Source organism: Hakea prostrata, chromosome 1, assembly GCF_041222555.1.
Source record: "Hakea prostrata isolate BN-2017 chromosome 1, UWA_Hpros_2, whole genome shotgun sequence".
Lineage (NCBI taxonomy): Eukaryota > Viridiplantae > Streptophyta > Magnoliopsida > Proteales > Proteaceae > Hakea > Hakea prostrata.
The window spans coordinates 8,221,540-8,281,524 of NC_142600.1; the positions used below are offsets into that span (position 1 = coordinate 8,221,540).

Consider the following 59,985-nt stretch of genomic DNA (forward strand, 5'->3'; position numbering starts at 1 on the left):
TAATAAATGCACCCCTCTCTCCAATCTAAGCATGGCATGCATGGATTCTTTTGGTTCACCTTCAATTTCAAACTGTGAATTGCATATTTATTGAATCATAAAGAACGTGGATAGAAAATGAAATTTTGACTCGCGATTCACTCAAAAGTAGAAGTTTAAACCAATAATTCGACCAAAGAATTTGACTTTGACAAGTCTTTTGAGGTTAGTTACATAATTTTTTTGCCTTTTCACAGTTTTATTTGAGATCATAGTAGATAGAAGGCTTAATTAAGTTACGTATATTCTTTCTCACTTCTTTTAAAGTTATCTTAAGTTTATATTATTTCTTCTATTTCCTTCAATCTACATGAAGTTTCTTCCACACATAGGGGTATTTTAAGACCTCTATTGTATGTGTTCATGCCACTTCAAACTTCAATCAAGTTTTTTGCGGCTCATTATTTATCAAATCTACTCTCAGTTTGGCTCTAACATGAATACATGATCATTTTTTTATTTATACTTTTTAGTTTTGTCACTTATTTATCTTAGTATTTTTATTTTTACTATACCAAGTTTATCTATATAATTTTTTTTAACAGATGCTCTCTGTGAGCTACCCATGGAGACAAGGAAGGCCTGCTACCGGAATGTTTGCTACATGATTGTGCCCATCTCTTATGGCTTCGCCTGCCTCTCTTTTTTTTTTTTTTTTTTTTTTTTAATTTATTTTATTTATTTCTACCGACCTCTTCCTCAAGCTCGGTCCCCCTCCTTCCGTCTTTCAGGATTGACTTGAGTACTATAGTGGATTGTATGATAGTCCTATAAATTATTCTTTGCATCCATCATTTATACAAAATCTCAATCGCACCCCAAATATTTAATTCTGGCTCCCCCTGATCCTGATAACAAACGAACAGTACCGGAATATCCACCCAATATTTTTACCAAAGAAAAGGAGCGAATCCACCCAAAACAGTCGGGTTGTCAGTGGATCGGAGTGGATCCGGATTCTGATCAATCTGAGTGGATACCTTTTTAAAAACAGTAACACAGAAGGCGATTGATTCGATTCACGCCGAAAAGCATTCCAGTTCGAATTTGGAGAGGCGAGCCGATCAATCTATCTAGGGTTTTGAAAGCTGATTACTGGAGGTCCTGGAGCTTCAGATAGGGTTCTGAAGGAGGAGGGGGATCGTTCGTTGTGATGGAAGCCAGGAAATTGCTCAAGGACAAAAAGTTCTGGATCGCATCATTCATCGTTGCCTGGGCTGCTGGTCTTCAGGTAAACTGATAATTTTCACTCTCATTTCATATCAAACTAAACTATTTTATTATTCGCTCTCTCCCATTTCGGTTTTTTGTGTTCCTCTCTGTAGGCACATATGATGTGGTTACAGAAGCAGGACTCCTTCAAGAACAAGTTTGGTACCCTCAATCAGAACGAAGACGACGAAAAATAATGATTTTCGATTTCGCTCTCTCTCTCTCTTCCCCGGATTCAGATTCATTTTTCGGCTCGGGTGCTGTTTTGCTATGTAATAAATGTAATATTGTCTTGCTTTTTATGCTGTGAAATTTTCCTCAGTATTTAAATCCGTGCTCTCTCGTTTCCGATTCTGAGATTGTATTTATCATATATACAGAAAATGTGAAACTGCGAAGAAAACCATTACACACTAATCACAGAGACTCTGCTTGCTGCGCTCCACTGAATTTATCGGTTCTAGAGTTTTTCAATACTTGCAATCCCTTTTATGTATAAAAATTCTATCCGATTTTAATCTTAGGGTTCTGACTTAAACATTGTTTGCTATTTAGGGTTACGATAGGTGAAATTTTCTTGATTTGTTTCACTTTCCATAGCTACGCTTACGCATCGTGCATCGTGCACCTAATGTTTTCCTTTTAGCGTCAGAAGTGACCGTTGAATGCTTGGAAAGCAAGACGAGGAAACCTTAAACCAAGGCTAACCTGTAATTAATTTTCAATGAATTAATACTTAACTTGTTGTGAGAACAAAGTTAGAACAATGGAAACTTTCAAGTAATCACAAGTAATTTATTTATTTTGATGACATATTTGATATTTCCAAGGTTGATTATTTGACTTGAAGCGTAGTTCAGAAGTTTATTGTTTAGTAAGTCAAGGTTCTTGGCCAAAAAAAGAGAGTCAAGGTTCACCCCTTAACCCTGAACCTGATTATTGATGTTTCAAAAGTGCCCCTTAGATTTTTCGTTTTTTTTCCGAAGCCAATTCAATCACAAAGATGATCCCCACTCGCCAGAGAGGAATTTCTTCAATCGGATTATGCTTTATATTTGATCTCACAAGTTATTTGTTATTGTCAAGAAAATTGACTTTCGCTTTCAGTTGAGTTGGAAATTTTTATATTTTGAGTATTTTAAGTTGTACATTTATTAATGGAGGGCGACACAAAGAAAATAAAGACAAGTGTCATTAATCACCATCTGTATATTACCAAATAAGAAATATTATTACCCATAAATGAAGGAAGACTTTTATTATTCATCTCATAATATAAAGAAGCATGTTTCTATACAGTTATGGTATTTAATAATTTTTAGCAAAATTTATTAAATACCATACCCAAAAAGAGGGCAAGCAATGTGCTTCTTAGTGATAAATGTTCCATGGTCAAAATGTTTTCTTTTCTCATATATAAAACCTTATGTAAATTGATTTTAATATTTTTATATATATATTTTTTTTGGGTAAAAGCTTTTGCAATAAGGTACTATACATGAATTATTTATTAGTTCTTTGAGAAACTAAGAAACAAAGATAAAGATAATAATAATAATAACAATAATTGTGAAGGGTTATATAGGCTTATAAAGTCCATTTTCTTGATTAACTAATTAGAAGACTTTGAAGTAATCATTCATCACAACAAAATAAAATCTAACATTACTAAGTAAAACAGTTTCTTAATACTTACGGTAGAAAATTGTCTTATACGTTATTCCACTTTAAGTATTAGTGGTAGGAATTTTCTTATATGTTATTCTACTTTAAATATAATTATGTAGATAGATGATGTATTTGTAGTTGCAATTTAATTGAGATGTTATGTTATAAATTAAGCTAAATTTAGATAAAAATTTTAGAGTCCGATTCAAACAAATGAATTGTCGTGCATTGGGATGCAATCTTACAATATTTTGATTAATTTTATAGTTTGATTCAACCAAATGACTTACTGTGTATAGGTATGCAATCTTAGGGTAGTTAAGTTGACCACCGGCCGTGAATATTCATAGTTTTTAATTTAATTTAATTTAATTTTTTTTGAATTTGCACATAGTGGATTTCAATGGATCATTAATACTCACATGTGTTATATACTTCTTAAAAAAGAAGAAGTTGTGTTACATGTGTGATATCATGTGTTTTTTCATTTTTATTTTTTTATTACTACATATATGGTAACTTTGAGACTTTAAATGAGTGTGTCAAAGAATTCCATGCAAGAAAAGGGGAAAAAACTACCAAATTGTCATGCTTGAAGGTGGCATGGTTATTTAAGGAGGATTATGGCTTATGACTTTTAGTTGCTCAACCACTCTAAATGGCAATCTTCAATTAGTAAACTATTATTATGAAGAAAAAGGGTTCTATCTTAATATGTAAGAATCTTCATCGAAAGAACAAAATTAGACATGAAGGGTAAAGAGCTCCACAGGAAGTCCGTCTAACATAGGTTAAATCCTACCTCAAGTAGTAACAAATTGACTGGTGATTATGCTTAAAATTTTCTATGTCTAAAAGTAGTTGTGATTGGTCTTGTATGCCTTGCTAAGGAGTAGCTAATGTAACGTTTTAGAACATTGAATGGGAATTGATTTTTTAGATTAATCACATTAACATTTAAGGTGTTTTTAATGTTGTTTTTAACATTTTTTCTCTCTCTCTCTCTCTCTTTTTTTTTTTTTTTTTTTTTTATTCTAAGATTGGTATATATGTATTCCATGTATTCCTATGCAAATCAACATTATTGTGACACCTATTGTGTATTATCCCTTTTTTCAGAAGAAAGTCTATTTATTCGGACGAAGAAACCTAAGCTTCAGAGGAAATATCTCTAAGCCAGAGAGTGGAAAATGAATAAACGATTGTATCCTCACTCAATTGAGCCTTCACACTAGACTAGACTAGACTAGTATTTTGTACCATCCCATGACCTTATATATTTAAGATTATATTTTATCACATGAAAAATTATAATCTATCTAAAAGTTTATATCTGAAAAAAAAAAAAAATGTGAAAAAAAAAAAAAAAAAAAGAGTCGACATATTTGGAATAATGAAAATAAAAACAAAAGAAGTTATTTGACTTGGAAAATGCTGAGGAAAGACTTAAATCAACCATAAAAATGATACCTTGGGTTCAACCTCATGGAATGAAAACTTTAGTAAATAAATGAAATGAAAACATGTTCATGTAATGTAATGCATTATTTTATTATCTTTAAAAAAAAGGGTTTAGCTGGTTTTAATTTAGTTGGTTTCAATGTATTAATAAAGGAAAGTATTGACTCTTCCTGGATTGGGCATTTGGGGTTCGATTATTATTATTTTTTTCTCTCAATACTGAAGCAAAATAGACAAGAAGTTGGTAAGCAACTAAGCTAAGGGATTTTATAAAAATAAACAAAACTGGCGAGGCTTGTAGGTGGCTCGCAGGAAGCACTCATCATTTCATACTGGCATCAAATATACAGATTTCTCACATCTTTGAAAATATTTACAAGATCTTGTAGAAATTTTAATGATAATATATATTCTTTAAATCTTTAATTAAATAAAAAATGATACTTCATAGAAAAAAAAAAATGCAAATAATGTGATTATAAACTAAAGAGTCCAATTAGAGAAAAAAATTTCGATCCATGCGACAAATTTGAGTCAAATCTTAGAAATGATTTTTTCATGTTAAGCTTAGAAATATGAATGAAGTGGAAAATCTAATCACTAATCATTGCCTAATGCCCAAATTAATTAGCATAAGTTAAACAGAAGGTAAAATAAGTGGTAGGAAGAGTTAGAACTTTGGTGTTGACCTAGCTGGAACCCAGGTGGACTTTTCTCAACTCTCTCAGTTCACAAATCGAATTCTAGAGTCCAATGTGGCTCAGACATGGAGGATTGAATCGAGGGAAAATTAGAAAAAAACAGTGGAAGGAAAATGATTTCAGGCTTCAGGCTTCAGCCGAGAAAGGAAAATGGAAAATGGAAAATGGAAAATGGAAGGTATAGTTGGTCCCACCCACGAAGAAAAAACAATATATGTTATGATTCACACTAGGTTGAATTTCACCCAAATAATTTGAATTTCTGATTGGTTGCCACAACCTTTTCGAGAATGTCATTCTCCTTGATGTTACATTCTAGCTATCAAGAAAATGAAAAAATAAAAATAAAAAATCTCAAGTATGGGTATTGACCTGCGAGTGTTTGTGTGGAACACGAACGTTGTTCAAAATTAAGGTTTTACACATTTTATTGTAATTTTTCTCTGATAAATTTTTGCAATTTAAAGACAAGTAGTTGGTGAGCAAAATAAGAAAACACGGGTGGGGCAATTAAGTAGCAAGGAACGTGGTTAGCAAGAAGTCGATCATCACTTAGTTTAGTTTCGTATCACATCATATATATGTGTAGAAGATTCTTCATATCTTGTGAAAATATTTCTAAAAGGCGTTGCATAAATTGACTCTTCATATTTATATATACATGTACAAAGAATACAGTTCAGATTCTAATTAATAACAAACAACCATGCGTGTTTAATTTTAACAAGTCTTAATTAATTAATTAATAGATGAAATTAGGTCAGAGAAGTAATGAAATAATTAAGGGTTAATTACATTCACATGTTCAAATCAGCATCGAACATCCGTGGAGAAAGAAAGAGATCTTCTCTGCTAGCTACATACACAAGTAGGATATAAATATATAGAAGCTAGCAAGAGAAATTTTGTAATGGGTTGGTGACCTATTCAACCAATTCAACCAATTGAAACAGCCAAGCTCATGAATGAAGTCAATCCACAGTAGCATTAATTAATTAGTTTAAGCATGAGATCATATATATATATATATATCTCTATTAAAATCCAGTATCTCAAGGAATCAGGTGTAAATGCATATCACTTAATTATTTGGAAGAGGCAGTTAAGTGAGGTCACGCATATCTTTTTTTTCTCCATCCACTAAAATAAGCAAGTTAGATTAAGACAGTGAATAAAAGTCATGAGTTCATAATTATTCAATTCCCACTAGCTAGTAAAGTGAGATAAGAGAAGATGAAGACGAAGACGGATAACTATAGAGTGATTTCATTATTATCATACAAGGAATTCAAATTATTTGCTGACTTTGAGAAAGTCACTCAAGCTTCTCTTTTCTTATACCTACTTCAACTACCAAGAGTAGTAGTTCTTCTTCTTCCTTCCTTAAGTAGCACTGCTAGCTATCAAAATCAAACTAAATACAAGATGAAGGTGAGGTGACAATGATGCATGAGTATTGATATAGACGTTGTATTGATCGGTGTGTTAATTTTCAAATCAAATATATATAGAAGATGAAGAAGTTTTGATGCTAAGCAAATGATCGAATTGAGTTTAAAGGCTATACGTTAAGTATTGACGTTGAAAGATACTGGGTATGGGTACATGTTTATATTTTAATTTTAAGTAAGTCACTAAGTCCATCCATCTAGATTAGATAAGATAGCTACAACAGTTTTTAGTTGAAGTTATCTTCTTGTATGGTTATATTGGACAAGAAATTATTTTTCAATATATACATATGGTGGTCAACAAAAAACTGTTTGAGGTAAGAGTAAGATGGTGTGTTATGTATGTTCAAGTATTAGAGTAGGACCAATGAAATTCAAACCTAAATTCAACCATGGACTCTCTCAATTGTGTATTTGAAAATTTTTATCTAAATTTTTAAAATTTTATTTGGTGGCACGGTGCTTACTATTGAGAAAATTCAATATTTATTTTAGTAGAAGAGAAAATTCAATAGTGAAAAGAGAGAGAGATTAGTTTTGTAAATCCAGCAGATGAGATGAGATGAAATGATGGTCTAGAAGGGTTGAAAGTCTATGAGTATTTGTTTATATATGGTTTGATCTAGAATTGAAATGGCACACGTTATTCTCATTATATATATATATATATATATTGAATGAAGAAACCGGAAAGTCAATGGAAATGTGGGGCGAGGGTAGTGGTTTGACAGAACCGGAGGAGAAATTTACAAGTAAGTAACTTACTTAGGTTGAGCCGGTCAGTCAAGACTCAAGAATGAAATTATTAATTAAGATATATAGAGAAGAAGTTCCCCTCAACCTTGGAAGCACCGGACGAGTAATTTGAATCACTACATTGTTAATTAAACCAACTGCTACTGCAGCAGAACTGCCATTGCAACTGTTTTGGTTGTTTTTTGGTTTTGTTTTGTGTATGTTGTGAGTTTTGGATCTGTGAATCTCCGGCGCACCCAAGTACGTACCTAAACTCTAACAAACTCACACCCACCACATCACGCCCCGCCCTGCCCCACCCTGCCCCACCCCAAGTAGAATCTGGATCATCATCCCGGTGATTTTTCCACTACAAAAATGGTAGGCCCTACACTAAAAAATATATAAAAAAAAAAAACCAGCTCTGAGCTCCTGTTTTTTGTGGTGGTAAGCGGACGGAGTCGCTCAGGTACATATGCACGCACGATAGACAAGAAACACCACCACTTCGATCTGCTCCGTCTGATGCGGGATTAACACATGGGATGCATGCATGCATGCATGACGGATACCTGATTTATACTCTATATATATATATAATATAATATTTAATGACTGATTCCCACTACTTTTATGATTTGTTTATATGAGTTGTGGGCCTGTGGCACTATTACTACTGTTTACAACTACTCGGCGAGTCGCTGTACATGGTGAGTGAGTGGTTTCTTTGATCTTTCTCGTTTGATTGATTGATTGATTGATTGAGGATGAGATGATGGTGGCGGTGCCTCCTAGCTAGTTGTAGTTCACTAGTTCCTTCCTTCTTCCTAACTGTACATCTCTTTATTTTACAGGTTATTAATAAATATATATATTATATATATATATATATATACAGAGAGATAGATATATTCAATCATCATTCAAATGATGAATCAGGGAAAGGAATCTATCTGTAATACCTAAATGGCTAAATGAAGTCTGTGTGAAGTGTGAACGCATATATATCGAATTGGGGAAGGTGACAGCACAGGATGCGTGCGAACCGGTGTGTACCTTTGACACTTTCCTTCTTAGCCTCTCCTCTCTCTCTCTCTCTCTCTCTCTCTCTCTCTCTCTCACTACTAGTAGTATTACTTGAACACGACACTTGTAGTCTTGTTTGTACACCACCACCACCACCGCTTACACAACTTAGAAACGATCCGATCCGATCGATCAAGGACCATCGCATTACATTACGTCACCGGCCGTTTTATGTATATATAATTATATAATTATATATGATATCAACGTGTGACCCACGTTTCCTTTCCATCTTCAATAATATTCTTCCCCCACTACACGTTCCCAACTCAACTCAACTCAACTCAACTCCTTATTAATTATGAATTAATATTAATCACTCCATCATTTTCTCTGGTCTTTTTCTTAATTTTCAGAAATTTCCTATGCTACTAGTAGCTAATCCCATATATGATCCATCCATCCATCCATCCATCCATCATGACTCTAGTCTCTATATACACATGTATGTTGCATGAGGATGATGAATTAATCACATCACATCAATCAGTAAAAGGGAAATACTTTGTTGTATATATATCATGCCGTGATTTCATCATCTGCATGCTTGCCGGCACCCCCCCCTGCCCTAGCTAGGCTTGCTTGGTTGCGTGGAAATATTTTCATTTTTATGTTCATATTTCAAATTATGATGATACCAACGAACTGGACTTTGACTAATGAGACTAGGACTGTAGGAGTTAATAAGCAGTAATACTTCTTTTTCTTCTTCTTCCTCTTCCAGAAGGAGGTTCCACCCAAGAGATGAGATGAGATGAGATGAGATTTGATGACATAGTTGCTTCCTTCATTCCTCCTAAGTCTTAACGTCACCATTAACCAATTTCTGCCTGCCTTGGAGAGTAACTTCCGTCTTTTCATACTCACCAAAATATTATATATATATATAAACAGAATTACAAATAAATAAATAAATAAATAAATACTTTAATTTATTATTATTATTATATATCTATCTGTCATGTCTTCTAGATGAGATAGCTGACTCGGAAACTTCTTAGGAAGACTCACTACACTACACGCGTGACAGGTTGGCTTCCCAATCAAGAGTCGTTCCTGAAATGGCTCACCACTTACGTGGCTGCTTCATCACGGCTACGTAAAGATACTTAGCTTGTCCACCAATAATCCTTAACTCCTCCTCCTCCTCCTCCTCCTCCTTCATAGCTACCAGGAAAAGGAATGAATTAGATTTAGAATATAATATATTACCGAATCAAAACTCTCCGACTTAGGTTTGGGTTTGGGTTTGGATTTGGATTTCCTTCCTTTTTAAGTCTTACTTCACCACTACGTAATAAAAGGGCAATCTTGTCATCAGCTAGCTCGCTACTACTACAAAGATAAAACCGACAAGTCAATCATACCACTCTTCTTACTTAGTCAGCTTACAACCACCTCCTATAAAACCCCCCATCTATCATCTAATACTTTCCATTATTCTCTCCATCGATCTACTGCAACTCAATTCATACCAGACTTTCTTAGAACAAACCTTTTTACGTTTTCTTTCCTACCTCCTTTCAGACTTCGTAAGATACCCCCCACACGACCAATCAAACAACAGAATCAAACACCAACCATGAAGAGAAGCAGAGTTGAAGGAGGAGATCATATAGACAACTTATCCATGGCCAATTGCTTGATGTTATTGGCTCGTGGAGGAGGAGGATCACCGACTGTTGAAGTTGATTCGTCGGACTCGATAACCAATAACTCGTCGGGTCGAAGCTTCGAGTGCAAGACCTGCAATCGGCAATTCCCATCGTTTCAGGCCCTTGGAGGACACAGAGCAAGCCATAAGAAACCCAGAGTATTAGAACTTGGCCTTGGAGGAGATGGTTCACATCACCAAAACACCACGCCCACAAAGCCAAAGACCCACGAGTGTTCCATATGCGGCTTAGAGTTTGCGGTTGGCCAAGCTTTGGGCGGTCACATGAGACGCCACAGAAACGCCTTGGCCGGTGGACCTGGGAGTTTATCTCCACCACCACCAGCAAGGACCCCACCGACGACCACGACCACGACCACGACCACCCAAGTGGCGGTGCTGAAGAAATCTCAGAGCAGAAGGGTTTTGTGCTTAGATTTGAATTTGACACCTTTCGAGAACGGAATTGGCCTGGAGTTTCCGCTTGCCGGGAAGATCTCTAGCGTTCCATCCTTTGCTTGATGATGGATTGCTTCCGACGATTCTTCTGATGCCTAGCTCTCTCCGTCACGTTTTCGTTGCCGTTTTTACTTAATTTCAACATTAATTATTTCATTTTTTATTATAATAATTAATAATAATGTAGACGTACGTACACACAGATTATATATCATGGTGGTATACACAGATAGATGATGATTCGGTCTTGTACATACTGTTCCTAATGAGACCTTAATCCAATTGATTTTCTTTTACGACTTTGATCACCCTGTTAATTTGCTTTAATTTATCCTCGACTCTTTTAATTGTGTGGTAAGAACCATGCATGACTCTCTCTCTCTCTCTCTCTCTCTTTAGTCTTTACACACGCAAAAATTGGAAAACCATGCATGACCTTGAAACAATCCGCTAGCTGCAAAAGCATGCTTGGGTTTTCAATCTGTTTATATATCACCGTTAGCATCTTTTGTGATGAGACAGTTGACCGACGGAAATTGGTGGACCAATTAACTCATTTTCCTTCCTAAACTTTGACAATGAAAAAATCAATTCAATAAGCTCTATAGAAAGAGTAAATGACAATTCTTAGACCAAGAAAAATGGGGTAGTCAAAAAGTCAAGATTTATTTTGAGTTCATATGTACTTTAGAAATATCTGTATCAGGTCATAAAACGTCTATACTCATATCTTATTATACATACGTATATATTATTGTATTATACGTGAGTTTACACATTAAGAATAAAATCCTTTTATGATTAAATGACAATATTTTAAAACTAAAACCATGAGAATTCCATATAATTGGTTGATTCATATATATATACTTCTGTTTTTTTTATTTCTTTTTGGTACAACACGAATTCATACATAAATATAGCATTTATATAAAAATATAGTTAAGAAAGCCCTCGAATTATAATCCATCCACATGTATGAAAGGTAAAATATTTTTATTAAATCTCTCAATTCTAATGTTGAGAATAATAATTGAACTCTAGAATGAAAGAAACCCAATTTGATAAGTCCTGCCTATTGTTTTCCTTTATATTATTATCAAAACATGTTATTGTCTTAAAACATTTACAATAACATTAAAACATAAAAAATGCGCTTAAATTAGTTGAACTATTTAAAACTAACCCTAAACCGAAACTAATATATTAGTCAAATGAAAACCCTAAGACCAAACTGCTTGAGGAAAAAGAAGAAAAAAAAACCACCTAACTTATGCCATTTTCCTGTTAGGATGAATTCCTTTGCAATAACTTGTTTATCATGTGATACTTTCATTTTCTTTTTCTTTTTTTAATTTTTTTTTGGTCAACAAATTTCATTCATTACGCCAAGTAAACACCAAGTCCTTACACAAATCAAGGTCCCAAGGATCATAAACAAGCCAGAAATTTCGACTTAACAGGGACGAAGCCTCCTGGGCCAAGCCATTACCAGCCAAAGGTGTCAATTGGTACGGTTTCATTAATTTGGTATGGTACCAACTTTGAATGCCGAAAATCAGAACCGTATCCTACCAAATTTACATGGTACGGAACGGTTTCGGTATTTGCAAAAACGGTTCAGAATAGTTTCAGTATTAAATCGGTACGGAAAAATTGTATTTAGTGAAGTACACTTTTGGTACAAACAAACCCATGTCATTTTTATTATTAGTTCATTAAGATCCTAATGAAATTTGGATCAAACAATCGATAGAATCTTATATTAATAGAGACAAAGCAAGTAAATTTAATTAATAGAGACAAAATAAGTAAATTTAAGAAAAAGAGTGAAAGAGGAAATGAAATTTTGAAATAGGGAATTATGAATATGGTAAAGTGTTTTAATTGTAAAATTACATTTATATTTTTTAATTTGGTACTGTTTCGGTACATACCGACGGTATAAATACCTGAAACCGGAACCATATAGAAGAAATTCAGTTTTGATGCGGCATGGTGTGATTTTAGACGACGCGATTTAGTACGATTAAACGGTTTTGATACGCAATTGACACCCTTATTACCAACTCTAGAAAGAAAAACAATAACCCATGCAACTTTTGTTTACCAAATCACAAAAGATAGTTGACAGAACAGCTCTCTACTCTGTTTACCATGCAATGTTATGTATGGGGTTATTAGAGAAAGAACCCCATTATATGTGATTCATTACTCGAGGTTAATTACCATGTCACTTTTTATAATAATAATAATAATAATAATAATAATAATAATAATAATATTAATATTAATATTAATCCTTTTAGGTTGATAATTCCTTTTGATATGACTAAACTAAACATTTAATATATATTAAATATAAATTTTTAGATGTAAGAGACTGAACTGGAAAAACTGGATTAGTAAGGATGCAAAGAAAGAAAATACATATGTTGGAAAATTTTATTATTTAAAGAAGTGTATGTCTACTCAAAACTGGATAATCAAGACCAACTTTTGGAGTGAAATACAAATCTTAATTGTATGATATATTCATATATCGGATAGGGTTTTGGGGTCAATTTAAGCATGCAGTTTCTTTCTTGTCCTTTTTAAGTTTTAATTAACACATACATCCATCTTACTGCTATGACCATCTGATGTATAATATATTATACTAATCCGGTGATTGGAAATAGCTGCGTTTTTTACGTATTTCTAATTTTCCAAGTAGGGTGGATTTTTATTTTTTATTTCTTATTTCATTGGTTCTTCAGTTTTACGTGGGACTGAAACTGATCCACCTTCCCGATATCAATTTAAATAGCCCAGCCCACGACCCTTACCATCTATGATCTAGGCCTAGTTCTGACAAATTCCGTAGACAAGCCCGCCCATTCTAGCCCATCCCAGCCCAAGCCTACCCATCTTTAAAAATTGTATGGTCAAGTACATACATACAATGAAGGACCTCCTGTTTCATAATGTAGCAGAAACACACATTTCTAGGTGTCTTGCTTCTAGAACCCAGTAGGACTTTTAAAAACGGTTTCTTGAAGCAAAACTTTTCATGAACTTCAATGTATGTTTCAAAAATCACCTGAGAAAAAGCACTTTTATCAAACGATTTTCCACCGCTTTTTTTTGTTTCCCGGCCCCAAGTTAAAAACATCAAAAACTGTTTTTCAGTGAATTATCAAACGGGTCCTAAATCTCTTCATGTATACTCACTCATAAGCGGATAAGCTTGGGTTTCCTCTCTCACAGAGTCACAGTGGGTAGGTATAAGTAGGCGAAAAAAATGGTTCGTTTCTTCCACATATATTATCCATTCTTTAATTTCACGAATAGTAAGAAGATATCTTGTTTGATAGGGATACGGCTGAATTGAACCTTTGTCCGGTCTAGCTGACCAATCCGGACTAACGGACCAATGGTGGTCGAACATAAACATGGTTGAACCAAGATCAAATCGCACGCCATGCCATATGCAGCAGGTAACGTCGTATGGATGTAAGGATAACTAATCTCACTTGAATTCTCGAACACTGATCCTGATTGATTTGGGAAGCCATGATCAATTGTGGAGTCTAGGTTGAACTCAACCATTGGTCATCCAAAGGAAGCCCTAATTCTAACCATCAAGAAATAATCCAGGTGACAACTTAATATCTAAATAATCCCCATACCTTGCCATGCACACTTCAACTACTTCACTTAGTATTTGAGAACTTTGGAACTGGTGTTCTACCTCTACACCTATGTGCTTTCAACTTGATTGTCAAGAGGCATTTCTCGACCAATCTGGTCAAACACGTTATTTTGCAGGTTAGTCGGCTTGCACTAATGAATAGATTTTTGGAGCTAAAGAAGAAGAAGAATAAATTATTAGCACAAGTGCTACCTGTAAACTGTTATCCCAACCCATTAGTATAATATTGCCGCAGATTTTGAATTCCCATCGATTATGATTTTATGAAAGACTCTTTGGGAAGGATATTTGATCGAGTCTAAAGTCTTTGATGTAGTTTTGTTTCGCTTTCTGCAATTGACATCACTGGAATTAATAATAAACGGTACCCAACTCTTATCTCCTCCCAAAGTGATCACCATTTGATTAAAAGCAATATACCCCAGGAAGAGTCTTTGGTCAACAGGCATGATATATAGTAAAACATGCAAAAACAGATCGATCTCAAAGGATCTAGTAAAAGATCTCGAGGATAAGATTAACTATATTTTAGAGTGGATTAAAATCTGCATCTGGACACGGAGACAAGGCCATTGTGGTACGTGTTCTTGAATTTGCTGTGCTTGACAAGAACATTTGCCGGCAAAAATGGGGAAGATCCCTTCTGACAAGGGGAATTAGACCTACAAAATTAGCCAAATTCACATAATTAATTACAGCTAGCTTAATAAAATTATTGATTTGTTCTTGTTGGTTGTTGCCTAACAAAGAGACATATAATATAGAGAATGATGTAATCTTGCACTGCTTGCATGTCAATTCTCTAAGTCTTCTTTCTTCCCGGCCTCCTGATCGATCGGTTTTCCATATCATATATGTTTTTGAATTGGACGCAACCCAATCCTGACCCAATCCTGACAGGGTGTAGGACTCAAATTCTATCTCTGAATGGGTCAAGCTGGTCTTGTTTTATCCTGATACGCTCAGATTTTAATCTTCAAAACAAAACAGCGTGCATGAATTGGGGGGCTAATCCATTGAGATAATTAGTTGGACATTTATTAATTATTCAAACTCGATTCATATGTTAATATGATTTGACTAAATAAACATAAGGTTGCCAACACAAAATTGCTCTGGCGGTAAGACGCACACCTCTTAGCGAAGAGGTTGTCGGTTCGACTCTCACCAAGGCGTCTTCCTTGATGATATAATCGAGGTGTGTGCAAGCTGGCCTAAATGAACCGCAGCCCCCAAGATAATTAAATTAGTATAGGGAATAAGATCAAGCCAATTTGGCCTAAAGGTTAAGCCCAAACCTACCCAATCCAGGACCAGTTATTTTGTAACCCTAACCCACCGTTCGTTCAGGTTGGGTGAAAGTGTGGAAATGCCATTAGAGAGGCATTTTCCCTTAAGGAGGTCAGTTGAATAGGTACGGTCACAAAGGGAGAGGTGATCTTATCCTTTCACCCACAACCTTTGGAGCTCTCTATAAACCCATTTTCGAGTTCATTTTTGCCCTTGTTGTTATTCTATTAAATAGATACCCTCACCCGAATGAACTTTCAGCCCCCAAAATAAATAAATAAAAGGGATAATTACTATTGCCCCCTTGTACTTTGATTTTATTACTACTTTATCCCCTGTACTTTTTTAAATTGTTAATACAACCTTTAACTTTGTCTACAATTACTAATGCCCCCTACCGTTAAACTCCGTTAGTTTACTGATGATGTGGCATCTATATATTTATTCAAAATCCCAAAAATAACCCCGCAATTATCTTCTTACTTATTTGCTCTTTTGTCAAGTTATAATACTACCCTTAATTAACTATGGGAAAAAATTAACTTTAAATTCACTTTTCTTTTTAAAAGTAAACCACCGAATAAAGGAAAGATGTGATTTTTCTTCTCTAAAAAGAAATCACCAAATAAAGGAATGTAATTAAATAAAACTTAAAATGGAAACTAAAATATTAAGAAATATCAAATTTAATTCAAAGTTGGAAATTGAAAATCACCTAATATATGCTGACCATAATATATATTACCAAATTTTCTATCAATTAGCATCTTATATGCTAATTTGTTTGTAAAATTTTCCATCATGGTGATAATGAAAATTATAAGTGGAATGTGAAAGTTTCAACAACCATATAGTATGTGGTCCCACCAAATTCAAAACTAATTCTAAAATATAAGATTTTAAGAATATAATTGACATTCAATACAGTTTCTATAAATGAGGGTAATGCAATATTTTTGACTTCTTAATTCTAAAGGCAAAATAGACATTTTATATTTGATGTTAACAGCCACTTAACACCGTTAGAAATGAGAGGGGCAATAGTAATTTCACAAATAATAGGGTTTGATTAGTAATAAAACCAAAGTATAAGGGGGCAATAGTAATTATCCCATAAATAAATAAATTAATTAATATAGGGTCGGATAAGACCAAGCCAAGTTGGCCAGAAGGTTAATTCCAAACCCTACCCAATCCTATCGGGACCAGTTATTTTGTAACCCTAACCCACCGTTCTGGATAGAAAACTCAGACTGGGATTAGATCGGGCTTAATTAGGTAGATTTTTGTCGACTGGGGCCAACAGGGTTTGATTGACATCCTTTTAAAACCTCGATCGATCCAGTAGTTTTTTACAAACGGCCAAAGGACATTAATTTGTATCGAAGTTTCTTCGCGTGAGAGTTGAAATTAATAGAGTTGGATTTGCTGATATATTCCACTTCACATAATTAATTTCAAGAAACTTAAAGAGAGATCGAGCAATATCTATCGATTCATTTAATCCTTCAAGTAGAAAAACCCCGCGCACTGCCCCATATTATTTATGATGTCTTTTTCATTAAATGTAACTGAAAATCAGAGGTTCATATGAGTTGACTTTGATCTTAGCATTTCTGAACCACATAAACATACCTGGGAAATTCTCAGTTCAATTGTTAATCAACAGTGAATGTCGAGTAGATGATCACATGAGCACTGATGTATGCATGAATCTCATATAAATATAAGTGGCCAGAGAAATATTGTTTAGCTCAGTAGGTGTCACTGCTTAGACAAGTTTTTCAGCTTTAAAGAAGAGAATTCTAATTAACATTTGTCTTCAAGCATTTGACACGAGAATTTAGTTAATAATTAGTTAATTACTATCATTAAGTCATATAATTAAACTTTATATAAGCATATATTCATACCCAATGATTCCATTGGCTAAATAACCAACCATGCATTGATGGTCCAACTAATTAAACATGCCCCTCCATAACTGGACTTTGTCTTCTGGATGATCAAGAACAGTAAATTTAAGAATATTAAACTATGCATTAATTCCACTAGCTTATCAAAAAGGCAAAGGACGAAAATGATTGAATCACCTTTTTCAAACGTGTCATTAGAACAATTTTTGGCTTAATCAATTCTTGAATCTTGATGTGGACTTCGAATATATAATGAATAACTTTTGGCAAAACCTAAACCCATATTGGAATGATAATGACAGCAAATCTCACAGAAGGAGTCACCATGAAAGAAAAGAAGCTTCTCTTTACAAATTTGAAAGAAGAAGTAATTAGAAATATTCATTATTGATGACACAAGCTGAAGCATCTGTCAATTAGAGAGTGCCTTGTGTAGATATGCTTCATTTTCTTCCACCTTGTATCGATCTGTTCAAACCATGTGTTAACAGGTAAAATAGAAAGGTAGATACTGTGATCTATGGAGTATCTTTTACTGAATATCAAACAAGATAGATAAATCCTTATCAGCTCTTCCTCATGATCATCAGCAGCCATGCATGGCAGTCAACCTTAACCAGTACTATTACCTTGAACCAGTGTTGAAGCTTGAGGAGGGGAAAATGAGTTGGGAAGAGAAGAGGTAATTTTGATCGAGGGTGCATGAGGTGTTATTGTACGTCTGTGTTTAATTATCTTATTATGATGCATGATTAAGACACCTTAATTCTAATCTTTAGCTTAAATCATGGTTTAGCACGTGGACGGTCTCCCTCTTCCTTGAATGCTCATTATAATGATCATATTAATTAAACAAATCTTATAATTAATCAAAAAGTAATTACCAGAATGACTCCACTACTTATTGGGTACTTTGGGTTATCAATGAGAATGTGATTAGTTTTTAAGGTTTTGTGGGGTTTTTCCAGGTCAAAAGACTTAAAAAGCTTCAAACAATGATACCCATCTTTTCATTTCAGTTTTAGTTAATTTCAAACAAACAAAGTCCCATGGTTGAGTGTGGAACTTGGAACAACCCCTTTAGGCTTTAGTTCCTAATCACCAATCAAGTTTCCTCTAATTATTCTCAAACCCTACAATAATTAATAATAATGAGAGATTGAGGTCCAAACAAGAAACCCATAATTATGTGGGTTTTGGAAGTTGGAACTATCCTTTCTTTCTCTTTCTCTTTCTCTTTCTCTTTCATATACTACAGTTTGTTACTAATTAATAATTTGTAATTAGTTTATAATCTTTTCTCTTGAGTCTTTACTCCTAGTAGAAGAGTACAAGAAAATAAGCCAATTAATGTTTGTTCTAGGCTAGGCTAGTACTCATCCCCAGAAAGTTAAGAATCTTGTTTTTCAAGGAGAACTCATTTGGATCAGCAGGGAAGAACAATAATTCAAGGTTAGTTGAGAGGTTGATAGAAAAGAAGACAAACTTCAGACGAGGATTAATATTGTGTCTGAATTTTGGGGTTTTCATAGATCTTGCTCTAAATGCACATGATATGATTCTCTTATTAATATAATACCAATGCAGGTTGAAGTGCATGCCAATATTTAATTGATTGTTCAAGAGACCATAACGATCCATGTTGAGGTACATGTCTACATTTCTCCTATGAAAATCCAATGTCCAATACTTAAAAGATTAGATTTGATTTGATTTAGAAGGTAACTTAGAGAATTTATATTGGATTATAATCCAAGTAAAGATAATTAATTAGTGCACGCAAGCTAGTTGGATGAACCTAAACAAAATAATAATAACAATAAATGTATCGTGTATGCCGATGGTAAGGTACTTCTATTATATTTATTTGTATTATCTTTTAATCTCAAATTGGGGTTTTAATTTGTTGCATGTTTTGAGCACCATGAAATATTGGATGGTTTTAGACTATAATTCATGAACAGTGGTGATGTCTGTTTTAGACTATTTTAGAGTCATTATAACCCAATAAAATTAAAAATTTTCCTTAGGTATGTACATGGCTACATTTGGTTAACTAGGCAAGTGTGTATATAAATATTTTTTTTAAAATACTAATCCAATTAAGCACTAAAAGAATGCTAGGCAGATGGTTTGCCAGCTCAATAGTGGATTACAAAGCCGTCTTTTATTATTATTATTATTATTATTATTGTTATTTGTTGATGTACTTTTTTTTCTTCATTTTTTAGAGAAGTGATGATTTATTACACAATGTTAAGGGAATATCTTAATAATACTTGTATGCCACTTGGCATTTTATTATTGGTTGATATGTTGTATCTTGATCTATAAATAAGAGTAACTCCTTCAGATTAACTACTAATCTGGTTCTAACATGTATCAGGCAAGAGTTTTTATTGAGAAGTGGCATACAGTATTATTGTATTCCCTTAACACACAAATAGTGCCTTTAAAATTCATATTTATTTATACAATTAAAATGATAGATAGTTGAGCTAGCACTAAGGTAGGTTACAAAAAATTTGTAATGAAGTTTAAAATGAATATTTAAGATGCTAAAACATATATTAATAAAATAAATTAAATTACAATATATGTGGGAGTATTTCTTTAATATCCTAAGATGTAATGTCAGTTTACTTTAATAGACAACCAATAAATACTAGATGGAATCTTGATCTTTAGATAGTAAAAAATATAGATTTCATTTGTACATAAAGATTGAGTGTAGTGTCAAAGGAGAGAGAATGATAAAACGTATAGGATGACATCGATATAGAAAGCATTTTATTAAAAACTAAAATAAAATTGAATTGTTAAGTTACAGCGAAATGTTATAAATAGATTATTTCAGTTGTTTTTTCAGTTAGTAGAATAATTATAAGGTGACAAAAAAAACATGGAATCCACGTTGTAGATACTTACTTAAGAGGAGAGATTTTGTTAACACTTATATTTAAATCAATGCATGCCACCAAAATGATTTTGACTTATATTTTTTTCTCTTTTCATTTGTGTGGTAGTTCAACCTATTCTTTAGATAAGATTAAGCAACCAAATTTAAAACCTAACTCTAATATTATTCATTAGTTTTTGAATAAAATCGCTTAATCATTTCATCAATGGCATTTCACTTCACTTGCTAAACAAACTTTATGTTTTAAATCATATCTAATTAGATGCATTAATACCTTAAATTTATATTTTATTAATTACATGTAAGTAATAAGTGGATTTTTGCTCCATATAGACTGTTGGATTGAAAAAGAAAACATATTATCAAGAGTTGCCATGGCAGGTGAGTTAGGCAGAAACAATTAATACAAAAATATTGTTTTAAACTTGTAATTAGAGAATGGGCACATATGTACATGTCAATGGCTTTGGTTCCAACTCAGAGTGCTTCCTTCCCTGGGTGGCATTATGGCTCTTCAACTCACCCAACAGGCCAACACCAATACAGTGGAAGAGAGAACATGAGGCTCTCTATCTATGCTCCCCACACCACATATTTGCACAAAAAGACACTTCATATAACGTCATTGTTATTGAATCTAGAACTTCTCCGTTCAGGCTCCTAAATGGATAACATGTCATTGCATGATGTCTATACAAGCTAGTCATGTGTCGTCTATCAAAAGACCTGGATGGATGAGTGAATACTATCATTGAGTGGAAATAATATTTATTAATGTTTAACCATGGCCATAGCTAGGGCAAGGGTTAGAGTACTACGGCTATTGCCAGTGACCAATGTTTACCAACCACGTCTCAATTATGTAAGTCACTATCAATTATCATTATCAATTATGAATTTAACTTGAAAGAGCTTATAAAGTTGAGGTTGAAATCTCTCATTTTTTGTGGCAAAGAATCCATCAATAGTGGATCTCAAATAGTGAATTCTATATGTGCAGCTGAAAATTATTTTCGTACGAGATTAGAATGTTTTATGAATTAAACTATTGAACAAAATTGGGACCACAAAAGCAAACCAAACCGGACGATCCAAAATCACTCCCTCAAAATTCCTAGAGGCTGGAAGCCAATAAAAGGGATCGAAATAGTCAGAAGCATGATCTAAATTTTTTAAAACACAAAATATAAAGAAGGAACAAATTAATTGAGTGCAATCAGTCATGTGAGATTGTGGGTTTATTAATGAATTCTCAAATCAATTTGTTTATTAGAGAACATCCCCCAACGAATAAAATTCTTTTAGCAAGAAAACAAAACAAAACAAAATTCAATGAATAAAAAGTCGGCTGACAAAAAATGACTGACAACTGACGGTTTGTAGTCAATCTTTTTCTCATATTTAAGACCTTCTATCTATCTCCAGTAATCCAAGCTGTGACCGCCATTCTCGAGTCTAGGTCATCTTTCCTATGCAGCAATACTTATGTTTTATTTTTATTTTTTAACCAAAAAAAAAAAAACGTATGCTTTGTCACCATATATTAGTATAGGACTATGTCTAATATTAATATATAAGACTACTCATTATATAAATTTTATACAAGGAAAAAACATGAAGGGCACATAACTTATCACACCCTACCCTATGGAAAAAGCTAGGCATGTTGGAGGTACACTAGGGATGTGGTGTCTGTCTCGAGAATAGTGATGTGCAACCTGTTGCCCAGCCACCAGCCCAGCCCAGCCCAATCTGATTGGATCAAAATTTCTTCTTGATTGATAGTGAAACTTGCATTGAAGTTTTGTTGTTGTTGTTGTGGTTTCAGGTGAAATAAAATAGAGAAGGCTACAGCAGGGATAGCCCCTCAACCCCAAAAGATAGATATAAGTGATGAAGTGAGAATAGGCTTTTTGGGTTGTAGAGGATGGTAGGGATTTGATAAAAAAGAGTTAACAGAAAGAAAGAAAGAAAGAAAGAAGGTGTGTTTGGTTGGTAATTGGTACAGTAACTCTCTACCAAAGTACGAATGATGTAGAGTTGCTTTTATAACACTTGGGATCACATGAGGGGACCGCAGCTCACTCTGAAATTCTGACTCGCAATGGCTCCATTAACCATCAAATATTTGATAATCATAGGTGGGCCAGTAGGGGGAAGGTAATCAATCACAACAGTGGAATGAATGCTTCTCTCTCTCTCCTGTTGGTTCTGTTTGATCATTGAAGTTATAAATGGGGTGAGCAATCCTTTCTTTTGTTTTCAATTTGTTCGAAGACACAGCTTCCAAACCGGCCTTCCATATATATATACACGATATATCTTCTTCTTCGGCACCAAAATACAAATTCACACTCTCACACAACTGCTGCTCTCCTAGAAGGAAACAACGCTCGAAGCAGAGACAGAGTCAGACACAGAGACAGAGAGAGAGAGGGAGAGAGAAAACACACAGACACAGAGAGAGTTTCTGCAACCAAAAAATCTTTTTCTTCATCAGCTTCTTTGTGGCATTGGCAATTTGGCATGGCATGATAGCACCGCACGCTCTTACTAATGATAAAGAAAGGACGATACCGCCGATCAAAGACCCCAAAAGCAACCCTTTTTGCCCTATGACTTCTCACATCAAAGTTACATAGCCGACTTACTGCTTCGATTCTTGCAAGTTGTAACTTGTAAGTGGGTTTCATTTTTTTTTTTGGGTTCTTAATTTTTTGTTCTTTTCCCTTTTCACTGGTAGCTTTCTTCCCTCCCTTTAGGCTTTCTTTTGCAGCAGAAATCATTCTTTGATCAATTTCGCACCATTTCAGTCTTATCTCACCCCCCCCCTTCCCTCTCCTTCCAATCTCTCCTGGCTCCTTGATTTCTGAGCTTCACACTCATTGTTGCTGTCCACAAACCCAGAAACGGTGATTATGCATTTTTTGTCTTCTCTTCCCTGCATTTGGGACGTCAAAGATCTTACTTCTTTGGGGCCAATAATAATCCACAATGCCATGAAATGATTTCTCACTTCGATCTTCTTACCCTGTTGTGCTATTTCAAACCATCAAGATCTTGAAATTACTCTTAACTGGGATTCCATTAAGTATGATTCCTTTCCAAGATTCCTGTTCCCTTTCAGCTGGGTTTCCAAATTTAGATCTTGGAATTGGAACGTTAAGTAATCTTCAGTTTCTCCTTTTTGGTTCGCACATTACGATTCATGGTTTCTCTCCTTTAGTACCTTCCGGGATCTCTTTCTAACTTCTTTTTGATAACTTGGAACACTCTGCTACTTCCGCGAAAGAGAGGCAATTTGAATAATATTACTTTCCTCACCGTTTAGCCAGACACCCATTAATATCTTCTCTGATCTCACCCTCCTCCTGTTTCCACTTTCTTCTTCTCTCCGTAAAGAAATAGTGAAAGCGATCAAAAGAATCGATATTGAAGGAAAAAGTGTGAATCTTACATATTCTTTCAAATGGTTTTTATTATATTCTGCTCTGCATATCTGTTCACGTCTTTCCCTCTTAGGATCCTTCATTGGGAGCTGTCTCCCTTACTACTGCATCCACTTCCTTTCCATTTTAAATTTTATTCTACATACCAAGACGCGGTAAAGAAGGAAAACAATGTTTATATATCAATAAAATATTTTATTGAACAAAATTGATAGGGAATATATTTATCGGAATAGCTGTGTTGCAGGGAGATCTTTCGTTGGTGTTCTTCATTAAAATTCGACTTTATTCAAAGTGGAGCAATGGCAACAGAGCATGGCAAGAACAAGAAGGTGAGAAATCCCCAATTCGTATTTCTTTTTTATTTTGTATATTCCTGGATTTCTTCGTTGATTGAAGACTGGAGAACTGAAACGCATTGGCTTATCGCAGTTTAATTGGCCCAAAACAGTAGTAAGGAAATGGTTGAATATAAAGAGCAGAGCCCATGAGTTTCATTCCGATTATGCTATTAAAGGTAAATTTTGATTTCCTATCACGTTCTCTTTCGGTGGTTTTCTTCTTAACGGATTCTCATTTCTGGGTTTTCTGCTGCTATCAACTACAGCAGCAAATTTGGGGACGAGTGATCGCAGGAGGAGCTGCTCCGATGAAGACAACTATGCATTCCTATCCCCAGAACTAGGTAAGGGAAAATCGAATTCATGTTTGCTTGTTATCTGTTGAATTAGTTCTGAGTTTCTTTCATGGCTGAAATCGATAGATCATGGGTGCTGGACGGAGGGAACTGAACGTATCAAGAGACCCAGATTTGAATCTGTTGCGTCAGATTCTTCAGAGACTCAAAACCTAAGGTAAGCTGTTTTTGTGGTTGTGGTTGCGAATTTTAATTTGATCTTGGAGATGAAAAGATTCCAATCAGATGATTTGTGCACTAGGATGTTCGTGGGTACATGGAATGTTGGTGGGAAGTCACCTCACGAGCGCTTGAACTTGAGTGATTCCTTAAACACATCTGCACCTGCTGACATTTACGTTCTTGGGTAATTTCCTCTACCCCGCCCAAATCACCCTCTATTAAAGTTCAGATTTTGGGAAGTTGGATCATTTATTTAGTTAAATAAATAAAAAAACTCATTAGCATTGCACCTGTCACGCTTTGATGAATGAATGAATTCGTCAGGTTTCAGGAAATCGTCCCTTTAAACGCAGGGAATGTTCTAGGAGCAGAGGACGAAGCTCCGGCTGCTAGATGGCTTTCCTTGATTCGCCGAGCTTTGAACAACAGCAGCGAGACGGAGACGGAAACTGGCCAAAATTTCGCAAATGATACTACCTGTTACTTTTCCGATACCTTAGATTCAGGCGGCTCGCAAGTAGAACAGAGTCCCAAGATCAGCTTTTCGGACCTGCTTATGACTCCATTGAACGAGGACGATGACTGGGAAGATTGCTTGAGGAGGAATTCAAGTTCGCAACAGAGTTGCAGCAGTAATTGCGATTTCAGATCGTGCGATGAAGACTTTCCTAGCCCAGCTGGTTCGATTAGAAGTCAGAACAGCAGCAGAGAAAGCAATAGAAGTAACAGTCGAAAGGGGAGCCGTTATTGCCTTGCGGCGAGCAAGCAAATGGTGGGTTTATTGCTCTGCGTTTGGGTTCGGGCTGATCTGAACAGGCACATTACCAATTTGAAGGTCTCTTGCGTTGGGAGAGGAATCATGGGTTATCTGGGGAATAAGGTTTGGCTTCCACCTTCAATTAATCAATTAACGAGGAATTTTTAATTTTCCCAATTTTGATGATTTTCTTTCTTATTCATGTATGTTGTCTTAATGTGAACGCGAATGTGTGCTCAGGGTTCAATATCGATCAGTATGACACTGCAGCAGAGGACATTCTGCTTTGTTTGCACACACTTGACGTCAGGGGAGAAAGAAGGAGATGAGTTGAAGAGGAATTCCGACGTCATGGAGATACTCAAGAAGACGAGATTCCCTCCTTCCCCATCTCATTCTCATGGAGTGGGTGCACTAGGAAAGGGGTTCTTCCCCAATACCATCATGGCCCATGAGTAAGTCTGACATCAAATCCTCTTTCTTTTTCACTCTTACCAATTTTTTCTTGTTCGTTTCTAATCTGGTCTTGTGGGAATGGATCGGACTTGCAGTAACATTGTTTGGCTTGGCGATCTAAATTATCGTCTCTCATCCTTCAATGGCGACACTTATGAATTGCTGGAGAAGAATGACTGGCAAGCACTCCTTGAGAGAGACCAGGTAAGAAAGTAGTTAGCTTTGAATGGTGAGATTCAGGGTGGTCAGGTGGTCATGTTTATTTGAAGATTTTTCTTTTTCTTTTTCTTTTAGGGTAATAATATGTTTCTTCTTGTTCTTCTTCTTCTGGAATGGAGCAGTTGCAGGTAGAACAGAGAGCAGGAAGAGTATTTCAAGGTTGGGAAGAAGGGAAAATAGACTTCGCTCCTACGTACAAGTACATCCCTAACACAGACTGTTACGTTGCCCAGACCTGTTCTACTACCACTGCAAATTCTAAAGCTAAACGTCGCACACCTGCCTGGTAATCTTAATATTGTCTTGTTGTTTTTGTGAAAATTTGATGCTTAATTTGGGATTACCAATACATATGCGAGAGAGAGAGAGAGCTTCAGAGAGAGCTTCAGAGGGGGACTTATGCAGTTGCTGCAATGACTTGAATAATTAGTTCAGCTGGGACTGTTTGATTAAAATAGAAGATGAAATAGGATTTGGGCGGCGGGTGTGGGTCACATGGTATGACCGACCCACCAATAAACCAATAGTTTAGAGGGGCCTAGTTAAAAAGAGATTCTCATATGGTAGTTGATGATGTTGTACACTTGTACTGTCCATAATTAGAACAAGAACCACAAGATAATATTAGAATATTTTTTTAGGGCCCTCCATGTAGTCCTACTTCCTTGTGCAGCCTACTATTAGGTACTCACTTAGGTGCATGTATTATTATTATTATTATTGCAAAAACATCTTAGCTAGGTGAGGGATAAGTATTATTTATTTCCTTATGGGTTGCTCTCTAAACATACTGGAAGAAGAAGCTTCCCCCACACGTCCTCATATGGCTATTGTAATGAAAGGCAAGGAATGGAGAAGGTGGATAGGGGTTCTAGCTGATCTTATACATGAAATTTGGAATCGGTTGATTTATCACATGGGTAGCTGTTGATTATTTTTATTAGATTTATCATGACACATTTGTTTTGATCAATTCGGTGCTCATAATTGTGCAGGTGTGATAGAATACTGTGGAAAGGGGAAGGGTTGAAGCAGGCATGGTACACAAGGGGTGAGTCCAGGTTCTCAGACCACAGGCCCGTCTATGCCTTGTTCTCTGTAGAGTCATTAATTGATGTGCCCACCAGACCCAACTCCACCGGCCGTCCTCATTCATCCACATCGTCTTCACGTAACTGCGGCAGCACCAAGGCAACGTCCGCCTCTCGCGTAGCCAAAATACAAGCCGAAGAACTCCTAGTGACAAGGGCACACAGCTGCTTGCAGAGCGTCTCCAGGTACTGACAAAAACTAGTGCCGCTGATGTGGTGATGCCTGTCTTTGTCTTAGCAATGTGATATGGGTATTGGCCGGTGAGGGAAGGAATCTCGAGTGTGTGTTCGATTCACTCATTCTATTGATGATCAGAAATTGAGATCAATGATGAATGGGTCCAAGTCCCGAGTCACCAGACTCACCACTCACCACTCACCAGGGCAGGCTAGTCTCAAGTCTCAACTCTCAAGCACGCGTCTTTCCTTCTCGCGTATATTATATCTTTTGCTGCGTACGTACGAGGAGGAGAAGAAGCAGGCACCATTACAGGCAGCACGCGCAACGAAGCTTTGGCTAGGCGTGCGTGCGTGCGTTTTGATGGTTGCATGCTGGGTTTTGCCAACCCATCGTTGGCCCCGTGGATTTAATTAGGGGCCGCCGGGGCGGGCTGCCAAAATGCAATTTTGTATTTGTATATACACTAATAATAATGATTTGATGTGCAAAGCGTGAATGAATCAATATAAGCATTGAGACCTGAGAAGAGAAGACCCACATACATTAATAAAATCTTGTCAAATGATGATCTTATGTTGCATTTGCACCCTTGCATGCGTTTGGGAATTCAGGCCTTGGGGGGCCTTAGGGAACCGATCGATGTTCATATATGGTAGGCCTATCACTACGAGGTAGCCACGTTTATGCAGCACATCGAGGAATGCTGTGAGTCTATCAAAAGGATAACCAAACCAAAAGAATAGGGTTAGGAGCGAGCACGGGATTTCAGGCCTTGGGGCTCTTGGAAACCGATGTTTATATATATATATGATAGACGATGGGTGGATTTTGGACCGGCAGGTCATAGTTGTAATCTGAGATCGGCATTAAAATAGTTTTTTCAGTAAAAATTTATTGGCATAAGGTTGTGTAGAAGAATTGTCTGTGTGGACTCTCCTTGGGCAAAAGCCTTCAAATCAAACAATTCAAAAGGAATTTCATTGACTTGCTCAAATTGTGAATTAGGATAAACATTTCATTGTGCTTAAAGACATGGTTTTTTTTTTTTTTTTATTTACCAACGGGGTTGGTCCAAGTAGTAAGCAGCTTGGTTCGCTTAAACAAGCTTCCGGTATTGAATCCTTCTGGATGCAAAAAATTATCGGTGGGAGACTCACCCTCCACAGCCAGGTGTGCGACGCAGGTCGAACCACCGGTTTATAAAACTAGGGTTGGCAAACCAACAAAAAAAAAAGGGTAATTTTCATCTGGACCCCCTGAGGTTTGGTCTAGGTCATTTTTAGTCCAGTTTAAGTTTCCTTTTGCATATGGCTCCCCCATGGTTTCAAAAAATGATTAATTAAGGACAACTTAACAGAAACTGTTAGTTTAATAAATTTTGTGACAAAAATACCCTTGTATCATTTGGATTTTTTTATATTTTAATTTTAATTTTAATCTACTCAAATAAATAAATAATAAACAGTCGGTTCCCTTTGAACAGTTATCGGTTGGAGTCGGAATACATTCGCTCGGACGAAGAAGATCTGAGAGTGAGCCACATTTGGAGATCAAAACCATATCTGTGATCCTCATGCGACTCCACAACAAAAAAAAAAAATGAGGACGACTTACTCTTCTTCTGCTACTACTGCTGGTCTCCGTCTGCAACAGGGGTAACCGCTCTTCAAAAGTGTTACCTTTCTCATGTTTTAAGCTTGGATCAGTTGTTATTTTTCTTAGAAGTGGATCTTTTGCTTCATTCTGTAGAATCGCAGAGGTAAACATCGACAATCGGTTCTTTTGGAATTATTGAATACATGAATGTACCCATTTCTAATTTTCAATTTTTTTTAAGTTTCTGACTTTGTTTGATGGTCTTTTTTCTTTTTTTACGAGCTTTCTGTTTTTCAATTTTAGATGGATTCGATAGATAGAAAAAATCAGTTTTTGTTTTTTGAATTTTGACTTTCTTTTTTCGTTTTTGCAGGTGCTCTTGTTTTGCCTTTTTTTGGATCGTGGATCCATCGTTTTTTTTTTTTTTTTTTTTTTTTCTCATAGAACCAGTGGTGAGAACAGGTATGGTATCTCACGAATAATCTTTCAACTTAGATCTGAATGGAATTGAAGTTTGAAATTTGTTCCTCATGACTTCCATTTTGATGTTTTTTAGGGTTTGAGAGGTTGTGATTTGAACTGAATTCAGAATGATAAGAGCTAAAGTTATTGCTGTTAGGGTTTCCCTTCTCCCTTGAAAATTCGATTCTGAAGAAGAAGGAAGCTTTTGTAAGAAGAAGGAAGCTTTTGTGGGACGAAGCAAAAAAATAAAAATAAAAATTTTCAAACGAGGGTAATTTTGTCACCAAATTTATTAATTTAACAGTTTCCGTTAAACTTGTCCTTATTTAATCATTTATTGAAACTACAGGGGAGCCATATGCAAAAGGAAACTTAAACTGGACTAAAAGTGACCTGGACTAAACCTCAGGGGGTCCAGATGAAAATTACCCAAAAAAAAAACGTCTTTTTTGGGGGTCGTATCATGAACTCAATCAATGTAAGTAACTTAGTATTTTTGTGGTTTTGTGACAAGTTCTCTTGGATAACAATTCTACTGTCATACTTTGAATTGTATCGCAGAAGAGAGGGCGTCATTCCGCTGTGTTTCAGATAGCATTTGATGCATATTTTGCTTTTGCTTGCTTGTTTACAATAAAATTCATGCCATTATCATTTGAATAAAGTGTAGGTGTGAATAGAGCAACACTATCATTTGCCTCTCATCCTCTTTCAAAAAGAAGACCCCCCCCCCCCCCAACCTCTAAAGTGTCTAATTGGGGGAGTGTTGGTGGGTGCGGGTCACACTCAATTAAATTAAAGTTATTGTAAATTATTTATAAATTGACAACAGCTTCCGTTGTAGTCTAGTTGGTCAGGATATCCGGCTCTCACCCGGAAGACCCGGGTTCAAGTCCCGGCAACGGAAAATACTTTTTTGCTTTTCATATATTTATGAGTTGACAGTTGAGACAGTTTTGCCCAGGAAAGGTAAAAATTGATCCAATCATCATCGGATAAAAAAATTCATTCAAGTTACAATAATTCTTTTTTATTTTTTATTTTTTATTCCAAAAAGACTATGTTTGAAACAGAAGATGGAAGGGCATGGAAGAAAGAGGTTTAAACCACTCATCTTCTTAGATTTTATGTCTCTAAATGCAAATGCCTCCCAACATGCTAGGAGTCAGAATACAATGATTTGATTTATTACAACTCTTTTTTCTGTAATGCGACTCCATATACAGTCTCCACTGCAAATTTATCACTCACGCGCCCATAGAGAAGTAATTTCTTGGGTCCCCATTGCTCTGAATGAAATGCATGCGTAAGTGAAGGTCTTAAGTATTATCAAGAACAAGAAATTGAAAAAGGAGAAAAATCTTCAAAAGAACTAAGTATCCAACGCCTATCAGACATGTAATCTTCCCATACATTGTTATTCTCTTGAGATCGCTTTGCATGGTTTGTAGAATTTTCAATTAGTATGAATAATTGATGGTCCGGTTGCAAGGCCTTGTATACAAGCTCACCCTGCTCTTTCGCATGCATTTGATAGAAGCTAGTGGCTGTAGCAGCTGATGGGGCACGTTCAATGTATTTGATGTCCTCCTCAGTCCCTCTTCCCAATGATCTCACCTCATAATAGAAAATCTCCATATATACGATGATGCACAAGATGTGCAGACCCATTTCTACCAAATTTTCCTACGATGTTTGCATCTGTATATTTGTTTAAGTTATTAATGTCCTGACCTGTTTGCTCGACCCTTTGGGTATCATAGAGTAGGTATACTACCAATGCTTCATCGTTGAAAAATAAATCAAACAAAACGAGTCCCAAACTTAGTCCGGTTCAAATAAAAAGGTGGATGAAGAGACTGAGTTGAGGCCTCTCATCAAGTGCCAACAGCCATTGGGACAATTTCTAAGGCTATTTTGGTAAATTTGCTGAGGACCTGGAACATCTTGAGATTTTAAGTATGGGTAATTTTGAAATTTCGACAAAGAAGATCCACACCGACCCACACGGTTCAGAATATAAGGAAAATACACTTGGCAAGTCAATGGTGGGTTAGTAGAGCGGTTAAAAGCTTTTAAACCTATTTGATTTCAGCTATAAAATTCGATTTCTATAAATTGAGTTTCCTTAATACTATTTCTATAGTTGGTAATTGTGTTAGTCCATGACAATTGGTAGTTATAATAAATTCAGCTCTAGAAATAACTGAATTTGCTGTTGAACCAAGGGAGAGAAGATATATAAAATCAAATTAAGTAACCTTTTTTATGGGGCACTTCCTCATACAAGGGAATAATAAAAAAAAATATCATACAAATGTTCAACCAAATTGTATTTCTATCTCAACACCTAGCATATGATAAGATAAAATCCAAAAGCTTATAACTCCTTCCTTGTTATTTCACGCTTTTAGTTCCTTCAAATTAAATCAAATCATTCTTCCACATTACATTCAACTCACAATTCTGCACTAAAACATTTCGAAGTTTCTATTGAATATGGTCACCCCATTTTTTCCACCTCAAATCACTTATACAAAGCTTATCATGTATGAGGCCCACAAATGGTTTTCAAATAAATACAAATATCCTCAGTCGTGGCCCAACATGAGTCAATTACCACTCTTCAGTGTGGTCACGTTTCTATGTCATGCATGCATTAAAAAGTTGTATTCACATCTTAGGTAATGATCTGCAGAGAAATATTTTTAGTTATGGATCTCCTTGTTCTTGATTAAAGAGAAATTTTCTCAGAGCCCAAATTGTTGTATTGTGGTAGTTGAAATAGCAGATGAAACATAAAGATTTATGGGTGGTTTTGAAATCCTCAAGTTGCTAAACTTATTAGAAAAAAATTTGAGACACTTTGCTATAATCGAACATAATCTCAAATCTTCTTTACTGAACCAGTGGCAATTAAAATACTAGATATAATAGCACATGATCAACTAAAGTTGATTTTTTTTTGTCGTGAATATGTTCGTGGATCTATAAGAATTAGTTAAGACTTGGTCAAGTAATGGAGTATTGTATTTGAATGATCAAAATAATTGCCAATTAATATCTTTCACAAGGATTAAATTTCACATCTCAAAGGATATTTATACTACAAAGACAAAAAAAGATCTAGCTTGATACCTTATGGGTAACTTTAGAACAATGTGATAATAATAAGGATAGAATTGCAAACACATAGTGAGGCAGATTTGTAGACCATAACTAAAATAAGATGAACGGAAGATTATCAAGCAAAGATAAGCCAGGGTGGCTTTGAATGTTGATATAAAATGAATGGTCAGATTTGGTTAATTAGTTACTAAAATAAGAAATAGATCACTAAATTGACTTATTAACAGATTAAGATATTAAAGGAACAACATGAGAGAAGTGAGAGAACAATAAGAACCACAAAATAACACTAGGGCTTCACATCGTAAGGTGGAACAATTGGATCAGGTACCAACCTACCATAAACAAATACAAGATTTCTCCATAAAGAATAATAGCCAAGGAAATAAATTTGATTTCAAATGATGAGTGAGTACCACCCTCTTACATTAGTTATTTTTTTATAGTCATTCACTATGATATAAGCATTAAATACACCATCCGGCAACTAGCTAACACCAACCAAATAGTGATTCAATCATTATCTAATTCTTGACAAAGGAAAACTCTTTTGACAATGAGTTCTATTTTTTTTTTCAAAATATAGCCTTGATGATTTTTTTTTTTCAAGAAGTAGACTTGTGCTTAGGTTGAGTCCATGAGGTCATAACATGTAGGTTGACTTTAACCCATTAAAACAGTCATAACTCATAAAAATCATAGATTGATTTTAGTTACACCCTTAGGCCATTAATGGGCCTGATCCATTGGATTTTCTCTTTCTTATATTTGTCTTCATTTATAACTCACAAGTGATACTATTATTCCAAGGAAAGATTCAATGTAAGAACCCAATCCCATCAGTTCTTAAACAGCATTTTGATCAAAACTTATAAAGTAAAAAAGGAGGTTTTCCAATTGTATTCAGTCTAGCAATTCAGATCAATCTACCCAACTTAACAATAAAAAGTTGGAAGTCAATCAACAACATGTGCATTAATAGGATAAAAATAAAAAGGGACCATTTCACCTATAAGCATAAAAAGTAAGTAAGTGCACCAGATATAACAAAGAAGAGAGCCTCTCCCAGCTGAACCTTGTAAGAATAATGTGTGCATCATTAGTAGGATAAGAATAAGAATGAGTCATTCTATATTTAAGCATAAAAAGTACAAAACAAGACTAGGGCATACCCTCTTCAACAAGGGTAGAACCTTCTTGTCTACCAAGAAATTGGTGCAAACCAGAAGGGGAGAGATGTATAAGATGAATAAGTAGGGTGTAAAGGTCTGAGACTATTATCTTCCAAGTGAAACACGCCTAAATCACCGTGATTAGTGCTTAAGTATCCATCTGTGAAATATACACAGTTTCCTGTAAGTCCAGGAAAGTCCAGTGCAGAAGTGGAGTAGCCAGTACTTGCGCCAACAAATAGCATTTGATCACCTAAGTCCTTTACTTCAACCCAATGAGAATGCAGATGTTGTTGTTTTTGTGTCTCCAACTTGAATATCTTCAACGTGAGAGTTGTTTGACGGGCATCACATTCAAAAGGTCTGTTTAACATAACCCATCTTATAACCATTAACAACTCCCCATGACATTCTACCAAATAGAGATACCTGTGCAGGTAATCATAATAGCCTTGCTGGGCATCCACGTGTTGAACTGGAGGAGGAGCTATGTTACAACTTGTTTCTCTTGGCTGACCAGGACCTAATTCCATTAGTACAAGATCGTAATTGTACTTAATGGAATACAGTTTCCCATCATACACAATAAAATCTTGATATGCAAGTGATTGATCCTCCACATAGTGGTTTGTGAAGGCAGTCCAAGCCTTGTCCCCTAGTGTACAAAAGGCAATGAGAGTTTTCATATAAAGAACTAAGACCAAACAACCATCCACAATATCAATATTATTGCTGCTATTTCCATCATGGGAATTAGAGAGGTTAGAGTGGGTAAGAGGCGACAACAACATAACCTTGCGAATGTAGTTGGCGCTGAATTCCGAATATCGTGCCGGTGCCGGTGCCGGTGCCGGTGCTGTGCCGGGCGAGGAAGAATAGATTTACGTGGAAGTTCAATATGATCCCCGGTAAATGGATGGAAAAGAAACATGTATCCAGAAAACGGATTGAACATTATCAACCATCCCCAGTTAGACCCACAACACGTAGCATAAAGGATTTTAGGCATACCTAATTTAAATACTTCTCCATGGAAGGCACCGTAAAACCCGGTATGACGAAAAGGATGATGACGATCATCAAGACTGCTAAGCATATGCGCTGAAATCAATTCAGAGAAGGATAGAATCAACCATGGGAATTCAGGTTTAAGGAGGAATTGATTCTTCTCATGCCGCATTTTCTTGGCAGCAGCGGCAATCGAATGCCATAACCTGCACGCTGCACTGAAGCGATGAAAAGCTACCAAATCTAATTTGTTTAATATCACAATCTGGATATCCTCCGGAAGTAGCCCAAAAGGACCAACGATATTTTCTAAACTGTTTAACATCAGAATCTGGATATCCCCCGGAACTGGAAGTAGCCCAATAGGAGGATCAACGACTTTTTTAGGTTTTCTTTTGCGACGGTCGATCAAGGAAGCGATTGGATTGCAAAGACCCACACAAACAGAGAAACGAACCATTGCAAGAGAAAGAGGAGAAAACAAGCTATTACTATCTATCAATCAATCAATCAAAGGAGTTTTTAATAAGGTACTGGAGCCACGGGATCATTCACCTCAGATCTTCTGCAATTTAACCATCACTTTTAAGTATTACTTAGGTTTTGTTTGTACTTTGCCTGTTAGCCATCTAATTTTGAATTTTGAATTTTAACTTTTTTTTTTTTTTTTTTTTTTGGTTTAGAGATAATTTTGAAAATTCGATTTCGAATACGTTTAAGCATTATTGTGAATTCAGATTATCCGATTAATAATCATATTCAAATTCGAATATGTCAATTTTAAGTCGGATATTATCCAATTCCATTAGATATTTCACGATACCATCCGTATCTAATACTTGAGACACTTTATCAAGCTTGCCAATATGCTTGTACTGTCTGCCCCAAAAAACTGAAAGATATAATAAACCTACCCCTGACATAAAACTATAAGAGTGTTGCCCAATAAAGGTAAAAATTGATTCAATCATTTGTTATAACATCAAATCAAAAGAATTCATTCAGGTTACAATAAAAAAAAATATTTCCTGCTATGTTTGATGCAGTGAGAGTTACTGGGGGCTAGACTCAAGGGAATGAAACAGAAGATGAAAAGGCATGGAAGAAAGAGGATTGAACCACTGGCCTCCTTAGACTTTATGTCTCTAAATGGAAGATGCCTCCCAACATGCTAGGGATTCAGGTTACAATGATTTGATTTATTACAACTCTTCTTTCTGTAATGCAAACTCAGTATGTATACAGTCTCTACTACAAATTTATCACTCGCGCTCGCCCAAAGAGACGTAATTTCTTGGGGTCCCCATTGCTCTGAATGAAATGTGTAACAAGAAGTTGAAAAAGGAGAAAACTCTTCGAAATAACTAAGTATCCAACGCCTATCAGACATGTAATCTTCCCATTCCATGCATCGTTATTCTCTTGAGATCGGTTCGCATGGGTTCTGGAATTTTCAATTAGTATGGATAATTGATTGGATCCGGTTGCAAGGCTTTGTGTACAAGCTCACCCTGCTCTTTCGCATGCATTTGATAGAAGCCAGTGGCTGTAGCAGCTGATGGGGCACGTCCGACGTATTTGATGTCCTCCTCAGTCCCTCTTCCCAATGATCTCATCACAGTTGAAAGTCGAGGCGTAATGTAATAATATGCACCCATGTTCATTGGTTCTTCCTGACACCACACAATCTCTGCATCTGAAGAAAACAATCACAAGGAAAACAAAGAAATTTGTCAGCATCAAGATCCTGCATCATAATAGAAAATCTCCAAAGGATATGATGCACAAGATGTGCAGACTCATTTCTACCAAATTTCCCTACGATGTTTGGAGCTGTATATTTGTTTCAGTTATTAATGTCCTGCTGCAGTTAACATAGAACTTGTGATTGTTATTTTCATGGACAGTATTGATGGTTGTATATGGTTTCATCTAATGTGCAGTTCTTTTTTACTTAATCAATCTTTTTGTCCCATTTCTAGGTTTCATTCAAATTGACATCAAAACCAAACAAGATCAGTTTATTACTTGACGGTCAAACAATTCAATGAAGTTGTCATCACCAACCAACCCGTTTCCCCCATCGCAAAATTAAAGGATCTAGCAGCCAGACAAAAAAAGTATTCCAATGTCCTCAAGTAGGTTATTTAGCTTAAGACAAATTTCATTGAGAAGCTCTAAGGTTGAAAAATGGAAAAGCCAGCCTGATAAGTTGTGAAGTGAAAACAAGCACCCTCGACTTTTATGCTACAAGGTCTACTCAGTTCCAGGAATATCCATACCAATCTTCTCAAGTTAGAAAGACATACTTGGATATCGCTTCAGTTCTCTCTGGATGAGATCATAAGGGAATGGGCTGAGCTGTTCCACCCTGCAAATTGCAACATCCTTCGCATCAACTTTCTTCCGCTCTTCATCAAGCTCATAGTAAACCTGCCAGAGATGAATTTACAAATATAAATGAAAACAAAAAGATGAAACAATTTCGGGTGGAATAATTCCAGGATATAGAAACGTAAGATATATATAAGCCAGAATTCAAGCACTGACACTAATGACATGAAAATGCTTGGATAAGATTCAATGGCTCCCAAGAATGAGAATCAGTATTGACCCAAAAAAAACATCTGAACAGTGAAGTTTTCCATGGCAATGGCCAGAATTTCACCCACTAAAGTGAAGGTGATTGAATAGAGGTCGATTTTAACCAGAATATTTATATATAGGAACCACTGAATAGCAGCAGTTCAAACATTCAGGCGTCTACTCTTTATAGCAATGAAAACTATTTCTTACGGGAATAATAGATGTTATACAGTGAGAAGAACCAGCAGAAAAGCAAAAGAACGGTACAAGTACCTTTCCAGAGCAGAGAACCAGGCGTCTGATGCCCTCCTCAAGATCAGAGTGGTTGTTCTGGTCCTTAATAAGGCGTTTAAAACGGGTCCCTTGCTTGTCAAAACCTGGGTGGCCTTGAACATCATCAAACTCAGATAAATTTGATTTGCAATCCTTGTGCCGAAGTAGGTTTTTAGGAGACATCACAATGAGTGGCTTTCGAAACTCCCTATGTATCTGGAAGATGAAAAAGCAAAGAGTGTTAAGAAAAAGAAGAGACTATGTTAAGCACAACTAAGCTTCATCCTAATTAACTGGAGAGATCTACACCAATCCTGCTTTTTCATTCAACTCAAGTGCATAAAAGAAATACAGAAGATGGAGATTTTTTACAAAGCACACACCTGACGTCGCAGAACATGGAAATAGTTAGCAGGGGTTGTGACATTAACAATCTGCCAATTGCACTCTTGGATCTGTCTGCGCATTGTTGAATCCATCTCAGGTATCACATAGGGATTATCATCACTCATCTGCATAAATCAGTTTTCTAGAACATATTAGAAGGAAAATGGCAAGTTTGTTCATTTTCAGGTTACAGAGAAATCAAAAGGACAAGACAAGTTTATTAAACAAATGATCGAAGTTAAATTAGTTAGGAGAAAGGGAATATTTGGCCCATGCTCAGTGAATGAAACAAGATCGATTGATATGTAGATCCTTTAGTCTTTTTTTAGGAGAAGGCAGGGGGAAGGCAACAAGGAACTTGTTTATAACTAGAAGTGACCTTCCACCTGAGGAAGCTGGAACCTGTGATATATATGTTGATAGAACTGAGAGCTTCCATGCCAGTCTAGTATAATGCAGTACTCTGCCTCAATGTGCTTATTATTATTATTGCAGCTCTGAGGAGGTAACTTTCTAGAGCTTTGCTGAAACCAACACTTAAAGCAAAAAAAATCCACTTCACTGCATGGACTACAACAATGTGATGACATAATTACAAGGGAATGAATCACATCTTAGGCATGTGCTAGAAGTGAAGAATTTGGGGAAGAAGGTTTGATAGGTAATGAATGGGGAAAATTGGAAGAAGAGAATATTTGTCAATTAATTGCACGGAATCAGCTATGCATACATTCTTACAAAAGTAGAAACCAGAGTGGATGGTTTTGCCCTATGAATTCAGACTATGGAGGAAACCACACCCACATCCCCTGCCCCCCCCCCCCCCCCGCCAGAAAGGAACATAGGACTAGCTCAATGGCCTTTCAGGCCATCTTTATGGTATGGACAACCAAATTCATCCTATTTTTTTTTAGACATTTTGTTCCATCAAACAGAATCCAAATTACATGGTCAGGCAATACCTGAAGAAAACGCTCCAGTCTTGCACTTGAATGTTCAGGGCCCTGACCATCATATCCATGAGGAAGCAGCACAACAAGTCCTGTTTGTCGCAGCCACTTTGACTCCCCACTGCTTAAAAATTGATCAAATATTACCTGAGCCCCATTTGCAAAATCACCAAACTGGGCTTCCCAAAGAACCAACGAATTTGGATTTTCCATTGAATACCCCAATTCAAATCCAATGACGCCAAATTCTGAAAGAGAGCTGTAAGGGAATAAGGCAAATTTTGCATCATATTAGAGTCCACAGAAATCACAATGCAAAGTTTTCACAGTGACACACCACGTCCATATTCTACCATGAGAGTGCAAAGCAACCATCAAGTAGGAATATGACTACTCTCAAGAACCTATCACAAAAAAAATTCCATCATGTAATGCTTTTAATGTTATTTTGCACTGAAAGAAACATTAGTAATATATAGTAACACAAATTGAGCTAACTTTAGAATAATGTGATTCAATGGTTTCCATTTCCTATTGTGAGAATGATTCACATGTTGTTTGCATGTGTATGTAGCCAGTATAAAGGGTGAACCTAGTGCTAAAGGCTTTCGTACAAGCAGAGACCAGCAGAAACAAAGGGGTGGGCAATTTTTCTACATGCCTTACTCGAGTGATTTTTGCTGGGAGGCAGTTTCAATACCTTGACCTCAAGTTAGAACTGTGGTCCACCGACCACGGCCCACCCCTCACCCCAAGTGATCTTTTAATCCAAGCCCCAACACAGGCCTTGAACAAGCAAGGGACTAGTTGCATTCTGTTCAGAAATAAATATCACATGTTCAAAAGCATCACCAGACAACATTGAAGTGGATCATGATCAAATCACATGGCACCCTGTTTTTGACACACCACAAGATTTTCAATCTTCTACTGAATAATTCCCACATAAGAAAGTTATGAAACAGTGAAGACTTGAAGTGAAAATTGGTAGAAGGGGACAAAGAGAAGAAAACATTCAGATAAATACCAGCTTAAAATTACCAACCAGATAAAAAAAAATGCACCAGGAGTCCAGGACACTTGAATCTTACAATCAATAAAAAGGGCTTTCTCATTGAAGAAATAGTTAGTCCTGTATTAGGTTCACATGTAAAAATCAAAGCTTCTCATCACAAAATATTCACAATCCTCCTATGACAGAGCATGCTATAGAGCAAATAGAAAATGGGCAAGTAAAAGAAAAGATATGTATGTTTGAGAGTGTACAATTGAACAACAAATGATAGGTTACTGAACACCACCTGTTGCTAACGGTAAACATCTCCTCATTTTGGTTTGCCATAACATGGTCTAAGGGGCAGTACTTCTCACCCGTTTGCTGATCATGAACTACGGAATGACGGTGACTAAATGTACCTCTCTCAACATCCTGACCACTCAACCTAACATGGTTACCCTCCACTAGCAACGTAGCAAAAGCAAGTGCTTCCCCAACTGCCCAGTCAATGCCCTCTCCTGTTTCAATCATCTGAGCGCGCTGCTCAAATATCTTCTTCACTGCTCGGTGAGGTTTAAAATTTTCAGGAAGGGTCGTGATTGCTTTGCCAACACTTTTCAATATCTCTGGTTTAACCCTGTGAAACAACAAAATAAAGTTTCCATCGAACAACTGCCAGAAGTTAAGAGCCATTGGCAAAGAAAAGACAACAAAAACAGGTTCGACATACCCAGTGTTACGGATACGAGAAAGCCGCTCAGGTGATTTGAATCCGGACCAATAAGCTGAAAGCCAGTCCCTTCTCTTTGGAACATAGTCTTTGCTATTGACAAATTCTTCATTGAGAATTGTGTTTACCTTGTTGTGTATCCTGTCAATTTCTTTCTGTGTCACCTGTCCAGATCCTAGGAGTTTTTTCTCATAAATCTCAAGAGACGATGGATGATTTCGGATGACCTGTTAGTGTCCACACGCATCAGCAAGAAGGAAATTTGAGTAGGATCATCATCAACAACCAAGCAATCCCATTAATATAATTAAACAGCTTTGAGGTTATCAGATGCTACCTGAGAGATTCCCATAAGAAGAGAAGAGAAAAAAAATATATAACTACATTTCATCTGAAATCAAAAACTGCTCACTTAAGCAGGAGGGACAGAAGAGCTTACCTGATACATTTTAGGCTGTGTGAAAGATGGTTCATCAATCTCATTATGCCCAAATCGGCGGAAACACACAATGTCAACTACTACATCAGAATGAAATGTCTGGCGCCACTCTGCTGCAAGTTCACAGACATGTACCACTGCCTCCAAATCATCACCATTTACATGGAAAATAGGAGCATCCAAGGCTTTAGCCGCATCAGTACAATATTGCGAAGACCTCCCAGACCTTGGATCAGTAGTGAAGGCTACTTGATTGTTAACCACAATGTGGATTGTCCCACCAGTTGTGTAGTTTGGAAGACCACTAAGATGCAGAGTCTCATAGACCACACCCTGTCCAGCCATGCTTCCATCCCCATGTATCAACACAGCCAAATTTTTAGTCCTCTCTTTATCATTAGAGTAGTATTGTTTAGCTCGGGTTTTTCCAATCACAACTGGATCGACAGCTTCCAAGTGACTTGGATTTGCAACCAAGGACAGATGGATTCTATTCCCACCCCTTGTTGGCCGATCATAGGAGGTACCCAGGTGATACTTTACATCACCAGACCCAGTGTAAAGGCCGTCTTCATCACCGACAGGCTTTGTGCCACCACTGAACTCACTAAAAATCTGAGCAAGTGGCTTCCGAACAACATTACCCAGAACATTCAGTCTTCCTCTGTGGGGCATCCCAATAACAATGTTGTCCACCCCAAGATCAGAAGCTCTGTCAAACATCTCCTTCATCCCAGGAATCAGAGTTTCCCCACCTTCAAGACCAAACCTCTTTGCGGCTGTCCATTTTGTGGCCAAGAAGTTCTCAAACATTGTACCCCATATAAGCCTGTCAAGCATGACTTCACGTCGCTCCTGGTTGTATTGAGTGGGGGTTGGAGTTTCAATCTTGTCCCTCAACCAGTTGCACTTATCATGATCGGCAATATGCATGTATTCATAGCCGATGCTCCCACAATAGGCTTGCTCAAGCCGGGTTAGTATGGAACGAAGGGTTTGCACAGGACGATTTTCGGACAAGAATCCGGCCATCCTCCAAACTCCAATGAAGAACTCCCTATCCATATCAGCTTCAGTGAAGCCATAAAGAGCAGGGTCCAAGTCGTCAGGGATGTCACGTTGCTCCAGCCCCAGGGGATCCAAATTAGCCTTCATGTGGCCATTAACCTGGTAAGCTTTCACAAGCAACAACAGCTGCATACTCTCTTGGATAGTCTGGCCTGAGACACCAGGAGATGTTGCTGCGTCGCCAACAAAATTTCTGAAAAAATTGTCCCATGATTCATCGACGCTGTTAGGATCGGCTTCCCAAGCCCTCTGGAGCTCTTCCAGGTAAACGCTGCTCGAACCATCTAGGAAGTTATCCGTTAACCTGGAGAGGGGCACAGCACGAGGAACGGATGCAGCCTCCGCCTTCGACACAGTAACAGTAGAATGCAGGTATCGACTCTGAGATTGAAGCACCGGTATCCTCGTCAAATAAGACTTCTTCTGCGCTAAGTTTCTCCTAACAGCTAACTTGGCTACTCCAGAAGCAACTCGAAACCACGCCATCGCTATAGATCTAAATCCCCAAAATTTACGTAATGTAGCTCCAGGTTCCGAACTCCTCAGCCAAGATGAAATGCTAATCCCTGGATCTCCTGATATCTCACGCTAAATCCTTCGCAAGATTCCGTTTCCTCCTTCAATGAAATATGTGCGTAGCACAATCAAATAGGTCCATCGTCAACGATTGAAAACCATGCGAAAAAAAAAAATAAGAAGAAAACAATGAGAAAAAAAAAAAAAGAATGGATCAAAAATCAAATGCTTTCAGCAAACACGAAAAAGGAGAAATGTTGGACATAGCCACAGAGAAGAATAAAGATCGACAGAGAGAGAAGAATCTTGGAATTGAATTCTTACTGTGAAACTTAATGGCGTTGCGAGTTGCAGAACGTCTAATCACAATGCCGTTATGCCATGATTCAGCGACTTGCCTCAAGAAACGATTACACTTCTTCTCAATCCACTCTGCAAGTGTTAATCTCCTGACGGTTCCCACGTTTTCCAATTACTCTACTGGACGTGCCACGTGGCTGTAAATAAGGAGTCCAAGTGGCTGTAAGAAGACACCTCAGCTAAGTCGGTTTCTTTCTTGTCTATCAATTTTCTTTCTTGGTAGGAAATAACAATTATGTTCAGTGTTATTAAGATAATGTGATATTACTATATTAGTCATGTGATTAGAAAATGATATCCATTCATAAAATTAGCAATTATCAATTGAAGTGACTTCCTTGACCAAGGTCCGATATTTCGACTAGAGTCGCCGTGTCGGTGGCTGGCAACACCACCGACACGGCGACAATCGCCAAAATGTCAGGCGAGTTTTTAAATTACCATCGGGTGATTTTGGAGTGGATCAGTGACCATCACCACCAGCACCGACCCCAAAACCGGCTTTTTCTGCAAGCAAATCCAGCACTAGCACCGAAGCCACCACTACCACAGTACCACCTGCGCCACCAACACCACCTCCTGCACCAACTCCACCTCCCCCACCACCACGGCACCACAAAAAATGGAAACTTCGACTACCAGAAAAGATGCAAGAACGTAGAATTAGAATTCGAGGCGCACAGTCGGAATTATGATCAACGGAGGAAAGCTGGGTAGAGGAGAGAGGCTTCTGGCGGCAAAACTAATGGATTAATTGCATTAAGTGACATCTTTGAGAACCTTATAGCAGCTAGCAGTCTCTCCCTCAGGTGCTCAAGAGTATAAGAACATTATGGTTTCTCAAAAGTGAAACTAGCTATCCAAACTTCGATATATAACAATCAAAGTAGCATCAGTTACTGTTAAATGATGACTCATCGGTAATAGTTTTTATTACCATGTTAAATGAATTTTGAATTTTGGGGCCTAAAAATCTTATGTGAACCAACTTGTTCCAAGGACTACCTTCGAGTACATTAAAATAAAAAATGGTACTGAAGACTAGGAACTAATAAGACAGAATTCCAAGAAAATGTAACCCAAAACTATTCAAACGATCTATACATTTCAAAGGACATCAAATTCCTATAATGGTTCAAATTAGTACAGGTAATAAGCATTGGATTGATGTTCCACTGCAATGAATTCTGATGTAGGCTCGGATACAATCTGTTGCATGGTCATGCAACCACGCTGGATAACAATTCCATCATAGCTTCCAGATCGGCCAATACTCTGAAATGATGATGCCAAAATATATACATACAAGACAAAGCCCCAACCTGTTTGTAATAGTAGTTCGGAATCGGTCTTGACCGGCTGTATCCCAAATCTGCAGTTTGATGATGGGAACTCTTTCTTTAGTTATGATACTCTTAGAAAATAAGTTTACAGCTCTGTGGGATTGTTTTTTTTTCATTCCTTACCATAAAATATCTATTATATACAATTTTCCCTAGTATCATTTCAAGAATTTTTCAGAATTATCAGAATAAGATTACAAGAATTTTCCAGAAATTTCCCTATATACTCTTTTCTTGACCTTTTCGCCCTTAAATTCTTTATTTCTGAAATTTTTGACTTCAGCTCCTTCTTTTTTAAATTGATCTTCCACTTCAACATTTACTAATTCTTTACCTTTCTTGGATTCAGATTCTTTTTGTTCTTGTTGAACCATTCAATCTTTCTTCTTTCTCAAACGGAAGATAGCAACCTCATTCCCACACTGCAAAGCAATGCAAAGCAGAAAAATTAACATTCTTTTAAATCTTTCAGAAAAAATAAAAGAGGAAAAATAACACAGATAAATTACCTACCTCTTGTGCAGCTCGTATTTCATCCAGTGCCCAATCACTGGTTTTCTTATCATTGCGGATAAAATAATATAACGTCGTTGCGGATAATATAATATGTTCTTTACACACCAATCATTGATTTCCCATGTGCCACAATTTTACGTTCTTTCCCAGATTTTTTCCACGGTCCGCCTGGAGTTTTTCTCACCATCCGACAGCGAAAAGAAGTGGAATGATATTGAAAAATAAAGATCTGGTTTCATCAGAAGAATTAAAGAACTTTAGAAAAACAAAATCAATTACAAAATTGCGATAGATGATCTATGCGCGATGAAGAAACTTGACTGTGGGCAAAACTTCAGAACTCTTTTGTGAGTGAGTGAAGCCTTGAAATTCAATATATATAAAACGAATTCAGTTGGAGTGACTAATTCAATATATGAGACACCTGGATAATTTTAAATGGTGGGGAAAAAATCTAAACAGAATAAAAGTATTATTATTTTATGGCAGTGAAGAGTTATAATTTATGCCACAAAGTACAACTATAAGTATTATTCCAAGTATTATGAGCCAAATATAATCAAACAAATAGCTTTAAGAGATTAAGTTGACCAAGTTAGAAGTGTAAAAAGAAAAGTCATGCATGAATTCCATCTGAATTTCCAATAGTGTGTTTAGGGTAAATGATTGTATGAATTTCAAATATGTTAGAATAATGAATTCGATGTTTAATAATCGTTTAGTTATTTTTGTTAATCTAAGAAGATTAATATACAAATGCACATGGCAGGGTCCATTATTTGATTTTTACATGTAATATTGTCTACTCCTTTTATCTGTAATTCTAAGATCGTTTTTAGATAGGTTAAGGATTGTATGAGATCAATTGTTGCTTCAAAGTGGATTCCAAGAAAGAATAGATTACTTTAGATGGAAAATAATCAATAGTGCCCAAAATAGTGAACCTCATATATTGAAATGAATTTCTCCTAAAGTACGGGATATACTCAAAACTCTATGAGACAGCTTACTGACTTATAAAATCGCATTTGCATTGTAGTTGATTCAAGAAAACTAGAGATAGATATTGTTGTACCTGTTACCTCGGTCAATAAACATCTCAAGCATTGAAATTTTTTTAGAAAAGCATGTTGTGTGTGTGTGTGTGTTTTTTTTTTTTTTTTTTTTGTCAAACCTAATATAATTAAAAAATATTTTATAATTTTAATTATCAAAATTAATCTAAAAGGCCTATAATCAACATAGTATTATGATTTGAAAATGAAAAATATTCTAAAAAATATATGATTAACATTTACATACCTAATTAGTTTTCTCCAATGTCGCAATCTTTACATTAGAAAGTTCATCAGTAAAATTCCTTTGTATATTATTTTCACAACTTACATTTAGAATGAGAGATTGAAGCAAAGAGGACTTGTAGGGCGACTAATTAAATTTGATTTCTACTTATATTTTAGGTCAATAAATACATGCAAAGTTACATGACTATTGATCATAATTAAATTGTTTTATAGTTGTTGTTTTAACAACACTTAACTTGCATGTCATGAAAGTCAAAATAATAATTATTTTTTGTAAAAACTTGAGAGAAATTATGAGTTTGAGTGGATAAAGTCTTTTTAGGTAAAGGAAATATAACAACTATCTTTGAGGAGTACATACTTTTATGATAGCTAGTAATGGTACACGTGCAAATGCCATTTTTCGTATTTTTTAAGGTAAATTTATAATTTGGAATCTTCTCTTTTTTTTCATCTTTGAAATATTAATTTAAGTTTATTGGCAATAGATGGATTTGAACTCATAAAACAGATTGATATTGAAACCCATTATGATAAATAGCTCTTAGGATGAAAAGCCGTAAAATTTATAGAACCCAACCCGAGGCTTATTATTATTAAAATAAGAACTCTAATACCTGCCATATGTTTATTCATCTTAATTTCTTGTCACTTTATTGCACTAAAAGCTGGAACTCTAACCAAACTCCCCAGTGCAAGTTATCTTTCCACTACAAAAAAAAAATCCTTTTGTTGGGGGCGACGGTATGACATAAGGCGAAACTACACGATCATACATTTTTTCAGACGTTTTTGGCAAACCATCGCCAAATATACGATAATTAAATAAATTTATTTTTGGCAACGCCCATATTTGTAATCATCAACATATGGTCATTTCCCCAGCGATTTATAAAGCACCGTTGCCAAATAAGGCCTGGATTCAACAAAACATAATGTTTTCCGGCGGTTTTAAACGAATAGTCACCGAATATAATATATTTTCTTATATTTTGACGTGTGGGGCCTACATTAAAAATTTAGGTAAATTAAGCTAAAATTCTAAGTGAGATTTGAATTTCCATTAATAGGCATGAAATTTTAGGAAAAAAATTAAGGATTAAAAAAACATCAATGATTATGATTAGATTTGATAAAAATCAATGGCTGAATTCAAACGAGATTCAAATTACTATTAGTAGAATCAAATTTTAAGAGAAAGAAATAAAACCTAAATAAAATAAATTATACTTTATGAAATAAATACTAGAAAAATCGTGAGTGTGAAAGAGAGAGAGGAATAATTTGAGAAAGAGAAAGTGAATACTTGATAATTCTGGAGAAGATTTCGAATTCCGGAGAAGATTTGAAAAATTCCAATGTTTGTTAACTACTCCAATATTTTGTTAGACGTGTGAGAAAAAAGATAGAAAAAAAATAGAAATAAAAGAGGAGATTCATGAGAGAATAAATAAGAATGAAAATATGAGAGAGAATATAGTGAGAAATTCATGGAGAGTGAATTAGTTTTTAATTTGAATTTAACCTTTATTTCTTAAAACTAGGGGTTTAATGATAATTATTTAATTATGATTAAGAATGGCATTTGTACCTATCATCTATATCTTAAATTTTTTTTTTTTTTTTAATTTTGGGAGGGGGGCCAAATAGTAGTATTTCACACGCAAAGTGAGAAAAATTAAGAAAATATGTAGGCATTATAAAATTTTCAAAAATCGGGGGCCATGGCTCCCTCCATTCCATACGTGGCTCAGCAGGCCTTCTCTTCTTCGTTAAAAGACCACTACCGTCGGAGGCATCACCATATCTATGCGAACTCTTTCTTTAGTTATGATAATCTTAGAAAATAAGTTTACAGCTCTGTGGGGTTGTTTTTTTTTAGATTTAGAACAATATTATGATACAAGGATTATTCAAAAAGTATCAGAAAGAGATTACAATGATTATCCTAAAGTATCAGAACCAGACAGCTACCTTTTGCTTGTTCAACAATGTATCTTATTCTGCTGGGTACTTTAACCCAGCTTGGTTAATTTAATGTCATTGTTTGATCAAAAGAACGAGACAGCAACAAAAATTTTTCCAAAAATCCCTTTTCTTGACCGTCATTAAATTCTTCATTTATGAATTTTTCTACTTTTGGTTTCAGAATCTTTTTGTTCTTCACCTTCCTGAACGTTTCTCGCACTGCAAACCAGAAAAATTAACTTTCTTTTAAATTTATAAGAAAAAATAAAAGAGAAAAAATAGGACAGATAAATTACCTATCTCTTGAGCACCTCGTATCTCATCTAGTGCCCAGTAGTTGATTTTCTTGTCATTCCGGCTAAAATAATATGTTCTACAGGTACCCATCATTGATTTCCCATTTGCCACAAAGAAATGCATTGGTATGGAAGAAAAAGAATGTCAATTACAAATTCTATCGAAAAAACACAAACCAATCTGAAAATTACTGGCAATATCTTCTGGGTGCATTTGATCATTCGAAGACTATTGTCATTCTTTCCCACCTTTGAGAGAGAGGTAGAAATCAAGCAATTCTTTGTCAGTAGGAGCAAAGACTAACCTCTATGCTTAAGGGAATACAAGCTTGAACCCCAAAGTCAGCCCATAGAATTCATAAAACTACAAAAAAGAAACAAAGTACGGGCATAACTCTAGAATAACTCTAAATGGTGGAAAAAAAATCCTAACAGAATAAAAGTATTATAGTTTTGACAGTGAAGAATTATAATTTATGCCACAGATTATAACTAAGTATGATTCCAATTATTATGAACTAAATATAACCAAACAAATAGCTTTAAGAAATTATGTTGACCAACAAAAACCCATACCAGAACCAATGATATTGATTGAAAAATGCACAAAATTTATCAAATTATTATTCAAAGACAAATCAAGTGTGGAGGCAGATCCGTCAACAATGATCAAGTCGAGAACCCATAAACATTTCCCAAAGAGTCGTTTATCAATAAATCTTTTGCTTAGATGTAGGGGAATTAAAGAAGAACCTGATTTGGAATTCAGTAATGCATACGCTTTCGTTTCCCAATTAGGCGACTCGTCGAAGAGAGAAATGAAAAATTGTTTATGAACAACTCCAATGTCCAAGAGGATGACACCTGATGATGGATCGTCAACAACGATCCCGCAACCATAGAAACACTTCTCTCTTTGTGAGAGACCTTCAAGACCAGCAAGTGCTCCATAGCTAGGATTACCCTTTATGACATTCTCAAAATAGACTGGCTTCAAATTTCGCCAAACAAGGCTGATCTAGAAACGCTGAAACCCATTTTTATTCAAATGTCATATTTTGTTTATAGAAACCAATATTCTTTATTTGAGATACAATTTATTTTTTATTTTTAAGAAATAATGTCTTATGGATTTATCTCAATCTTCGATTTGAGTTTCACTTTTGTTTTTTTAATTAGAAATTATGAAAATATTCTTGATAGATTAGTTGTCTTAAAAAAATTATCCTAATTTTATTAAAATTCTTTCTATCTAAAAAATAAATAATAATAATAATAATAATAATTCAAAATCTTTTCCTAAATTTGAATCTCTCTATTTCTATATCCATTTTTTTCTATTTAAATCTATTCATCTCCCAAATTTTTTTTACTATTGATCAAACAATTTCATTTCATTTTATTTATTCTTTGTATTTTTTTTAAATAATAATAAAATATGAGTTGAAATACGAATCTTAATGTTTTGTAAGATATGTATTTTTCTTAATAATATAATGAAATATATTTTCTTAGTAAAATAATAAAATATTATACAATTGGGTAATTTTTTAAAAAGTAATATAGAAAAACAAACAAACATAAAATCATATGAAAAAAAACATTTAAGCATTAAAATGATATGAATGAAATATCAAACTTTATTGTTATTTAGTTTAAGTAATACCATTAAAAATAGAATGTATGATGTTATAGACATTAATTAATTACTTTGAAATTCATAGATAAATTTTTTTTTTTTTTATTTTATTTAATATTTTCTTTTTTTTTTTTTTTAATCCTTAAAATATTAATAAAAATTAAAACTAAAAAACAACTTCCCTTTTTTTTTTCAAAAAAAAAAAATTTTTTTTTTTTTTTCAATAAAAAAAAAAAAACCCAAAAAATCCTTTCCCCCTTTTTTCCCAACCCCCCCCCCCCTTTTTTTTTTTTTTTTTTTTTTTTTTTTTTTTTTTTTAAAAATATATTCTTAAACGTCTCGTGTTAGCATTTAGCATGATGGTCTTTTTATTTTTTTTCAATTTTAAACCACCTTCTTTATGAACCATTTTTTTTTTTTCTTCATCAAATCTCAAACATGTTTCCCTACAAACCACGATCTCATTCTTTTTTTTTTTCTTTTTCTTTATTATTTTTTTCCTTGTAAACAACAACTAGAAACCTCCTTTTCACTTTTATTTTTAGTTTTTATTTTAAATGTATAAATCAAAGCCTATCTCAAACTAAGAAGAAAGTTTTTTTTTTTATATAGAAATAAGAGTAAAAGAAGAGGGAAAAAATCCAATCTTAAATCACCTTCTCTATAAACCATTTTTAATTTTTTTCAAAATTTTTCAAACAAGTTCCCTACAAACCACCTCATTTTTTTCTTTTCTATATTATTATTTTCCTTGTATACACGGAAGCCTTAGCTTCTCTTTTATTTTATTTTTTATTTTAAATATATAAATCAAAGTCTATCTCAAACTACCAAAGAAGTTTTTTTTTTATGGAAATAAGAGTAAAAGATAATATTTTTTTTCCAATCTTAAACCACCTTTTCTATAAAACTTTTTTTTCAAACAAATTTCCCTAAAAACCACGGACTCAGTTTTTTTTTTTTTTTTTCTTCCTTGTACAACAATTAAAAGTCTTCTTTTCTCTTTTTCTTTTATTTTTTGATTTTAAATGTATAAATCAAAACATATCTCAAACTAAAAAAGAAGTTTTTTTTATAAAAATAAGAGTAAACGATAGTATTTATTTCTTTCGTTTTTTTTTTTTCTTTCTCAAGTCACTTTCCTTATAAACCATTTTTTTCTAGGCTTTGTTTACATCTCTGTGGGATTGGTTTTTTTTAGATTTAGAACAATATTATGATACACAAATTTCACCATACCATACAATATCTATTATATACAAAATTTTCAAGTATCATTACAAGAATTTTCCAGAATTATCACAACAAGATTACAAGAATTTTCCAGAATTATCAGAACATGATTACAAGGATTATCCAGAAGTATAGAACAAGAGGCGAGACAACAACAAATTTTTTTCCAAAAATCAATTTTCTTGACCTTTACGTCATTAAATTATTCATTTCTGAAAATTTCCACTTCAGCATTTACTAGTTGTGGACTTTTTTTCCTTTCTTGGTTTCAGATTCGTTTTGTTCTTCACCTTGTTGAGCCATTCCACCTTGTTTTTTTCTAAACGGAAGATAGTAACCTCATTCTCTCGCATTGCAAAGCAAAAAAATTAATTTTCTTTTAAGTATTTTAGAAAATTAAAAGATGAAAATAGGACGGATAAATTATCTACCTCATGAGCACCCTGAACTCATCCAAAGCCCATTCGTTGACTGACGATAGGGCGATGGAGGATCTCTGCAGAAGAAACAGAACTCCTTTATGAATCAGTGAAGCTTTGAAAAAAAAAAAAAATATATATATATATATTTTAGTTGGAGCTACTAACAACTTTTAGACACTTAATATATGTCAGTTGAAAATACTAACAACTTTTAGACACTTGAATAATTCTAAATGGTGGGAAAAAATCACAAAACAAAATAAAAGTATTATTATTTTATGGCAGTGAAGATTTATAATTTATGCCACAAAGTACAACTATAAGTATGATTCTTAAGTATTATGAGCTAAATATAACGAAACAAATAGCTATAAGAAATTATGTTGACCAACAAAACCCTATGCAAGAACCAATGATATCAATTGAAAAATATAAAAAAATTTATCAAATTATTATTCAAAAATAAGAATAGGCTAGAAACACTTAATATATGTATTAAAATATGTTAAATTTTGTAATTGAAGAATTTGAAAAATCATTCAACTAATTAAAAATAAATAGTATAATTTAAGTCATATTATTATGACATTAAAAATAAAAACTTAACTGAGATTTTCTTCTTATATGTTAATAGTAGTTCAATTTCCTTCAGTGTGTCAATCATATTCTTAAAAAAAAAAAGATAAATTGAAACTCATTGTGTTGAACTATAACTAAATACATCGAATAACTAAATACAATAGCCGCAAATATTTTGATTATTAATGTGGTTTTGTATGATTATTTATTATCCTCAATCATGCATAATCTATTTCTTAAAAAATTAAGAGACACCTCAAAACATTTCACAAAAATGATGGACACCCCAAAAAGATATCAACTTTGACAAAGACAACCTAAGATGTCTCTTAAATTTTCACAATGGTACACTCTGGGGTTAGCGAATTCCGTTAAGACATCCTTAGATAATTTCATAATTCATACTTTACTATTAATATCTTGTTACTTTACAATGTTGCCCCCAAAAATATTGAATCCATAATTTCATCTTGTCAATTTATTTTTAATTTTTTATTTTATATTATAAGATCTAGAACAATACAACTAAGGTATATTTGTCTTTATTTTAACGAATCAATGTTTCTAATGGAAGAAAAAAAAATTCATTGCAAATTTGGCATAGTTTTGGGGTATTATGCTTTTCGCCAATCATCTTGAAGTGTCCCTAAAATTTTTCAATAAATATCATTCATAGTGTATGAACAAAGTAGTTCAAAATTACTAAGAAACAATTAAAAAAAAATGATATACTCTTAAAACGTCTCATATGATTAGCATTTATAATAAACATCACAATTTTAAACATTTTATTGTATTCATTTAATTCACTATTTCACATTATACAGTTCAAAATATTATTTGCCTTTATAATACATCTAACAACTTTATAACTAATGTCATATGTTAGTATTTATTGTAATTGGTTTATTTGGTTGAGAGCTGATCCAATTTAGTTTTTGACAAGTTTTATGAAATGTTCGAACTCGTATGCAGATTATTATGAGATCTATTAATAATTGTGTACACAAATATTTGAAAACTAATTAATTACCATATATATATATATATACTCTAGTTACATCGCAAATCTTTTACTTGACTATTGTATTATTTGCTTTTGCTAAATGTCATATCTTTTATTCTAATTTTTCTGTCATTTTATTTTATTTTTCACAATTTCTTGATACCCTTTATATTTTTTTTCCTTAAATGCATAAAATCAAATCAAGAAATAAATATTTTTTAAAAAGGAGAGTAGAAGATATATTCTTTTTTTCAATCCCAAACAACTATAACTTTAGACCACTAATAAAAGCATCTAATCAAGTAAGAAACATTTTTTTTAAAAATAAAGTAAAAGATATTTATTTTTTTCTTTCATTTTTTTTCAATTTCAAACAACTTTTCTTGTAAACTGCAACTAAAAGCCTTCTTTAGAGGAACAGGTGTCTAGATTAGCTTCTGCTCAACCTTATGCGAACTACTACATCTTAACGGATTAAAAGAAATACGGATGGTTACCATTGACCCTGAAGGAATGATTTCACAAACGACACAGAGAAAACACAGGGCCAGTTGATGTAACTTGGGATTATGTCAATGAGTTCGAGGTTGCAGGTAAGCCCCAATCCCTGGAAAACTAATTTCGAATACAAACACCCAGCAAGCTTTCTCCCATGAATTATGTCAAGTAACATAATAACCATTGATAAATTAATAACTTGATTCAATCTCATTTTTATTAAAACTGAATCTAGTCAGTCTGCATCTTCAATGGAGATTCAGAGGTAAGACATAGCAATGTCCATCTATACATGGATGATGGATGTACTGCTTGAAAAGGTTCACCTTTAAAACAGTGGATCAGTTTGGCAGCACAACTAATGAATACATAATTCACAAAAGCATTAGTTGCATTAAGTCACATCTTACTGGAAGCCTGATATTACATGGATCTGCAACACCATTAACCAGGCAAGAGAACAACACGAAATGACAGAGCCCGCAGCAGAGAAAAAACGAAAGGCTGCTTCTATATACTTCTCTACATTAAGGAGATGAACAATATAAGGGTCCACCGGGGTGAAAAACACATCAGAGTTCTCTATTCCCCAAACCCCCACCCCCTAAAAATAAGGAAGAGATGATCATGTCTATCATATAATAAATTCCACAAATGAGTGAAAAACTTCCACACACTAAAAATAGTAGTTAAAAAGAATGGAACGGAGAAAAATACAAGCACCCACCACTACTTTCATTGTGATCAGTATTTGTCAACCGGTGTCTTCCAGCTTCTTCTCCCACATTCTCTCTCCCTCCCTCCCTCCCTCCCTCCTAACTCAAAGTTCAATTCCACTAAGAACCACAACACGCTGATCTTTGCGGAGCTTGAGCACCACCAGCAGCTTGGTCTGGTTGGTTGATCTTAAGTGCCTGAGGCTGCAGACATAACAACAAATAAATATCAGACGAATCAATAATTTTTTTGGAAACTAATACTATCATTGACAAGGGAATAATAAAAGCTTAGTCATTTCAGCATAGTCCCTCGATGAAAACAACTTATACGTGCAATAAAGATGCCGCACAAATCTGGGGCATGACACACCAAATATGTCGTTGCCAAAAGGAAGTGAACAGTGCCATATTATCTTTCACATCGATGAGGAATACTTTCATACCTCCGACTTCATGTCTGTATCTGCAAGCCTTTGCTTGATGTCTCTTGCTATTGAAAAGAAAACCTGCTCCACATTTAAATTTGTCTTTGCACTCTGCAATATATAAACGCCTTTTAGGATATATAAAGAATGAAAAAAACAAGAAAAAAGTAATTTATAACTCTGATGAAAGAGAGCTGGACATCTGTAATATTTTACTTACAGTCTCAAAAAACTTGATACCATACTCATCAGCAAGTGCTTGGCCCTTTGATGTAGGCACCGCCTAGAGAAGAAAATGAAGTTTTGTTGTTGATTCATTGTCAGAAAATTATAAGAGCAAGAACATTTCACAATAAATAGGAAAACTAGGAAAAGCAAATGGAAACTGGAGGGCCCATGAGTATAATCACCAATTAAGTTTTAATTCCTAAGGTACCAGCAGCCTCAGTCATGCAACGCATAACAAATTACTAGCTCATCGGAGAAGCTGAAGATCACAACTACAGTATGGTGACATAATAAGACAAATCCAGAGCATAACTCACCCTTTTGCTTTCATCCATGTCAGCCTTGTTCCCCACCAGTATCTTGTTCACATTGTCAGAAGCATGTTGTTCAATGTTGCGAATCCAGTTCCTAATGTCTGTATGCATAAAATGTACCAGTTTAAACAGAATGAATCAAAACTGGCTTTTTTTTTTTTTTTTTTTTTTTTTTGGGGGGGGGGGGAAGGGGGGAGAGGTACACAAGAAGCAGACACAGCAACCATGCCATCATAGCTTGAAACAAATATTTGGCACCAAAAAACTGATAAAAAGGAACCCAAAGAGATTAGTCTTTGAGAACATTATAGAAGCTAGCAGTCTCTCCCTTGGGTGCTCAAGAGTATAAGAACATTATGGTTTCTCAAAAGTGAATCTAGCTATCCAAACTTCAATATATGACAATAAAAGGAGTAGTATCAGTTACTGTTAAATGATGACTCATCGGTAACGTCATAGACCAGCAGAATACCCATTGCTCCACGATAGTAAGCTGTAGGAAAAAAGAAAACTACTTTAACCCATAGTCAAAACCATGTAAAATGAATTTTGGGGCCTAGAAATCTAATGTGAACCTTGTTACAAGGACTACCTTCGAGTACATTAAAATAAAAAATGGTACCGAAGAGTAGGAACTAATAAGAAAGGATTCCAAGAAAATGTAACCCAAAACTATCCATCCGATCTATACATTTCAAAGGACATCAAATTCCTATAATGGTTCAAATTACTACAGGTAATAAGCATTGGAGATGTTCCACTGCCATGAATTCTAATGTAAGCTCGGATACAACCTGTTGCATGGTCATGCAACCACGCTGGATAACAATTCCACCATAGCTTCCAGATCGGCCAATACTCTAAAATGATGATGTCAATATATACATACAAGACAAAGCCCCAACCTGTTGTAATAGTTCGGAACCGCTCTTGACCGGCAGTATCCCAGATCTGCAGTTTGATTCGTTTCCCATCAAGCTCAATTGTTCTTATCTTAAAATCAATGCTGCCAAGGAAGAAGAAAAAAATTAATTTACTTTACAGATAATTAGCAAGTCAAAGAAGAGAACTATTCAACACATAATGATGATGACAAATAAAAATACAAACCCAATGGTAGTAATAAAGCTGGTGGTGAATGAGCCATCTGAGAAGCGCAAAAGAAGGCAACTCTTGCCCACACCTGCAAAGGAATATGGCAAGAAGACAAAACTCAGAGTACTCAAACCAAAGGGTAACATAATTTTCCATTCTATAAGGACTGTAACAATTAGAAAAGACTCCTAGGACACCTCATCAGTTCAGAGAATCACATTCAAATGTTTTAAACGAAAAGCTTATTATATACAAAAGAACAAGGACATGATCAATGAGTTCTCCAGAGTTTGTCAAGCAAAGCAAATTTATGGGTATTTCTTTTAAGCAAATGAATTTTAGCCATGCCAATGGGCAGACAGCAAATTTTGGCCTGAACTTTTTGGTTTTGCAAAACAGAATCAGAAAGGATGCTTTGGTAATAATAACAATCAGGACAAGTGAAAACCTTCTCTTGAAGTTGTCAAAATTCTGTTGAGCATGAAAAACTATTTTTCAATCATTAGAATTATAATTTTCTAATTCTTCACAGCTTGGATGTCGAATGCGCAAATGAGATGCAACTCCCTGATATTTAATATTTGCATTAGTGAAGTGTTCATTGAGGCTAATATTGAAAATCCAACAGGTAATCCAATAAGTTCTACAGAAACCAAAATATTCTCAAAGTCCAAAATTAACTGGCATTTAATTGTAATCTCCATGTTAAGTGTCAAAGCAATGGTTTAATGTGACAGCTGATGAAAAACATGACTTCCATCCCAACTATGAACTGGATCTTTCCATTGGTTTTTGGACTTTGACAATTTGCCTTTGCTGACATAATTTTGAACAATAAAGTTATAGTGCTTCTTCAAACATAGTCACCAGTTCAATTTACATATTTATACTTCTAAATGATTGACAAAACAAATTTAACACCTAAATAATGAAAATCCGTGATAACTTCTAATGGGTTGACCATACTTGTTCAGATTTTAATGCTTACCAATGGCCTTATTAGATCAGGAAGTTTAATGGACTACATTTCTCCAATGATCATGAAACTTAATAGACAAGATAGAACGACCACAGATGCCAAGTTAAAACAAAGGATTGGACTCAGGTGAATTTCAGAGAGGCTAGCCTAAATTGCATGAAATATGATTTCAGGAAGAAAGGAAAAACAGAAGCTAAAATAAGATGCAAGTTGAGTCAATTATGAAAAGGATAACAGTAAAATGTTTTGGTTGTTGGAAGTAGAAATATGAAATCTCACAATTTAATAGAAGAAATGGGCTACAATAGATTCACGATGCAACAGGATCATGCAACAACCCCAAATAGTTAAGACAAGGTTAATCGAGTACTGCACGGAAAACAGAAAGTAACAAATATAACTTCTTTTTTTGTTGGGGGTTTGGGGGGGGGGGTGTTGGAGACTGGTGTTCAGGGGAAAGGGCGGAGTAGAGAGTGTAGCAGTGTTTATCTGAATAAGAGACACACATGATCTCTTGTGCAATTTACAATGGCTTTTGCACCTACAAATAACACTAAATATATCTAATGAGTGAGTACAATTCTACTATGTGTAGGAACAAACATTGACAATTTATTTAACTCAAAAAACAAAGGGTTTTCTGCCTATAAATTACCTTTTGCAAGCAAGCCAGAATGGAGCAGAAGATATATTATATGAAGAGACCCAGATTATTAAATAAGCCCAGGCAGGCACATGCAAATGTAGCTGATCCAACTTGAAGATGAATGGAGGGCATTTAGTGCCTCCTTGTCAAACAAGGCTTGATATGCTATCTATTGGGATGCCTCCACACGACTCCTCAGTGAAGAGAGAGAAGACAGCTTATCTATGGATGGATAGCTAATACACTCATAACTAAGAAATTTACTAACAGAGTATCAGCCGCAACATAGGCCCCATTTAAACCAGCTGCCTTCTGCAGGTCCCAAACATACCCAAACACAGATTCACATTATCAAATGTACATATCCCAAAACACACGTACTAGAAGAAAAAAACCCTGTAAATCGGTAGCTAAGAAATCTCAATCCCAATTAATATCATTACTAGGGTTTCTATTTTTGCTAATCGTTATAATTCATTACCAATGATGTCATCACTACAACTATAATAATTATGGACAGTTAACATTATCATCAGCATTATAATTGTCAGTATTTTAAATCCATCAACACGGTTCCTGTAATTTTTGCTTTGAGTAAATCACGCAAACCATGTTAAATTTTCTGATTGGAGCCATCGAACCAATGCCACTCGCAAAATGAACTATTCCATTAATTATCAGAGAGTCTGTTTTGGATCAGATGACCGAGGACCTCATCTGTGCAAAGAAATTAAGAAAACCGATCTTAATCCTCGAAAAAAACTATAAGATCCGATAGCACCATACCATTCACAACCTCTTCATTTTCATGTAAGTAAATCGAACTAGACACAAATCTGTCAGATCCCCGATCAACAGGAACAAAAATGCCAGGGCGTCCTTCCTTTTTCACGAGTCACGACCCAAAACAGAACATTTAAAAATCCCGAATCTAAAATCAGGATCCACAGAAAAGACAAAAGAAGAAAGTGAATCTCTTACCACTGTCACCGATCAGAAGGAGCTTTATGAGGTAATCGTAATCAGCTCGAGCCCTAGCAGGTGGAGCAGCCATGGAAGAAGAAGAAGCAAACAAACCCTAAGATAGTTTTCACTTCTGCGTGTATGCGAAGAAACAAAAATCAAAACCAACCAGCAGGAGAAAATGAAAGCCAGCCAACTTAAAAGGAGAAAAAGGTAAATACCACAAGACGATCGAAACGAAACAACGAGAGAGAATGAAGGAAGAAGCAAGGAGGAAGAAGGAAGAGAAGAGAGCGTGTGCGAGACGCGTCAGTAGGGAGGGAGGGAGGGAGAGGACATAAGAGTCTCTGATTTCTTCTGTTTTTTGTTTTCTTCACCGGAATACCAAATGGAAGAGACCTTGGTGGGTTGGTTCTTTTCGGTCCAACTCAGCAAACTGTAAGTTGCGCTGGGTGGCAATGATCCATGGTGGTGGGACCCTCTCGGACAGCTATTATATTCGCATCCAATGGCAATTAGGCTGATAGAGTCTAAGCAAAGACTTGAGTCAAAAGAAGACTTTGCGCAATGGTCGATGGCTGTGGAATGGATGCGGCCCATTAAGAAATGGGAATCATTATTCTATGTGACCGGCCTCATTGTGGTGGGTCACAAACAACGGTCCGATGGGTCACTATGAGTAACTTACAGACCCGCAGTGGCCAGTACCGTTACACCGTGCAAGATTTCGGGATCGCCACGAGTTACGGACTTATTCCAACGGATATCACATGCGGTCCGCTCCAATTTCAAATTTCCAAACCGTATTCTCCAATATTTATAAATAAAAAAAAAAGGAAAA

At 35.2% G+C, this 59,985-nt stretch overlaps 6 protein-coding genes and 1 non-coding gene across 7 annotated transcripts; 4 read left to right on the forward strand and 3 right to left on the reverse strand.

The window, feature by feature from the left end:
- The first annotated feature begins 903 nt into the window (after positions 1-903).
- LOC149027176 (hexose transporter) lies at positions 904-1,804 on the forward strand. The gene is made up of 2 exons (XM_089160100.1): positions 904-1,270; positions 1,365-1,804. The coding sequence occupies exons 1-2, from the start codon at positions 1,193-1,195 to the stop codon at positions 1,446-1,448; spliced, it is 162 nt and encodes a 53-aa protein (XP_089016226.1). The 5' UTR covers positions 904-1,192; the 3' UTR covers positions 1,449-1,804.
- A 7,911-nt stretch (positions 1,805-9,715) lies between these two features.
- On the forward strand, positions 9,716-11,027 carry LOC149027177 (zinc finger protein ZAT11-like). Its single transcript, XM_089160110.1, has one exon. The coding sequence runs from the start codon at positions 9,936-9,938 to the stop codon at positions 10,527-10,529; it is 594 nt and encodes a 197-aa protein (XP_089016236.1). The 5' UTR covers positions 9,716-9,935; the 3' UTR covers positions 10,530-11,027.
- Positions 11,028-22,570: 11,543 nt separating this feature from the next.
- Positions 22,571-27,510, forward strand: LOC149027178 (DNAse I-like superfamily protein). Its single transcript, XM_089160121.1, has 11 exons — positions 22,571-22,964; positions 23,983-24,067; positions 24,168-24,252; positions 24,343-24,420; positions 24,499-24,589; positions 24,674-24,778; positions 24,919-25,474; positions 25,592-25,806; positions 25,903-26,011; positions 26,149-26,312; positions 27,022-27,510. The coding sequence occupies exons 2-11, from the start codon at positions 24,038-24,040 to the stop codon at positions 27,308-27,310; spliced, it is 1,722 nt and encodes a 573-aa protein (XP_089016247.1). The 5' UTR covers positions 22,571-22,964; positions 23,983-24,037; the 3' UTR covers positions 27,311-27,510.
- A 2,680-nt stretch (positions 27,511-30,190) lies between these two features.
- TRNAE-CUC (transfer RNA glutamic acid (anticodon CUC)) lies at positions 30,191-30,263 on the forward strand. Its single transcript has one exon. It is a non-coding gene; the product is annotated as a tRNA-Glu (tRNA).
- A 3,423-nt stretch (positions 30,264-33,686) lies between these two features.
- Positions 33,687-35,125, reverse strand: LOC149027180 (F-box protein At2g17036-like). The gene is made up of 2 exons (XM_089135893.1): positions 34,669-35,125; positions 33,687-34,312 (listed from the first exon to the last, which is right to left on the reverse strand). The coding sequence occupies exons 1-2, from the start codon at positions 35,123-35,125 to the stop codon at positions 33,687-33,689; spliced, it is 1,083 nt and encodes a 360-aa protein (XP_088992019.1).
- A 597-nt stretch (positions 35,126-35,722) lies between these two features.
- Positions 35,723-43,027, reverse strand: LOC149027181 (uncharacterized). The gene is made up of 9 exons (XM_089146510.1): positions 42,936-43,027; positions 41,028-42,712; positions 40,589-40,815; positions 40,163-40,495; positions 38,874-39,120; positions 37,908-38,036; positions 37,525-37,740; positions 36,975-37,098; positions 35,723-36,361 (listed from the first exon to the last, which is right to left on the reverse strand). The coding sequence occupies exons 2-9, from the start codon at positions 42,579-42,581 to the stop codon at positions 36,123-36,125; spliced, it is 3,069 nt and encodes a 1,022-aa protein (XP_089002636.1). The 5' UTR covers positions 42,582-42,712; positions 42,936-43,027; the 3' UTR covers positions 35,723-36,122.
- An 11,056-nt stretch (positions 43,028-54,083) lies between these two features.
- Positions 54,084-59,508, reverse strand: LOC149027182 (ras-related protein RABE1c). Its single transcript, XM_089160132.1, has 9 exons — positions 59,366-59,508; positions 59,163-59,277; positions 56,572-56,644; positions 56,367-56,467; positions 55,889-55,954; positions 55,465-55,562; positions 55,140-55,202; positions 54,938-55,030; positions 54,084-54,695 (listed from the first exon to the last, which is right to left on the reverse strand). The coding sequence occupies exons 2-9, from the start codon at positions 59,233-59,235 to the stop codon at positions 54,612-54,614; spliced, it is 651 nt and encodes a 216-aa protein (XP_089016258.1). The 5' UTR covers positions 59,236-59,277; positions 59,366-59,508; the 3' UTR covers positions 54,084-54,611.
- Positions 59,509-59,985: the final 477 nt, after the last annotated feature.

What these genes read in the sequence shown, in the direction of transcription:
- LOC149027178 (XM_089160121.1), top strand. Translation starts at nt 24,038, where the DNA reads ATGGCAACAGAGCATGGCAAGAACAAGAAG. An exon ending in AGCATGGCAAGAACAAGAAG is followed by an intron (nt 24,068 to 24,167) that starts GTGAGAAATCCC and finishes GGCTTATCGCAG; the next exon opens with TTTAATTGGCCCAAAACAGT. An exon ending in AATACCATCATGGCCCATGA is followed by an intron (nt 25,807 to 25,902) that starts GTAAGTCTGACA and finishes TCGGACTTGCAG; the next exon opens with TAACATTGTTTGGCTTGGCG.
- LOC149027176 (XM_089160100.1), top strand. Translation starts at nt 1,193, where the DNA reads ATGGAAGCCAGGAAATTGCTCAAGGACAAAAAGTTCTGGATCGCATCA. An exon ending in CCTGGGCTGCTGGTCTTCAG is followed by an intron (nt 1,271 to 1,364) that starts GTAAACTGATAA and finishes TCCTCTCTGTAG; the next exon opens with GCACATATGATGTGGTTACA.
- LOC149027180 (XM_089135893.1), bottom strand. Translation starts at nt 35,125, where the DNA reads ATGGTTCGTTTCTCTGTTTGTGTGGGTCTTTGCAATCCAATCGCTTCC. An exon ending in TGGAGAAGTATTTAAATTAG is followed by an intron (nt 34,313 to 34,668) that starts GTATGCCTAAAA and finishes TTTGTACACTAG; the next exon opens with GGGACAAGGCTTGGACTGCC.
- LOC149027182 (XM_089160132.1), bottom strand. Translation starts at nt 59,235, where the DNA reads ATGGCTGCTCCACCTGCTAGGGCTCGAGCTGATTACGATTACCTCATA. An exon ending in GTATCAAGTTTTTTGAGACT is followed by an intron (nt 55,031 to 55,139) that starts GTAAGTAAAATA and finishes TATATATTGCAG; the next exon opens with AGTGCAAAGACAAATTTAAA. An exon ending in ATACAGACATGAAGTCGGAG is followed by an intron (nt 54,696 to 54,937) that starts GTATGAAAGTAT and finishes TTATGTCTGCAG; the next exon opens with CCTCAGGCACTTAAGATCAA.
- LOC149027181 (XM_089146510.1), bottom strand. Translation starts at nt 42,581, where the DNA reads ATGGCGTGGTTTCGAGTTGCTTCTGGAGTAGCCAAGTTAGCTGTTAGG. An exon ending in ATGTTTACCGTTAGCAACAG is followed by an intron (nt 39,121 to 40,162) that starts GTGGTGTTCAGT and finishes ATTCCCTTACAG; the next exon opens with CTCTCTTTCAGAATTTGGCG. An exon ending in TGGTTCTCTGCTCTGGAAAG is followed by an intron (nt 37,099 to 37,524) that starts GTACTTGTACCG and finishes CATCTCTGGCAG; the next exon opens with GTTTACTATGAGCTTGATGA.
- LOC149027177 (XM_089160110.1), top strand. Translation starts at nt 9,936, where the DNA reads ATGAAGAGAAGCAGAGTTGAAGGAGGAGATCATATAGACAACTTATCC.